Below are 72,089 nucleotides of genomic sequence, written 5' to 3' on the forward strand. Positions count from 1 at the left end.
GATTTTCCGGACTTCCTGACTCTGGTGAACAAGGCCCTCATCGCAGAAAGGGAACACCAGCTCCTACACGACAACAAGCCAGCTAATAATGACCACAAGTGCAAATCCGAGCCGAAGAAGGAGATGCAACCAGTGCAGAAGGCTCGTACTTGGCAACAGACTCAGGTGGAGTACAAACCCAACTGGCAGCAGAATGTCAACAAGACTACCACTCAAGTCAAGAATATCGTGACCAGCCCGGTGCGTGAAGATTGTGAGCGCAACAATTCCTGTTTCAGCTGTGGGCAAACCGGACATTATGCCAGGCAGTTCCCCAAGAACAACAAACCAACAGCTCCATTCCATCCGCAAGTCAACTACATCGAGCTGTATTCCACCCCAGATATGATCCAAGGGCAAATCCATCATATCTCCGCAGACGAAGCCCAAGAGGACCCGGAAGTCGTCATTGGTATGTTCCTTGTTAATAACATACCCGCCGTAATTTTATTTGACTTTGGGGATTCCCACTCTTTTATTTCGCGGAGTTTTGCTGCCCAAAACAAATTTCCTTGCTCGATTTTGGGAAAACACATGCTGGTACAATCCCCGGGATCCCTGCTCAGAAGCAATCTGGTCTGCCGCAATTTGGAAATTGACATCAAGGGCATCATGTTTCCAACATCTCTGATAATCATCGATTCTAACAAATTAGATATTATTTTGGGCATGAATTGGTTAACCCAATACCAAGCATGCATCAACTGTGTGACCAGAGAAGTTATCATGACAAATACGGAAGGTCGCACCACAAGTTTTTATGCCCGCAAAAGCATACCCAAGAAGGATATGATTTTCACAGCCGTGGCAGAAGAGGTGGAGCAAATTCCAGTAGTCAGTGAGTATCCAGATGTATTCCCTGAAGGATTACCAGGCATGCGGCCAGACCGAGAACTGGAGTTTGCAATTGACTTGGTGCCTAGAACCGCACCAATACACAAGAAATATAATCGGATGCCTTCCTCAGAATTGGTGGAATTAAAGAAACAGCTGGATGAGATGCTGCAGAAAGGATACATCCGCCCAAGCTCTTCACCATGGGGATCACCAGCGATATTCGTGGATAAAAAGGATGGCAGTCTACGAATGTGCGTAGACTACCGATAGCTGTATGACGTCACCATCAAAAACAAGTATCCGCTGCCAAGGATTGATGATCTGTTTGATCAACTCAGTGGGGCCAAAGTATTCTCCAAAATTGATTTGAGGACCGGATATCATCAGCTCAAGATAAAGAAGGAGGATATTCCCAAGACCGCGTTCACCACTCGGTACAGTCTTTATGAGTATACCGTTATGTCCTTCGGCCTCACAACGCCCCAGCCTTCTTCATGCATATGATGAACAAGGTGTTTATGGATTTCTTGGACAAATTTGTGGCGGTGTTCATTGATGACATCCTCATTTACTCCAAGAGCAAAGACGAACACAAGAAACATCTCCGAGCAGTTTTGCAAAGGCTTCGCAACCATCAGCTTTATGCCAAGTTTAGCAAATGTGAGTTTTGGCTCCAGCAAGTTGGATTTCTCGGGCATGTCCTCTCGGCAGAAGGAATCTCAGTGGATCCAAGCAAGGTGAAAGATGTACTTGATTGGTCCGCACCAACGACAGTCTCAGAAATCCGGAGTTTCCTTGGACTAGCCGGATATTATCGCCGCTTTATTGAAGGATTCTCCAAGATTGCCAAGTCAATGATCGAGCTCCTAAAGAAGGATAAGAAGTTTGAATGGACTGAGGACTGCAAACGGAGTTTCAATGAGCTAAAAATCAGGCTGACATCAGCACCAGTATTAACTCTTCTAGAAATCTACCCCAGTTTTGATGTCTACTATGACGCATCCAGAAAAGGGCTTGGATGTGTACTCATGCAAGATGGCAAAGTTGTGGCTTATGCATCCCGACAACTGCGGCAACATGAAGGAAACTATCCCACTCATGATTTGGAATTGACCGCGGTGGTGCACGCTTTGAAGATCCGGAGACACTATCTGATTGGAAAGAAGGTCCAGATATTTACCGACCACAAGAGTCTCAAGTATATATTCACTCAGCCCGATTTGAACCTTCGACAGCGAAGATGGCTCGAGTTGGTTAAGGACTATGACCTCGGAATAAATTATCACCCGGGCAAAGCTAATGTGGTGGCTGATACCCTCAGCCGCAAACCAGCCAACCTTAAAGCTCTCATGGATTCATTGCCTCCTAAGCTTTATGAAGAAATCACTCAGCTCAATTTGGTGATCACCGATGTCCGTCTTGCCAACATATTGGAAGTTGCCCCTACTCTCGAAGAAGAAATCCGCAGTGCTCAGGCATGACAAACTATTGAAAATATATGTCCAGAAGATGCACAAAGGGCATGCACCGGATTTCTCTAGGGATCAACAAGGTACGCTAAGGTTCTGAGGAAGGATTTGCGTACCCAACCTCGAAGGTCTGAAGAAGAAGATATTGGTAGAAGCACATGAAGCGCCATACTCAATTCACCCAGGTGGTACCAAAATGTATGAAGACCTTCGTCGGGTATTCTGGTGGGATGGAATGAAGAAAGTCGCATACTTTGTGGCCTGTTGCGATATATGCAACAAGGTAAAGGCGGAACACCAAAAACCCGCCAGACTCCTCCAACCTCTGCCTGTATCCTAATGGAAATGGGATGATATCTGCATGGATTTCATCACCGGATTACCAAGGTCTCACCAAGGAAACGACGCAATATGGGTCATAGTGGACACCTTAACAAAGGTGGCACATTTCCTTCCCATCCGGACCACCTACCGTGTAAATCAACTTGCACAATTATATGTGTCACGAATTGTCAGTCTGCATGGATTACCCAAGACTATCACTTCCGACAGGGGACCTCTCTTCACCTCCGCATTTTGGTCCCGACTACATCAAGCCTTGGGGACTGCTCTGAAGTACAGCACGGCTTATCATCCCCAGACAGATGGACAGACTGAGCGAGTAAACACTACAAAAAAAAGACACATCCGTGCCATTTTGGGCCGAACGAAATTTTTTTCTGTCATACATATGACACTTCTATGACGATAATTGTGACAAAACCCGGTATCATCATAGATGTGGTGGGCTCCTACTTCTATGACAAAAAATCATGACAGAAAATGGGCTTTTCGTCCTGGGCGGGCCGGAGACGCAGCTGCATGACATTCTTTGGGCCGTCCATGACTGGAAAAACCGTGGTAGAAGCGAGGGCGAGGAAAATTTCGGGGAGTTCCCGGTTACGGTGGGAGGTCGGGGGCCAAGCGATGCGCGTTTCTCTCGTACACGTACGCGCGTGTGTGCGAGGCGTTGGCTCTAACTGAACCCGAGCGATTGCACTGCAGGCTACGCGTTACTGAACCCGATCGAGCGATTCCTTCGCTACTGCTGCTAACTGAAGCCGATCGATGCTGCCTCTGGGATGAACAGTGAGCGTTGCGGCCGGGGGGGGGGGGGGGTTGGATGAACAGTGAGCGATGGCGTTGCCTCTGGATGAACAGGACCCATGGTGTGGTGGAGGGCTGGATGAACAGTAGACGGTGGAGGGGTGCCCATGGAGGGGTCGTTGAACAGGACCCCGTGGTGTGGAGGGCTGGATGAACAGTAGACGGTGGAGGGGTGCCCGTGGAGGGGTGGTTGAACAGGACCCCGTGGTGTGGAGGGCTGGATGAATAGTAGACGGTGGAGTGGTGGTTGAACAGTAGCCGGTGGAGTAGCGCGCGGTGGAGGCTGGATGAACAGGAGCCCGTGGAGGCTGGAGGAGGTCGACGGTAGCCCGTGGAGGCTGGAGGAGGTCGACGGTGGAGATGAACAGTATCCCGTGGAGTCCCGTTTTGCGGTACGCCACACCCCTCCCGATGAACAGGACCCCCGTTTCGACCGTAGGAGGTCCGTTTTGTCCGTTTTGCGGTACGCCACACCCCTCCCGATCAACAGAACCCCCGTTTCGACTATAGGAGGTCCGTTTCCTCCGTTTTGCGGTACGCCACACCCCTCCCGATCAACAGGACCCCCGTTTTGACCGTAGGAGGTCTGTTTCCTCCGTTCTGCGGTACGCCAGGCCTCGTTTCCATCGCCTGTTCCGTCCAAGCCCTCCCGATGAACACGACCACGCATTCCGTTCCGACCCAGCCGGTTGGCTCCCATGCGTTCTGTTGCCTCCCGATGAACATGACGCATTCCGTTGCCTCCCGATGAACACGACGCATTCCGTTGCCTCCCGATGAACACGACGCATTCCGTTGCCTCCCCATGAACACGACGACGACGCTGTTTCTCCGTTCCGACCCAGCCATGCACACGAGCCCTGGCCGTACGTATGCGCGACTAGGCATTCGAGACCCCGCCCGTATGTACACATACGTGGCCGTATTTTCTTTCTTGCACCCTGGCCGCTGTACGTACGTGTACATGCTATGTGCGCGCCTCTACTATGACACGTACGCACCTCTACTACGACACGTGCGCGCCTCTACATCAACCAGTATATATGTACGTACACGTTCGCGACCAGAATGACAACGCTACGTACGCTTCAACCAGGTGGGTCCCGACTGTCAGGCACTTCCTTGCGTGCGAAGATGTAGCTGGTGGGTCCCAGCAGTCAGGGGGGCGAATCGTTTTGTTTTTTTTACTCGGACGCACTTCCTTGCGTGCGAAGGTGTAGCTGGTGGGTCCCAGCAGTCAGGGGGGAAACGTTTTTTTCGCGAAATACGGTGGCCCGTCCGGTGGGTCCCTGCTGTCAGGTGGAGGGATAATTATTTTGCACGTAATAAGGAGGCACTTCCTTGCTGCGGCCGTGGACCCAGCTGTCAGCCTCTCCACGTACAGTCCACGTCCGATGGAAGCCGTTCCTTGACCACGTTGACCACGCCGCGCCGAGAGCACCAGGGCGGTGGACGACGGCGAGGCCTGGGAAGGGGACGACACGGAGCCGGGGAAGACGCGGCAGTGGATGCCCACGCGTAGAGGAGTACGAGGGTTCACTGGTTCGCTGCGGTGTGAGGCTGCCGTCGCCGCAGAATAACAGGGGGTGTGGGTGAGTAGAGGGATGGCCTGGCCAGCGGTGGGAGTAGTAGGGGGCGGTGAGGCCTCCGCCGCAACGCAGCCGGCCACGGGAGGCAGGAGCACGAGGCACGACCGGCGCTGGTTTGGGCGGCTGGAGCAAGAAGACCAGAGGTTGAAGAAGCACTACGGCCGTTGGATGGACATCGTACGGTCACTGGAGCTAGAATCGTGCATATTGACTAAGTTGACAAAGCTCTCCGTCCCCGTCAACTTAGTAGGCCCACAAGTCAGCCTGCCACTATACTGGGTCCCAGCTAACAAGGGGAGTATTCATTTTTTGTGCATAATAAGGAGGCACTTCCTTGCGTGCGAAGATATAGCTGGTGGGTCCGAGCTGTCAGCGGCGGTAACGTTTTTTTCGCGAAATACAGAGGCCCTTTTGGTGGGTCCCTGATGTTAGGTGGAGGAATCATTATTTTGCGCGTAATAAGGAGGCATTTCCTTGCGTGCGGCCGTGGACCCAGCTGTCGGCCTCTCCACGTACAGTCCACTTCAGATGCATGTCAGTCATTGGCCACGTTGACCAGGCCGCGCTGAGAGCACCAGGGCGGTGGACGACGGTGAGGCCTAGGAAGGGAACGACACGGAGGCAGGGAAGACTCGGCAGTTGTTTCCCACGCGGAGGGGAGTACGACTGTACGAGGGTTTACTGGTTCGTCTGCCGTCGCCGGAGAATAACAGCAGGTGTGGGTGAGTAGAGGGATGGCTAGGCCAGCGATGGGAGTACGGTGGGGCGGTGAGGCCTGCGCGGCAGCAGAGCCGGCCGCGGGGAGGAGGGAGCAGGCAGTCCCGCCGGCGCTTGTTTGAGCGGCTGGAGCAGGAAGAGCAGAGATTGAAGAAGCACGACGGCCGTTGGATGGCCATCCAATAGCCACTGCTTGTGCGTCAACCTTTTTTTTTAGGAAAGCCTCAAATCTGTGGAAAACAGCATACAACTCATCTGCCATTATTTCTAATAATTTACAGCCCATTTGCTAATTATTAAGGTTTTTTTTGGAGCCCATATTATTTTTGTTAGCATTACAGCCCATATTGTGGCCATGGTTAAAAAATTATACGAAATTTTGCATATTTCGGTGCGGTCCGAACTGTTTTTAATCCCGAAATTTCGACTCACATTCAAACTGATTTTAAAAATAAATGTATATCAATATAAAATCCAACAAATTCTCCACGCATAAAAATTAATGTAATTTAAAATCTTGAAATGAAAAAAAAAGATATTTGAAACTAATTGCCAGTTTGATGTGTTTTAAAAATGCACAGCCCATTTCTCATTACTGATGGGCCATTTTCTCGGCCAGCCGAATGAAAGCTCTCCTCGTCTTGAAAGATTTGCAGCCCAACAGGCCTGACAAAGCGACTCATGGCAAATCACAAAAAAACTGGGCTGTGGCCGTGGACCCAGCTGTCAGCCTCTCCACGTACAGTACTCTTTCGATGGAAGTCGTTCCTTGACCACGTTGACCACGCCGCGCGGAGAGCACCACGGCGGTGGACGACGGCGAGGCCTAGGAAGGGGACGACGTGGAGCCGGGGAAGACGTGGCAGTGGAAGCCCGCACGGAGAGGAGTACGAGGGTTCACTGGTTCGGCTGCGGTGGGAGGCTGCCGTCGCCGCAGGGCCTGGCCAGCGGTGGGAATAGTAGGGGGCGGTGAGGCCTCCGCAGCAGCACAGCCGGCCACGGGAGGCAGGAGCATGCGGCACGACCGGCGCTGCTTTGGGGGGCTGGAGCAAGAAGACCAGAGGTTGAAGAAGCACTACGGCCGTTGGATGGACATCGTACGATCACTGGAGCTAGAATCGTTCATATTGACTAAGTTGACAAAGCCCTCCGTCCCCGTCAACTTAGTAGGCCCACAAGTCAGCCTCCCACCATGGTGGGTCCCAGCTAGCAGGGGGAGTATTCATCTTTCTGTGCGTAATAAGTAGGCACTTCCGGTGGGTCCGAGCTGACAGCGGGGGAACGTTTTTTTGCGAAATACGGTGGTCCGTCCGGTGGGTCCCAGCAGTCAGGGGCAAACATTTTTTCGCGAAATACGGTGGCCTGTCCGGTGGGTCCCAGCAGTCAGGGGGAAACATTTTTTCCGCGAAATACTGGTGGCCCGTCCGGTGGGTCCCTGCTGTCAGGTGGAGGAATAATTATTTTGCGCGTAATAAGGAGGCACTTCCTTGCGGCTGCCGTGGACCCAGCTGTCAGCCTCTCCACGTACAGTACTCTTCCGATGGAAGTCGGTCGTTGACCACATTGACCACGCCGTGCCGAGAGCACCACGGCGGTGGATGATGGCGAGGCCTAGGAAGGGGACGACGCGGAGCTGGGGAAGACGCGGCAGTGGATGCCCACGCGGAGAGGAGTACGAGGGTTCACTGGTTCGGCTGTGGTGTGAGGCTGCCGTCGCCGTAGAATAACAGGGGGAGTGGGTGAGTGGAGGGATGGCCTGGCCAGTGGTGGGAGTAGTATGGGGACGGTGAGGCCTCCGCGGCAGCACAGCCGGCCACGGGAGGCTGGAGCATGCGGCACGACCGGCGCTGCTTTGGGCGGCTGGGGCAAGAAGACCAGAGGTTGAAGAAGCACTACGGCCGTTGGATGGACATCGTTGACCACGCCGCGCCGAGAGCACTAGGGCGGTGGACGACGGCGAGGCCTACGAAGGGAACGACACGGAGCCGGGGAAGACACGCAGTGGCTGCCCACACGGTGGAGAGTACGAGGGTTGACTGGTTCGGCTGCCGTCGCCGAAAAATAACATGAGGTGTGGGTGAGTAGAGGGATAGACAGGCCAGGGATGCGAGTATTATGGGGCCGTGAGGCCTGCCCGGCAGCACTGCCGGCCACGGGAGGCGGGAGCAGGCGGTTCCGACGGCGCTGGTTTGGGCGGCTGGGGCAGGAAGATCAGAGACTGAAGAAGCACGATTGCCGTTAGATTGACATCTAACGGTCTGACGCTGGTAGAGTCGATTGTTGACTAAGTTTCTTTTTTGAGAAACCTTGTGTACGCATGCACTTAGTAGGCCCACAAGTCAGCCTCCAAATCTGTGGCAGACAACATAAAGCCCATTTGCTATTTTTTATAATTTGCAGCCCATTTGCTAATTCTTAAGTAATTTATTACATCCCATTTTCTGCACAGGACCACGGTCAAAAAGTTCAACCTTATTTTGCATATTTCGGTGGAGTTCGAACTGTTGTAATCCCGAAATGATAAACATTTTTTTAAGAACTTATTGATTTGCCAAAAATTCTTTTGTTTTTGTAAGCAAATAAGACGTGGGACAATTGAGTTGGTTTAAGGGAAAACCAGTGGTAAAAAAATCAGCGCTGGGTGGGAAAAAACAACAAAAATAAGGATGTAAATATGAAAAGGGAATTTTATGTGTTTTCAATATAATGATACGTGTATATGAACTAGTAAAAATATAGGTAGAGATTAGAAAACGGATGTAGGACATGCGTTTCAAGAGGAAAATTGAACTGGGCTGTGTGTTTGATTCAGTAAAAAAACTGCCTGCGGATGTTGTAAGACAAAATATAACTAACGCTGGCGGGCCAGAGGCCAGTAGATACCTCTTGGATCTTTGTGCCCCGTTGTCGTCATGGGTTGGGCCTGTTAAAAACAAAACCAACCCTGGGCAGTCTACAGCCCAGTTGAAACTTGCTCGACCTGAACAATATACGTGCTCAATAAACGAGAGAATTCTACAAGTACAGACTGATAACTGGGATGCAGCATGGATATTGTTTTTTATCGTGATAATAAGTGCATGCACTTGTTTCAAAAAAATTAGAGAACTGGGAATTCGAACGGCGGGTGCTTATGCTACCCATCAAATAAAAATCAGGTGCCTGAAAATTCGTTTCGAAACAAATGATTCAGCTTTATATCCACGTCGACCCTCGGCATGATGGTTGGAAGCAAATGCAAGTTCATACCAAAAGATCGTTAACAACAATACCAACTTGCGGACGACAAGGTAGTACAACTACCAATACCAAACTAACTTATAATCTTTTTACTCCTGGCCCTAGTGTTCGTCTGGTAGAAAATCTTGCAGAGGACCAGCTCTCGCTCCTTCTCTTGCTCCAGGTCCCCGAGGTGGTACTGGTGCATCACCCAGTTGGTCCTCTGCTGGTCGAAGTTCTTGTTGGTGTGCAGCACCAGAACCTTTTTTGCTGCCCGTCTTGCCGGCCGTTGACCATCACCGGCAAGGTATTGCCGGTCTTGTGCCACATCGCGTGCATGCCGCACTCCAACTGTATCTTGCGACGCGTCCACGTGCCCCTTTTGAACGCCCTGGAATTGCGCTGGAAGAAATGCTTCCTTAGGCCACTCAGTGTGATACCTGTAGTATTGTGGAATACAGGTTTTAGTGTACCTAGTTGGCATTTTCATAATATCTTTGGCATGTTGCAGTCACTTGTTTCACTTTTTATTAACTGTCAAATTGTAATTGCTTCACCAGGTCTGCGTCTAAAAAGAAAAATAGAGCTATAAACAAAGGAATATGTTTGTGCAAGTAGACGGCCGATCGGTGTCTTACTTGGAAGTTTCTCAGGTTGGGTGTAGCATATGCCGTGCTCGCTGTCGATGGTTGGTATGAACAAATTGATGAGAGACTGAAATCTCGCACTGTCAGCACTCACTTTGGCCTCAAGGTGCTCGATCAGCTCCTGATCCATGGGATCGAACTTGACGCCAGCCGGCAGCACCGGCCAATCCTTCTTCGACTTGCATCGGTAATTCCAGTTATATAGTACTCAATGTATGATCAATCGACTGTTTTAAGTGAATGATGAAAGATTTCGACAGATAAGTGGTACTCCAAATCTGAAGTCTGGAATACCCGAACACGCTGCCGGGATTCTTGTGTCACCTCACGCGCAGTGTGTTGTCACGTCAATTCAATGTGTGGACATGATGAATAATTTGACCGACGTATACTAGTACTGCTACTGTACTACTTACTAGTCGTATTTAGTGTCACAATTTATACATAGGTTTAACTAACAAGTATGCACTTGAAGCCTAACTGATATATATATATATATATATATATATATATATGGCTTCTGCACAGCATCTCCACTCCATTATCATTATCAGTACATCCTACACAGGTGAGTTAGGATGCACTTGATCCCAGGAAGGTATCTATCCTTCAAACCAGAGGAGTGCTTCAAACTAACAACAGTACATAATATCCAACAAAAGAGGGTTGTGCTACAGCAGCAGAATACATGGCTCAGTCTAGATATCAGCACGAATCAAGTTGTGCATATTTGCTGTTGGCATGAACCACATCGCCGCATGTCGGGTTTGCAAAAGCCATCCATCGCATGGAAGCTTGATGCCTTTCACACACTGAAGATTATCTGGCAACAAGCTGTGTCGACGAATCTCTGGATATGGTGATTCATGAAACCCATGGTATGATGTGTAAACACAGCCCCCCCTCGCGAATGGAAGTTGCATAGCACAGTAATCATCGCCGGTGATATGATCGATGATTGGTTGGATGATCAGATAATTGAGCCATACGGACGGTGATGAGTAGGTCCATACGACTACAAATCTGCTCCAAGAGAACCGGGGAGGGAATTCCAATCGTCGCTCTGCGTGTCAGTCGGTTCTGCCATTGGGGTTTTCGGTGCCTGCGAGCCAGCGGGGAAGTGGATTCGGGCGGGCGAGCGAAGAAGCTTCTCCTCGTGTGGCCGAGCAGTGAGCAGGGGGATATGGTACGCGCGAGCTACCAAGGAAGATGGCGCGGGCGGGCGAGCAGTGAGCAGGGGTAAATGGTGTGCGGCCGACGATGGGGAAGAGAGGAGGAAGAAGAAGAGAGGAGGAGGAAGAGTGGAAGACGGGGAAGAAAGTGCATTCAATCTCAATTCTACTAGTACTACTACCAGGATATACCGTCCTTCGGAGTGTAAATAGTTACAACGATGACATGTGGGTCTACCACGACAGGGCCCATATGTCAGTTAATGGAGGACAGAGGTGCGTAGGCGTATTTGCGAAAGCGTGCTCTACTGGCAAACATGATGGCAATACTGGGTAAGGCTGATTTAGTAACACCAACACGCTGGTTCAGCTTATTAATTACGTGTCCCATCTGCTGCAGCATGTATTTCTGCAGCATGTATTGTCACTTCACTGTGAAGACTAGTTGAATAGTTCTCTCTGACCGAGATGGGGAATAATGGATCGCGAGGACTTCCTTTCTACAGTATCCCTATGCCTCTACGCTCACTTCACTCATTTTGCTCCGTACCTAGTCACTTGTTGAAATCTGTAGAAAGACAAATACACCGTATTTGGGAACAGAGGGAGGCTTTTACTCTGTACTATTTGGGAACAGAGGGAGTATCACCATATGGAGGGAACAGTGGAAGCTTGAAATATGAACATGTCAATGGGAGGGAGTAAGCCCCATGCATGCATGCATGCATGCAACATGCAACTCACACGTACACATGGACGCGCGCAACACTCACGCACCCATGCGGCACACAGCACACGACGCAACACACATGCTCACGCTCAAGTGCTCAACCTACTCCCTACGTCCATGAAAGACTGTACATTTAGAGATTTACACATTGACCAGGGCATAATTAACGCCCAAAAGTAGCAGACTTATGTGTGCATGTGACCATTGAGATAAGAAGATTAAATGAAGGCTGTTGCATGCTGTAATTAAGGATAGACATGTAGCCTATACCTACAACACAAGTTGGTGCATTAGTCAATCAATATCGATTTAGATTAAAGGCTAAATGCATTGGAAGTGTAGATGTACATCATGTACTACACTCTTTGTTTTATAGCCGATGTACACTCTTTGTTGGAAGACCGAGGGAGGACACGCGCATGCACTCACATACACAGCCAGGGCGGTTCGCGCGCAAGGGTTGGACTCGTGTCGCGCCTGCGTAAAGTTTTGTTTAACTAATTTCTTTGCTCTACCAACTGTCAGGTGGGACCCAGAAACCAGGTGACAATTTACCAGTCAACAAAGTGCCATGTCGACTATGTGGCCGGTCACTAGGGTGCAATACGGTGCTCTACGATGAGCTAGTGATCGTATAATCGCTGCAAAACTATATGTAGTGACCGTAAAGAGCGTATTCTTACATACGTTGACCGCCAGTGTATTTTTCTCGTTTCAAATTAAGCCATATTAATCGGAAAGGACGCAGTATGGACTACTACTAGTAGTACTAGTACTGCTTTGATGTGTCCCGTCAACTCGCCGAACGAGGAGAAGCTTGCTTACAACGCCTCTCCCTCGCCCACGCGCGCAGTGGTTCGCAGGACGAGGAGAGGGTTTTGACTACAGCGCCCTCTCCCTCTCCCTCGCCCTCGCCCTCGCGGTGGACGTGCAATAGTTCAATCGGTGTCAGATTGCCAGAAGCATATTGTACTGTAGTATCATCATTGTTGGACCTTCCGAAGAGGCGAAGAGCCAAGTGCAAGGTTCACACGAGTACGAACTGTTGAACCTCCCGAAGAGGCAAAGAGCCAAGCGCAAGGTTTTATAGGAGTTGTCGTCCTAGTAGGAGTGTACTACAACTATAGCGAACGATGCTACTGTATGATGCCGCCACGTCACGTATATCCAAAGCTGTGCCACCTTTTTTTCTCAAAGAGCGTGTTGGAGCCCGTGCAACAACCACACAAGTTGCACGTACACATAACACATTTACTAGTAATAAATTCTAAAGGACAAATGCCAGTATGCCACACAAGTTCATCTCCAATTCATGTGATAAATTTGTGCACGACTAGTCTACATATATTCACAGCGCTACCGTTCACAATTACCGTACTCCACTTACACGTTATAGATGGGCTACATGTCCTCCTCCAGGTTCCAGTCCCAGGTGTTCTTCATGGATGGCACGATCCATAGCAGTGGGCAACGGGAATCATTGTCGCAGCTTTCTAGTCCGGTTCCACATGATGGAGACTCATCCAAGCTGAAGCGGTGGGCAACGGGAATTTCTTTTATAGTAGAGCCGATAATGGAGTGAAGTCCATGCGTGCAACGCCACAAGCTATAGAGTAGTAGTAGAGCACTTTACGTACAGAGCCATATTGCACAGTTCCCAATGCCCCGCCAGGCTTTTCCGGCTCCTCGGGCTTAATTGGGAGGCGCTAGTTTAAATATGCTACTAGCTGGAAGCTGCAAGCGAGGTGCGGCTAGGGCGAGCACGCGAGCCACGAGATGCTGGGAAGGAAAACCCGTTCACGTGGCTAGGCTGTCCAGTGCACCCAGATTGTGGGGCCGCACGTCCGTTTGACTTCAAAACTCAAACTATCCGTGTAAAATATTGGCTCGCAGCGAAGTGTAGTAGTACTATTTAAAAAAAAGGCCGCCGTGCGTTCGGCCGGGATCGAACCCACAAAACGAGGTATACACTCCCGCGACCACTAGTAGTACTCGTTGGAGTACAACGCAACCTAGAATCGCCTTTTGTCGCTAGTAGTACGTACATTGTTCCTTACAAGAAACCCCTAATGGTTAATAGTATAGCCAGCTGCTGGCTATAAGCCAGTGCCATGTCATCTACAGCCCAGCTTATAGCCAACATGTACAATAATAGATCAAAAGAGTGTACTACTTTTTTTATTATGTGGCCCACTTCTCATTCTCACAAAGTGCCTAGGAGCACGTGCTAGAGCTGGCTCTTCACGAAGAGCCCGCTTACCTTCTCTCTCCTCTTCTCTTTCCTCCGACTAAGCAGAATATACTAGTTTATTTCTTATAGCCCGCTGACTCAGCTCTATTGTACTTGCTCTAATAATGCAAGAAACCACTAAAATGCCAAGAAACTACTACCACTTGCATACGTGGCAGACTTAAGATAAGACTACCTTATCAACCATTGTACATGCTCTTACCAACAAAAATCCTCGAGTGACCTCCTACCTCCGGCCCGTCCACCTAGTCATCCTCGGCCATGGGACGCAGCTACCGCCGCCGGCAGAAGGCGAGGTCAAAACCGCCGGCGGTGCGGAGGCCATGTTGCGGCAGCCCGGATGCCAGCTCCGTCTGGCACTCGCGGCCGCTAGCTAGGCAAGATAGCTCCGTCCAGCTGCTTGTCTGCAAGGTTTGCTAGCTAGATTGGCACGGCAGCGCGGCGGCTTGCTCGCGCGCGCCGCGCTAAGGCCAGCCATCTGGCTCAAGCAAAGGCCAGCGCGGCGGCTTGCTCGCTCGTGAGTCACGCTCGGGCTAGCCTGCCAACCCGTGCGGAGGCCAGCGCGGCGTCCGGCCCGTCCGGCGGAGCGGCGGCCAACTCGCTCATCACCGGCGCCACCGACGAACACGCATCAGTACTGTTTGAAGTAATGTTCAGGAAAAATAATGATTTGAGGGGGAATAACAGGATAGAAGGTCAGATGTGGGTCCCTCGTGTCAACGATCAAACAAAATGTGTTGGTTTAAGCTGCCTCTCAGCACGGACGTGTGGGCCAACCCTGTCATAAATGGGTTTAAATGAACCTAATCGGTAGGAGTACTAGGTAGTTTTTGGCGTGGATTAAGAAATTTTGGGTATGTTTTTGCTATTTTTTGTACAATAGATTCTTCCTAGGGCTGGTTGAAAGTGGTAGTTTTTTGTTAAATACTCTACATATTGTAAGTAGGAGTGAAAGTTAACTTTGGAAGCCAATAAGCAAGGCTAGTTACATAGTGCATATGTGTACATGATTGAAAGTAAATATCAACCATGAGTGACTAATATCTTGATGGAAAACTCGAAACTATGGAATACTAGGAAACAAATGCATGGTTAGAAATACTAGCAATGTTCATGTCCGTTGCAACGAATCATAATTAGAATAATACTAATTCACAAACTTGGTACAAAACACTCTAATTTTGATATACATATGTCACTAGAGATATATTATGTTTCAATTAGAATATATTCCTTGGGCTGTTTTGGTGAGGTCAGGGAGGGATGTGGTTGGTTTTAAGATACTAATTATGGGTTTTTCTGCAAATTGGTAGACAAGTGGGATGTTGGTGAGAAAAGGCAACAACTTACCTCACAATCGTTAGATGTAGATCTAATGGTCAGAAACGACGGATGGCAGACACACCAGCATCACCAACTTAGTCTTGTGTAGGAGTACTAGCAAGATCTGTGCATTGCATGGAACATCAAGATGCATTTTTTTTATAAAACACTTGTTGTGATTGACCCTTGCGGGAGTAATCCCATGTGTAAAAACTAATGATATCTCGAGAAATATGAGATAAGGTGAAGAGGACTAGGGTGTGGTGGTGGTTGGTGGTCGGACTGAGCGGAGGCATGGGGATTGACGACGCCGGCAGCGGCCACCAGGCCAGTTTCTTCCAGAGGCTTCCTTTCTTAATTGCTCAACAATGAGGTTTGTTGGAGATAAGGATGAACGAGGGAAGGCCTTGTCTGCAAATGTGGAGAGGGGTGCGGGTATCTTTTAGTTTAATTTCCATCCGTCAGATATAGATCGGACGGTCTATATTGCAAGATGGCACACGTACCATCATCACCAGCTCAGTTTTTTATAAGAGAAGAAATATAAGTATGGAGATACAAACGTATTATCGATACTTGCTTCCGTAAACTAGCATCTACATTCTATTCAACGCCTCGGCATGTGGGTCCTTAGCACAATGACTTCTCGACTGTGTAAAACAAAGATTTTCCCGTCGCCGACAAGGAGGGGGTAACGGCGGCGCGCTTTTTGCTTGCTCTAGTCCTAGTAGTCATACTAGGTGGTCTAAGCACGTGTAGATTTATTATTTTTCACGTCTCGTGTTCGCCGTACTGCGACGACTGTTGATGAATAGACGGTAAGTTATTCACGGGGAAACCCTTGTTGAGCGTGTTTGCGAGAGAGAGAGAGAGAGAGAGAGAGAGAGTGTGCATGTGTGATATGTTAGAGACTGAGGCAATGATAACAGATTCTTTATGTCTATGTGTGTGGAGGATAGAGAGAGACATGTGCATGGGGCTTTGTGTTGTGTAACATGGAGACACATATACATAATTAGAGAGTGAGTGTGTGAGATACACATGCGGACATGAGGAGAGATGAGGATCCAGATAAATGGGTGTTTGTGCGTGTCTGTGTGTGTTTGTGCACGCATTTGTGTGTGAGAGGGAGATAGTGTATGTGGAGTAGAGAGACCACTGATGATGTAAACCTAGTATAAGGGAAGGGGGAATGGTGTGACATGTGTAGTAGCGAGATAGCACGGGTGCGGGCGGGGGGAGCAGACTATTTGGAAGAGACATCGAGTGTGTGTGTGGGAGAGGGGTGTGAGAGCGAGAGAAAGAGAGAGCTAGCGACGGAGAGAGAGAGAGAGGAAGAGAGGGGGCGAGAGGGGTCGTTTGTGTCCATAAATGGCGTATAGATAGGGAGACAATGTTGTTGTTGTCCGAAATTGGCCTATGAACGGAGACGCAAGGGAAGCGAGTCATCATGTGTGTGATAGGGACTTCATGAGAGATCTAGAATATATGGTGTAGAGAACAATGTGCGAAATCGAGAACGATTATACATTAGGGAGCTATGCAAAGAGTCACGACATATATGTATATAGGGAAGGAGCTGGGGCGGGTCCGCATGTGGGAGAGATAGAAAGAGGAGAGTGGTGCACAAGGAGACAAAGTGTGCTTGTTTGCAGTGGGGGTGGTGTGTGAGGTGAGTGCGCGAGAACCACATGACTAGGGAGATAGACGTTTGGGGCGACGTTTTGTGTGTATGGGAAATATACACTCTACATAGTGCGTGTGCTTGGGTAAGAGAGATAGCGGGAGACCTAGAGAGTGAGGGAAGAGATGTGTGCATGCCCGAGAGACAAAGTGATAGAGACCTATGTTGGGGTCCGGACTTTACAAGAGAGAGGGGTGTTAATGTGCTCGTGTGTTGGTGTTTGGGGGAGAGAATGACTTCTCTATGTGTGTGTGTGTGTGTGTGGTGGGGGGGTTGACTTCAGATAAAGAGTGAGGTGTCTATATTTGAGGGACTTTAGCGTAACTGAGATATTGTGCACTCATGGTTGATCAATTTGTTTCACCGTTTGTACTATGAGATAACGATACTTTTGAACATGCGTGATATACCTTGATGTACCAGAATTACAAACCTAAGATTGGAATTTTGGAATTCGACTCCATCATTAGCTTTTGTAATTCATTTAAACGAAGGTACATTTTTTAAGCCGGGATTTCGTGATTTCAAATTCATATATCAAACCTATAGATATACACATACGGGCATATTCAAACTCTATAATCATCCACTTTATTCATACACATACACATTTTTGCTTTTGTCATCAAATTTAGGATAAACACATTTGAAATTTCATTTGAATTGGACCGTATAATGGTATTTGCTTGTAGTAGCTCAATGATCCATATTTGAATTGAACGGACAATCTAAGTTTCAAGTTGGAGACATTGATTTTCAAAACTTGCACATTTTTTGCGTGCAAAACAAACAAATTGTCGGCCATGATATCATAGTCGGCCGTACGAGAGCAGAGTACTTATAATTTTAGGCGCCAAAAGCTTTCAAACTTCCCGCTCACATCGAAATATCACACGCCCGAAAGTTTAGCCCTGCGATATTCCTGTTTTACCCCTGCCACATGAACGAAAAAGGGCTGCTTTGGTAACTCCATTGTTTTCCCCTCTTTGCCCCCAACATTCTTCCCCAGAGCCCCTCCCCTTCCCCTCCCCGACCCCCCCAACCATGGCAAGCCACCGAATCTAGTCCTCCGCCGCAGCGGTGGACCTCACACCCCGCCGGATCTACCTTCCGCACCTTGGAACCCCCAACTGCCAACTCACGACTTCACCGGAGCCGCTTCAGCGACTGGCTTGTCCACCGCTCCAGATCTCCTTGACCGCCATCATGGTCCACCGCACCGGATCTGCTTAACCGGCGCCCTCGTCCACCATAGCGTAGGCCCTTCACTGACTCCCTCGTCCGCCCCTTCGCTGGCCCTTCATACAAGCCCTCATCCGCCGCAACAGATCCGCCTCATCGAAAGCACTGTACAACACGCCCGCCGAAGCCTTCGTCCACTGCACCGGACCCGCTCCACGGACGCCATATTCAACTCCACCGGCCCTGCTTTATCGACGCCGCAGCCTCATCAGGTTATTTCGATTTGTACTCCTTCGGTTTTTCTCTTTATCGTGCAACTGTTCACTTACCACAGATGAGCTTTCTTGTATGTCGACAGGCGCCGCAACCGTAGCACCGGAGCCGCTTCAATGACGGCGACAGCCGGCCCAAACTCAACCGCAACACGAGCACCATCGACGATCCTTAGCTATCAAGTATGACAACGATACCCATACGCCGCCGAGAATCAGGTACTATTATCCAATGGCCGGCGCCTACGTTCACTTTCCTAGCATAAGCACCGCACCTTTGAATTTCTTCAGGGCATCATTCAATTTTTCATGAGACGCGTTATTCTACTTGCACCTGTAGGGCCATACTTCTGGCAGTGAACATGTTACATGTGCTAAATTACATACCAGTGCACATATAGTTAATACGCTTTAGTTTTGTTCTGATGCCACCTGTTGGCTCTATCAGACTGCTTAATGTTCTCTATGCTTAATTACACATCAGCAAACTAGCATGTGGTTCCGCTGCTTTTTGTTTGTTTTACCCTACATTTTTTGATGCTAGCTATTACATCACTGCTCCGAGCCTCTGTTCATTAATTGTTTGTGTGTTCTTGATCTTCCCAAGTTGCATGACTAATTTGATGCTTCTATTAATTATGGAGCTGCCAACCCCATCAAGCAAAATATTTGTTCTTTTGGGGCTGGCACCTCGAACGAGCATAAAAATAGAGGGAAGCAGATATATTGTCATGTATGCACACACCCTTCTTTCATTAGTTTAGATGAACCATTGATGATCAATTCGGACCAGTGCATGGGATTAAAATTCATTTTACCTAAATAGATGGTGCAGAATAAACTACAACAACTAGATTTGCAACCACGGGATGCTGACGATATGTTCAAAGAACATTGCAACAGCAGCTAGGCTTCACAGCAACATATGGTAAGCCAGTGTGTTTTAGTACATGTGAAATGTAATGCGAGTGGGATGCTTTCTTGGCTTGTGCCCTCAACGTGTAATCCTACCGAATTACAAATAGTTCAGTTGTCTGCTTTGCTGTATTGCTTGATTTGAATGATTATTTGTTGTTACTCTATACCTGAGTTGGCCAATATGTCAGCAGTGCCTGCTGTACTATCGTAAAGAAATGCATGCCTATTTCATTTGAGTCCTTAACTTTTCCTCTCAACTTCATCACAAGTCTGTCTTCGTAGTTTATATGAGGCCACACTGTTAAGTGCTTTCTCAGATTATTTCAACTGCTTAGATGCCTTGGCAACTTAAATATAGCGGTTGTACACTCCCTTTCAACTAGGGATGTCAACTGGGTCCCGTTTAATCCCGATTAAAGTCCACTAGTGGTATGATAGTTCAAAAGAGTTTTTGTTTTTTGAGGAAAATGAACTAGGGAGGTAGCAAAAACTAACTAGATGGGACTGGCGGATGTCGTTTATTTGCCACTTACATCCCTAGTTTCATCTTACCATTTTAATTTCTTTTCGGCTGATGCTGCTTCGAACCATTTAAATATAGTTTGCCATGCTCGGCAATAATTCGTTTGTCGTTTACCATGTAAGCTTACTGCCTGGATCATACGATAACTATCTCTTACTGATGTCCAGCAGAAACCTTTCAGGATGCCGTTCACACTAGGACACAATGTACAACCCCAGAATCTATTTGTGGAAGCAGTGCGCCATCCATGTTACCAGATGGTAGCAGTTCAGAGGCAACACCGCCGGAGAGCAGTCTGAGCACAGATATTATAGTGCTTGAGGCTCTACTAGAGGCAGAAAGAGATGGTGTGGCTGCCATGAATGAGGTAATCTTTATCTTGAGGCTGGAAATTACGAAATTAGCGGCACGCATTATGCAAGCAACCCAAGAATTGGAGGAAGTAAGAATGTTGCATTTGAAGACGGAGGAGGTCCTGCTGTTTCTGCTATCTGAAGCCCAAGGTAATCCCGGTTCTTCTTTAGATACCAGTTGAAATTGTCATTAGATTATTGTACTTGCATGTTGTGTCATGTCTCTGAATGGATTATGTTGCAAGACCCCCTATGTTGTCCATGTGTTGTAATGATCCGAATTTTTTAGGCGAGGTAATCCTCAGTACTTGTATGATTGACATAAGGTGAACTGTTTTTCGTGTGAGCATATTGTATTGGATGAAATAACTATTTGACTCAGAGTGTATCCAACCTACTGAATTCGAAGATCACGGCATTTCTAAATCATAATCATATATAAAGGTGGAATAAATCTTTGTTGTGGTTTTCAAGAAATAAATAACAAAACGTATAATTATCTGTGGATATTCGTAATCGAATACAAATTGGATTTGAATTTAGTTTGCCAGGTCCCAGGGCAAACGTGAATGCTAATTCTCCCAAGTTTTGAACGAAGCGGCTAAACACCCACTATAATTTGTGGGCTGCCCGAAGCAAGTGTTTGCGAGATGGAAATTACTGTCTACCCCTGACACTTGACATCCTTATCGACCGGATTTACACTGCTGTCGATAGGGGTAGACTAGTAACTTCAATCAGACGTGACACGACGGCCTCTGAGCCCATTCAGACACGGTGGGCGCCAAACGTGGGTGGCAAAACACATTTGATTCAAGCTTGTTCGAAAGACATGTGTCTCTTCCTCCATTTCCCCATTCATACACGGTGGGCGGCAAAACAAACTCTCCTCGTCCGAAATCGATGTAGGCTAATATTTTAAATAGGGGCAGATGTGTAACTTCCATCAGACATGACACAACCGCCCTACCTGTCAGGCCCATTCATACACCGTGGGCGCCAACCGTGGGTGGCAAAACACCCTCTCCTTGCCCGAAATAGTTACCGGCAAATATTTGGGATATGCGAGATTACCGTCCTATCCCCAACCGACGCGATGTCCGAAATTTTAAATGGGGGATAAGTTCGTAACTTTCCCCCATTTCAGAGAAGCGCGTCCCAAAGTTTGAGATCCCCCCCTCCCCTCCATTTCCCCATTCATACACCGTCGGCGGCACGACAACCTCCGCACAGCGGCCAGCCTCCTCCGTCCGCCACCCCATCCTCCACCTTGCCGGAGCCGCTACCCCTACCCCGTCATCCACTGCAAGAGATGGACGTCTCTCATCCATGGCGCTGGACCAGGATCCTTTCATCGCCTCCTCTCGCTTCATCGGCGTCGTCATCCACCTTGCCATTGCCGCTCCTACGACCGCCTCGTCCACGGCAACAGGATACATCCCCCGACCCGACCGTCTGCCGTCTAAAGTCTTCTTCCCCGCCGCTGACAGCCATCGCACCCGCAACACCCTCAACGTATCAGCATAGGCCTACACGGCGTCGCAAGAGAGGTGGTACTCTTCCATATGTGCTTAGTTATTGATCTCACCCGGAAAATAGATCGTAATTTGTTTACTGTACTTTTCTTGTCTGTACCAAATTGTAGTGGCTAGTTGAAAGCAAACATTGGTTGCGAAGTAGCTTTGTCCGGTTTGCACCTTCAGATCCGCCATGGCACGGGCACTATACTCGTAAAGCTTATGGTTTCCCCCCTTTATATTCACTACCATCATCGTAGGTGCTTCGTGTCGTGCTAGCACTGCTCCTCAAGACCTCAACCCAAAGCTTATGTGTTGAAATACGAATCTGATATGATGCTCATATCACTAAAACACAGAACGTTTAATTGGTCACCTAATGTTCCTATATTCGTTTCGAAAAGCATGTGCACCACCCACTGGTCCAGCTAGTTCCACTTTCCTGATTTTTCTCTTGATGCTTAGGGTTTTCCCCTTTTATCTACTCTACTATGATCTGCGTAGGTGCTTTCTGTCGTACTAGCATTACTCCACCCTTCAAGCTAAACAACACAACACTCAGAATTCGAAAGCTTAGTTGTTCAAATATGATTGTGATATGATACTGATATTAGTTAACCGACACATTTAATTGGTTAGCTAAAGGTCCCACTTGAGTTTCCAAATGCATGTCGCGACATATAAAGAGACAGCATAATTGCATTTCTTTGTCACTTGTTGATCGTACTTTCTTGTCCATACCAAATCTTAGTTTTTATTTCAAAGCAAACATCGGTTGCTAACTACCCTTTGCGCGGTTTGCAGCTTCAGATCTGCCATCCCACTGCCACGGTCAACACTGTACTCATCATGCTTATGTTTTCCCCATTTTATGATGACCACAATCAGCCTACGTGGTTCGTGTCGTAATAGCACTGCTCCACCCATCGAGCTAAACAAGCTTAGTTGTACAAATTCATATCTGATATTATTGCTGATATTAGTAAAACTGAGAGATGTTTAATTGGTTAGCTAAATGTTCCTACTTTAGTTTCGAAATGCATGTGAGCCACATATGAAGAGACCGGAAAGAATAGTATTTCTCTGTGCGCTCTGGTTCATCATGGATGGCCAACCGACATTGTATTGAAAGACTTCTAATATCTTCAATCTGCTTGCTCTTCTGCTCTTCTTTAAGATGATACTCTTCTCTTGCGGTCGACTGGTCAAGTCGAGTTGTTCTCCCTTAGTATATTTTGAATCTGTCAGGTCAGGTCGACTTGTTGTTCTTTACTATATGTTGAAGCTATCATCTGCGAAGTGTCATCACTTTTGGAGCTCTCATATTTTGAGTAGTAGGCCACATTATATTAATGCACACAACAAATTACAGCATGCACATCTTTTAAAAGAATTGCAGAGATAGCACAAAGGGGTTTACAGGGAGGCAGTATTGGATTAGAATCACTTCTGCATTATAAAGAAAATCTCACTTGTTTTTATGTTTTCATGCATGTCAGATATTAAACATTATCAAAATGAATATGAGAATGGGCGCACGAGAGGAATATTGCGGAACGATCCACTGGCTAACAAACTTGGCATGGTGGAGGATGGCCTATCTTATTCACCCATCAAGGTGCTTGCTCTAACTTTGCAAAGTTGTATTGGTCGCACATATTTTGCATCTGACCTCTTGCATTACTTCTACTTTGTTACACCATCTGCTTAGTTTAGGCATCATATATGAGTATATGCCATACCTATCCATGTGTCGTCACACTATGTTTTTCCAGTCAAATGTTGTTCTTTCGTAATAGATGTCCAAAAGGAAGAGGGTGAGTGCAGATCCTCAAGGAGTACAAACTAGGTATTTGGAAAAGGTAGTGATACCTGTTAAATTAGATGGACCAGCAGCCATAGAAAACACAGGCCCAACTATACCACACTTTACCCCTACTCAAGTGGCCAAACCCCTATTAGAACTGCTGGGAGCCCAGCGTCAGGTACTGTCTATGATATCAATTCAAAATTTGAACTCCTAAATTTCTGCTTGTGCCTTACCTTCTCTCTTGTATGAAAACTAATTTCAGATGAATCTCCTTGCTCAAAGGATCATACGATCTCAAAACAATAATGGGCTCTGCATTGCTCTTGTCAGTACCTCTCTCCCTTTTGCCTTGTAACGCTGTACTTAATTAATTGCTATTTGATTATGTATCATCAGTCTGCACCTGAGCTTCATTATCCTATGTTTCTTCCAATATTATTTGATCTATATTTACTCTTTGCAAAATGTAGAATAATGGCAACGCTTATAAAGAATTTTCTTTGGGGAATTTATTGAATTATCCTTCCATCAACATGGAGAAGGGCTTTGTCCAGCCCGTGTTAACATGTAATGTAAGTTCATCCTTCTCAAGCCTTCAAACTTTGTTCTAGTATAGATTTGGATAGGCATCATTTCCTCCACTTCTGTTTGCTTTGCTGTTTACATCTGATTGGATGTTTGCAACAACTACCAGTTTCAAATTGTAGTTGTAAAAACATGTTCCTTATGCAGAACAGATCCATTTATTTGCTTATATAATTGTGAAACCTGTTACGTGTCTCCTTGTTTCTCTTTCAGGCTCGTATCTCTTACGCCAGGCAGAACTTTAGGGAAGATAGTGAGCCAAACCATCTTGAGGACAGCGAGATGACCCCAAGGTCCTGTCTTGACGAAGACAGTGAGTTGAAGCTACTCACCAGCAGGTGTGAGACAACCTCTGTGCAGTCGCTGCCTCAATCAGTTCGACTTCTTCAGTCTCAACTTAAAGCGGAAAGGCTTGCTTCAGCTCAGCTCCGACTTGAAGTCAAAGATGCAATGAAGATGTCAGAGGACTGTCGTGCGCACCATCATGCCTTAAATCTAGTGTTGATGCATCTATCGTTGACACAACTGAGGTCTACTCAGCTTCTTCAGCTGTTTGGGGGGCCCGAAGTGGCCAGGCCTAGTGCCTTCTGAAGTGCTCACAGTTTTGTATATTCTTTTGTCGGCGCGTTTATTTGCACTGGTGGCGAACTTTGATGCCAAGTGGATGTAATATGTGTGATAGCCGTGATAGCCTAGCGTAAGTTGCTTGCTTATTTATTTCCTTGTTGTCTTGTTTATTTGTTTGCTTGTAGTCACTGCAGTTCTTTTTCGGCGGTTTGCTAGTGGCCGCAATAACCTATTTTTAAAAACTAGGCCACAATAACCATGGGATAATATTTATTGTAGTGACACTGGGCCTCCTACGGGCCGTAGAAACAGTGGGCCTTCTACGGGCCGTAGAAACAGTGGGCCTTCTACGGGTCGTAGAAATAATGGGCCTTCTACGGGCCGTAGAAACAATGGGCCTTCTACGGGCCGTATCATCAATGGGCCTTATACGGGCAGTATGATCGATTGGCCAAACATGGGCCAATAACAGGCCGCATTATGGCCGTAAACGGGCTAGAGTTGGAATCGTCCGTTCATGGGCCGACCATAATGGGCCATTGTTAATAGGCCGTATTTGATGACGCTATGAAAACGGCCCAACGTATTAATGGACCACAAACGGGCCGACTGTAACCACGGGCTGAATTTGGCCCACAAGCAGAAAATGACAGTAACGGGCCGCAAGTAAACGAATGCTGGAAATGAGCCCAAGAATAAATGGGCTCTGAGAAGGCCGAAAGATAACATGGGCTGGAAACGGCCCAACGGAATAACGGACCGTTAATGGGTATAAAGTGATACACTGTTCATTACGGGCCAGTTTCACCACGGGCCGTTAATGGGTGTAAAGTGATACACTCTTCATTACGGGCCAGTTTCACCACGGGGCGTTAATAGGCCAAGAGTTACATAGGGCCTCATATGGGCCGAAAGACGTCATGGGCCATACATGGGCCGGAAGTGAAAACGGGCTGGAATCATATTGGGTGGCCCAGATGACGCTGCTGGGCCTAATTCGGATAGGGCGTAACGGGCCTTGGGTTAGCGGGCTGTAAATGGGCTATATGCAAACAGGCCCTTAACAGGCTTTACATGGGCCGGCCCGCCACCTTTTGACCAAGTCAAACGGGCCGGCCTTTTCACAGGAATGGGCCTCTGTTGGGCCGTGCCACATGTCGACGTATCATAGGCGCCTTCTGTCCAATGAGTGGATGACATCTGTCCCAATGATGAGCCGACATGTGTTTCCTCCAGCCAATGATGATTTTACACGTGGAAAATCCCCATTGGTCGGGGCTGTTAACGGGTTACCGGATCCAAAACCCGACCTGATAGCTTAACGGCATTCCGTTACGGTGGATGCCACGTGTCGGTCACCCTTGACAAAAGCACTTCTGTGACGCGGGATTTATCGTCATGGAAGTGGACACTTCCGTGATGATAATTTTGGTAATGTCATGGAACACTTCTACGACAGCACAGGTATGACTATCTTGATTCTGTCATAAAATCGTCATGGATGTACATGCATGACAGAAAATGCGACCTACTGTGACAAACACGTATCATCACGGAAGTGTATTTTTTTGTAGGGGGTTGAACTGCTGGTTTTTTTTGTGTTGTTTAATTTTGGGCCCCAACATATGATCTTAGACTTGAACTTCTGCTTGAGATGTGGCTGGGCTGCTGGTTTCAGATGGAGAGGATTTTCTGTGTTTTGTAATGTATTGGTATTTTTTAACTCAACCAATACGTCGCCTTTTGCATAGAATCTATATGTGTTTTTTGTGATTTTTCAACCGCGAATGGATTTCAACTATAACTTTGTGCAAAAATATTCTTATACACTCCTTTATGTTTCTTTATCTTTTGTCGGCATTGTACATGAAATTTTGCACGTATCCAAACATAACTTCATATCTGAACGCGTTGTCTTAGGCTTGCTAACCTTAGTTCATACGACAATACTTATTTTTTAAGCATATTTTTCCTACATCGATTTATATACCAGAACATCTTCTGTAAGCTGACCTGAAGTTCAAACTGTGTATTTATTTGCTGCTTGCTCTTTTATGGAATACAACACCAGCACCTCCTGCCATAATATACCAGAACTTCCACTGTAATCTTACTTGAACTTCATAGTGTATATTTTTCATTTTTATTCTTGCTTGCACTTTGCATGGAATACATCACTAGCACAGTACTTCCTCTCATAATACACGAGGACTTCTACAGTAATATTACTTTAACTTCACAATGTATATTTTTCATTTTATTACTGCTTGCTCTTTCATGCAATACATCACTAGCACCTCCTCTCAAACTATACTAGGACTTCTGCAGTAAGCTTACTTGAACTTCTAGCGCATAATTTCTTTGAAACTTCAACAATAGAAGTTCAAGTAAGCTTCTCCTAAAATACTGTTTCAAAAGTGGAATAACATTCTGCACATTGACATGACATAAGTTTGCTTTGTTTAATTGACCTAGTCTAACTGTTCATCAACCTTGCGCTCCTCCTAGGCTTTGGTTCTAGTGGTTTTTGCTTGACATGTACCTCTTCCTCTTCATCTTCCTCTTTCTCTTCCTCTTCATCGTCCTCTTCCTCTTCATCATCCTTGATGAGGACATCAATACCATTGTTACACCCACAGCCCCTACTGCTACATATACTGGACCAATTACTAGAGCTCGCGCACGTCAATTAAATTATCAGGTACTTTCGTTTCTTGGTAATGATTCTAATGTTCTTGAGAATATGATCCTGCCTAAATTGGATACATTTGTTTTGCTTACAAATGAAGGGGCTGGCATGGAGAAGAGGGATGAACATTGGAGCAAGACCAAGCCTAGAGATGATGGCATGCGCAAGGAGAACAAGAACGGAGTTACAAGTGATGATTTCAGGACTTTGAAGCCACCATAAGGAGTGCATGAAGCCTTGGATGAAATATACAAGATGCCACTTCATAAATTTCATCCAGAGGCTATTCTAGGTGCTGCATCACCTTATTATTGGGCCAGGCCCATGTAATTTCAAAATACTTAAGTATAGGCTGTTTTTAGAGTCTGTATGTGTGGGGAAACAAGAGTTAGGGTTGGTTTCGAACCCCTCCCTCAAGGGCCACGTAATTCCCCCTCTTCCTCCATATATACAGCCCTTAGGGTGTCATTTAGACTTTGGGTTTTGCTTAGATCAAAAGTTCGCCATAGTTGCAACTTCGCGTACTTCGTTTGTGTTCAACGACCAGACCAAGGCGTCACAAAACCCCACCTTCATTAATAAAGCTTTCCTCTTATATTCGCAATATCCAGATTGCAATCTTAGTTTCTTGCGTGTTCTTCATTTGCTCGTAGGAAACAGGCCCTCGTGGTCAGGTTGATCGTGCTCCGGCGTGGTCAATAACCCTCGGAAGTTGGTTTAGCGATTGCTAAGGCGCGACGTCTCGCACGTTCGTAGTCGGGTCGTCAAGGTCGACTCCCACAGAAAACGATAGCCACCATCTCATCAAAACATCGGGACACCTTTGCCTCTATCAAGTGGTATCAGATATTCAGGTTCCTCGGTGAGATTTTACAGTTTTTCGTAGTTTAGATCGAGTCTGTTCTTCATACCTACAGTCCACGAAAAATCCACAAAAAAAATTAGGGTTAGTTCATCATATCCGAACCAGTCTGAGCCTTTGCATAGTCTTTTCAGTATTTTGCTTTATTGAATTTGCGGTGGAATTGTCGTGTCAAGTTGCTGGTCTTAGCGTCTGGTTTCCCTTAGAGTTTCGAGTTCTGTTCACAAGTTGTCACGCCGCCGCCGCACCATCGTCATCGTTCCTACCATATTCCACCACCACCAACATATTCCTTACCGCTGCCATATACATCCGCCTGTCCACCACCAATCCGAGTCCACAACATCTGTCTGTCCACCACCAATCCGAGTCCACATGTACATCTGCCTGTCCACCACCAATCCGAGTTCTTTTCATATTAGGTTTGTTTTCGAGATCCATCTAGTTTTCGTTTTGTGTTTCCTTGCCTGAGTAGGTCTCGGAAAAAAGGTCGTGTGAAGCTGTAGGTATGAAGAACAGACTCTATTATAAGTATAAGGAGTATAATAATATCACTCGTTTATAAGGAGTATAAGGAGTATAATAATACCACTCGTTTATTCCATCTTGCTTGTAAAGCTGAACGTGAAGTGCAGGATCGACAGGCATTGGCGCGAACTAACTTTTCTGCAGGTCGACCTTCGTCATGGACGCCACGTGCATCCTCTACTTCCACTGCACCATCACCTCCATCAGCTGCCACCTCCAACCGTGATACAAGAAAGCAGGCACAACCACCACTATCTGCCAAGAGCACACCTGCGGGGCTTGCACAGAGCTCTTCTTCTTCCATGGCATCAACAGGGCACACAAGTGATATTATTTGTCGTCGATGTAAGGGAAGAGGTCATTATGCGCGAGAATGCAAATCTCAGCGTGTGATGATTGCTACTGAGGATGGTGGGTATGAGTCCGCTAGTGACTATGATGAGGAGACTTTGGCTCTTATTACACGTGAAGAACACGGTGGAGATGATTATGATCATGAGACGCAATACATGGCTCCTGAAGATGCTGACAGGTATGAATGTTTTGTTGCTCAACGTGTTTTGAGTGTGCATGTTACACAAGTTGAGAAAAATCAGAGGCATAATTTGTTCCATACAAAGGGAGTTGTGAAGGAACGTTCTATTCGCGTCATCATAGATGGAGGGAGCTGCAACAACGTGGCTAGCATGGAGATGGTGGAGGAGCTATCTCTCACCACAAGACCACATCCACATCCTTAATACATCCAATGGTTCAACAACAGCGGCAAGGTTAAGGTAACCCGTACTGTTCCTGTGCATTTTAGTATCTCTACATATGCTGATTATGTTGATTGTGATGTGGTACCTATGCAAGCATGTTCCTTATTACTTGGTAGACCATGGCAATTTGATAAAAATTCTGTACACCATGGTAGAAACAATCAGTATACTCTTGTTCATAAGGATAAAAATATTACTTTGCTTTCTATGACTCATAATTCCATTTTGAAAGATGATATTAATAGAGCTAATAAACCAAAACAAGAGAAAAATAAGAGTGAAAATCAGATTGTGGCAAAAGAATTTGAGCAACAAATGAAGCCTAATAATAAACCATCTAGTGTTTCTGAAATTAAATTGAAAAGTGCATGTTTACTTGCCACCAAATCTGATATTGATGAGCAAGATTTTAGCAAATCTGTTTGCTATGCTTTTGTGTGCAAAGAGGCATTATTTTCATTCGAGGACGTGCCTTCCTCTTGCCCCCTGCTGTCACTAACATTTCGCAGGAGTTCGCTGACGTCTTCCCACAAGATGTGCCACCGGATTACCACCTATTCAAGGGATTGAGCATCAAATTGACTTAATTCCCGGTGCATCGCTACCCAACCGTGCACCATACCGTACCAATCCAGAGGAGACGAAGGAGATTATGCGTCAAGTACAGGAGCTGCTCGACAAAGGTTATATACGCGAATCTCTTAGTCCTTGTGTTGTTCCTATTATACTAGTGCCTAAAAAGGATGGTATGTCGCGTATGTGTGTTGATTGTAGAGGCATTAATAATATTACTATTCGTTATCGTCATCCTATTCCTAGGCTAGATGATATGCTTGATGAATTGAGTGGCTCTACAATATTCTCCAAAGTAGATTTGCGTAGTGGATACCATCAAATTCGTATGAAATTGGGAGATGAATGGAAAACAGCATTTAAAACTAAGTTTGGTTTATATGAGTGGTTAGTCATGCCTTTTGGGTTAACTAATGCACCTAGTACTTTCATGAGACTAATGAACGAAGTTTTACGTGCTTTCATTGGACGATTTGTGGTAGTCTATTTTGATGATATACTGATTTATAGCAAATCTTTGGAAGAACATTTGGAACATTTATGTGCTATTTTTATTGCTCTACGTGATGCACGTTTGTTTGGTAACCTTGGGAAGTGCACCTTTTGCACCGAGCGAGTATCTTTTCTTGGCTATGTTGTTACTCCACAGGGAATTGAAGTTGATAAAGCCAAGATTGAAGCTATCGAGAGTTGGCCGCAGCCCAAAACGGTCACACAAGTGAGGAGTTTTCTTGACTCACTGGTTTCTATAGGTGTTTTGTGAGAGATTTTAGCACCATTGCTGCACCTCTCAATGGGCTTACAAAGAAGGATGTGCCTTTTGTTTGGGGTACCGCACAGGAAGAAGCCTTCACGGTATTGAAAGATAAGTTGACAGATGCTCCTTTACTCCAACTTCCTGATTTTAATAGGACTTTTGAGCTTGAATGTGATGCTAGTGGAATTGGATTAGGAGGTGTGTTATTACAAGATGGCAAACCTGTTGCATAATTTTCTGAAAAATTGAGTGGGCCTAGTCTGAACTATTCTACTTATGATAAAGAATTATTTGCTCTTGTTCGGACCTTAGAAACATGGCAACATTATTTATGGCCCAAAGAATTTGTTATACATTCTAATCATGAATCTTTGAAACACATTAGAAGTCAAGCAAAACTGAACCATAGACATGCTAAATGGGTTGAATTCATTGAGACTTTCCCTTATGTCATTAAACACAAGAAGGGTAAAGAAAATGTTATTGCTGATGCATTGTCTCGTCGTTATACTATGCTTTCACAACTTGACTTTAAAATATTTGGTTTGGAGACCATCAAAGATCAATATGTGCATCATGCTGAATTTAAAGATGTATTGCAGAATTGTAAAGAAGGTAGAACATGGAACAAGTTCGTCGTTAACGATGGATTTGTGTTTCGTGCTAACAAGCTATGCATTCCAGCTAGCTCCATTCGTCTTTTGTTGTTGCAGGAGGCGCATGGAGGAGGACTAATGGGACACTTTGGCGTGAAGAAGACGGAGGATATACTTGCTACACATTTCTTTTGGCCAAAGATGAGACGAGATGTTGAGCGTTTTGTTGCTCGCTGCACTACATGTCAAAAAGCTAAGTCACGACAAAATCCTCATGGTTTATATATGCCTTTGCCTGTACCTAGTGTTCCTTGGGAGGATATATCTATGGACTTTGTTTTAGGTTTACCTCGAACAAAGAAGGGGAGGGATAGCATATTTGTTGTCATGGATAGGTTCTCGAAAATGGCACACTTTATACCATGTCATAAAAGCGATGATGCTGTTAATGTTGCTGATTTGTTCTTTCGTGAAATTATTCTCTTGCATGGTGTGCCAAATACTATTGTTTCATATCGTGATACTAAATTTCTTAGCCACTTTTGGAGATGTTTATGGGCTAAGTTGGGGACTAAACTGCTTTTTAGTACTACTTGTCATCCCCAAACAGATGGTCAAACTGAAGTAGTCAATAGAACATTGTCTACTATGCTTAGGGCTGTTTTGAAGAATAATAAGAAAATGTGGGAAGAATGCTTGCCTCATATTGAATTTTCTTATAATCGTTCGTTGCATTCTACTACTAAGATGTGCCCTTTTGAAATTTTGTATGGTTTCCTACCTCGTGCACCTATTGATTTGTTGCCTCTCCCATCTTCGGAGAAGGTTAATTTTGATGCTAAACAACGTGCTGATTTGATCTTAAAAATGCATGAGTTAACTAAGGAAAACATTGAGCGTATGAATGCTAAATATAAACTTGCTGGAGATAAGGGTAGAAAACATGTTGTCTTTGCACCTGGAGATCTTGTTTGGTTACATTTGCGTAAGGATAGGTTTCCTAATTTACGCAAATCAAAGCTAATGCCACGTGCTGATAGTCCTTTTAAGGTCTTAGAGAAAATAAATGATAATGCATATAAACTTGAGCTGCCTGCAGATTTTGGGGTAAGTCCCACTTTTAACATTGCAGATTTGAAGCCTTATTTGGGTGAGGAAGATGGGCTTCCGTCGAGGACGACTTCATTTCAAGAAGGGGAGGATGATGAGGACATCAATACCATTGTTACACCCACAGCCCCTACTGCTACATATACTGGACCAATTACTAGAGCTCGCGCACGCCAATTAAATTATCAGGTACTTTCGTTTCTTGGTAATGATTCTAATGTTCATGAGAATATGATGCTGCCTAAATTGGATAGATTTGTTTTGCTTACAAATGAAGGGCCTGGCATGGAGAAAAGGGATGAACACTGGAGCAAGACCAAGCCTGGAGATGATGGCATGCGCAAGGGGAACAAGAACGGAGTTACAAGTGATGATTTCAGGACTTTGAAGCCACCATAAGGAGTGCATGAAGCCTTGGACGAAATATACAAGATGCCACTTCATAAATTTCGTCCAGAGGCTATTCTAGGTGCTGCGTCACCTTATTATTGGGCCAGGCCCATGTAATTTCGAAATACTTAAGTATAGGCTATTTTTAGAGTCCGTATGTGTGGGGAAACAAGAGTTAGGGTTGGTTTCGGACCCCTCCCTCAAGGGCCACAAAATTGCCCCCTCTTCCTCCATATATACAACCCTTAGGGCGTCGTTTAGACTTTGGGTTTTGTTTAGATCAAAAGTTCGCCATAGTTGCAACTTCGCGTACTTCGTTTGTGTTCAATGACCAGACCAAGGCATCACAGAACCCCACCTTCATTAATAAAGCTTTCCTCTTATATTCGCAATATCCAGATTGCAATCTTAGTTTCTTGCTTGTTCTTCGTTTGCTCGCAGGAAACAGGCCCTCATGGTCAGGTTGATCATGCTCCGGCGTGGTCAATAACCCTCGGAAGTTGGTTTAGCGATTGCTAAGGTGCGACGTCTGGCACGTTCGTAGTCGGATCGTCAAGGTCGACTCCCACAGAAAACGATAGCCACCATCTCATCGAAACATCGGGGACACCTTTGCCTCTATCAATCCTCTTCCTCCTCCTCTTCGCATTCCACTTCCTCTTCCTCTTCGTCTTCCTCTTCTTCGATGGTGTCTTCATCTTCGTCTTCCTCTTCATCTTCCACCACTTTCTTATTGCTGGCTCTAGGTTTTGCTTTCTGTTTCTTCTCCGGCTTTTTGCTTGTCTTTTCAGCATCTGTGCGCTTCGGGCATGTTCTTGCATTATGTGGTTCATACTCCTTACATATGCTACAAAGCCTGCTACTTGCTTTCTGTGGGTGTGGTCCCTTGTTTTGTTCTATAACTTTGGGCTGTTGTTTTTGAACTTTGGGTTGCTTGACCTCCTCGGCATCGTTTCTTTCTAAGAGTGTTGAACAGGTGAGATTATTTTGTCCTGCAACCTTTTTGCACACACTACATTGCCTGTGTCCAAGTGGCACTCCGTTCTCATCGAGCACGACGACTCTTCCTGCAGGTGGTGCCTTTATTTGAGCTCTCTTGTCACTTTTCTTTGTTGCAGAAATTTTCTTCCTACCCTTTGTTTCAGAGTATAGTGGCAATTTCATCGTCTCTTGCTGCCGCTGCTGCATTAATTGGTCAACACCCTGCTTGCATTGCTTGGCTTGAACAGCAACCTGGAGCATTTTAGCTGCATAATAATGAAGGTCATCTTCAATTTCAGCATCCTCTTCAGCCATCCTTTCGTCAGCATCTGCTCGATTTGCTGAATGTATTGCATCAAGCTCTTCCACGATCTCATCACTTTCTTCTTAACCATCAAATTTAGCCGCAGCAAGATGTCTTGCTTCGATAGTCTTGAGTTGCCATCCGATGCAGTTGTGTTGTAGTCCCTTGTATCAAAGGTTGGTTGTGATTGCAGTCTTTGTGTACCGTTTGAGGATATACTTGTCTGGAAATCTGTCAGGCTTTAGGTAGTCTAGTATGTTCATGATGTGAAGGCGGAACAGGCCTGCATTTTGTGATGAATGCACAATACATAGTTTGTGAGCCAGCAGTGAGTTTCATATATTTGATATGATACTACTAGTTTAGCTATTTAATGAGTTTGTTTTTCCGCTCACCTATGTGTGTCCAAAGCTTGCATTCACACTCGTATATTTCATTCTCTGGGTCAGCTACAACCTGGAATTCATGCTTTGACCAGGCAAATCTGTTTTCATCATCATGGCCAGCCTTGTTGTGGTAATACACAAGGTACTTACTGGGCTCTGCTGTAGGCTTTGCGCGAAATAGCGTGGCTTTTCTCATCCTAGTCCTCATCTTGGTGTACACGGCTCTCGTGTACTTGATAGCCATGTCTTCCTCGTAGCTGTAGGTTGTTTTTGTCACAGGATTGGTCTGCACATGTCAAAAAAATAAGATATTAGTCGAAGTAGAGTCATGAGTTTCATTTTTTTAAATACAGTGTGCACATGTTGAAGGAAGTCACAATATGATGGGGGTGTTTTTTTGTCTTAATACCATGCTGGTCATTGTTTGCTCGTTCTCCTTCTGCATTCGAGTTTGTATGCAAGCATTTACCCGCCTAGCAAACTTGTGTAGGTTCTTGGTCCCCTTGAAAAACCCTCTCTTGAGCACGTGATTCATGCTCTCGCTTCATTATGGAAGTCATTCTAGCACAGAAAATGTTCTTGTAATATGCTGAAATCCACATTTTCCTATCACTCCACAGCTGCATCATCATCTGGTCGTTCTCCAGGTTGTACTTGTGCATGAGTTCAGCCCAGGCAGCTTCAAACTCCGTTGGCATCATCGGCCAGTTTAATATAGATGTGAACTCCTCTTTGAATGTTTTATACTTTTTGTATAGCAATGCGAGGTATTCCTTGTACTTCTTCAGGATGTGCCAACGGCATAGCTTGTGGACGATGTTTGGGAATGATTGTGGTATAGCTTTCGCCATCGAGGGGCACTGGTCTGCATGAATTAAAAAAATAAACTTGCTTCTTTTTTCACTGATGGTGAACTTATGATGTACAAGTACTTGAACTTCACAGGTAGCAGTAGGACTATCTAATAATGTCACATATATTTTCCTTACGGCAGTGTTGTTGAACTTATGTTGTTCAAGTACTTGAACTTCAAAGGTAGCAGTATTACTAACTAATAATGTAACCCAATTTTTTCTTACAACAATATTGTTGAACTTCTGTGGTACCAGTGCTTGAACTTCACATACATAACTATATTTTTCCTGAACATGTTTCATATGTTTTTTCTTACAGCAGTGTCCTTGAACTTCTATGGTTCCTCTATTTGAACTTCACATCCAGAACTATATTTTTCTAAACATGTGACATATAATTTTGCTTCGTATACTGTTTAGTTGGACTTTTGTGATAACAGTGGTTGAACTTCTTGCTTTACATTATTTTCAGATAAAACCAATGTACCCAATACTGACCCATAGACTGAAAAGATGATGAAACTTGTATTGAACTCACCTGTTAGAATGCAAGTTGGGTGCTTGTTGTTCATGCACCATACAAATGTATCGAACAACCACTTGAATGACTTTGCATCTTCGTCTCTGATCAGGGCAACAACAAATATCGTTGACTGCAAGTGATGGTTTGTTCCAACAAACACTCCCAGAGGCATATGAAATCTGTTGGTCTTGTAAGTTGTGTCGAATGTTACGCAATCGCCAAAGTCTTGATACACTCCTCGGCAGCTTGCATTGGACCAAAAAATGTTTTTAATTGATTTGTCCTTGTCTACTTGTATGTCGTAGAAAAACTCATCATTGATTGCCTTCATGTCTTTGAAGAATGATACAAGTTTCAATACATCATCCAAATCATCTTTCTTTGCATTCATGGCTTTCCTGAAAATTATATGCAAACATGCATTTGTTATTTTTGCTAGCAAAGGGTGGTGACTTAGGATGCTATGTACATTTGCAGTATGTGCATTTTTGAATACTTACTGGTTTAGTAGGTCTCGTCCGGTCATTCTTAGGAAGTAGCTTCCACCTTCATTTCTGATAGCATGGACATGATTGTTGTATGCTTGACATCATGGTACTGCAGGAGCTTTACGTACTCCAGAATAGTGGGGTCATAATTCTTGTGTGAGTGCAAGAATACCAACATGTCATCAGTTTGCATGAGTTGGTGATTATGATTGTACTCAATGTCCACTGCCACATATGTGTTATCCTCCTGCACCTTCACCCTCATTCTTGCATTGCAGCCTGTCCTCTGCGATGTTTTGTTTTGCTTCCTGTTAGCCTCTGAAACAGAAGTTGTGTGTTTCCCTTGGAACGCGCAAACAAATACTTGTGGTTGTCATTCCCCCCGTCTTCCTGATTCCAAAACCAGCGTGTCTGGCGTATCTGTTATAAAATTCCCTTACTTTCTCTACATCTTGGAATCGCATATTTAGTCTTGGTATTAGATAATCCGGGAGATCCGACATCTGCAAAAAAAGGAAAAATAATCCAAACGGCACATTAAAATGCAGTTTATGAACTTGTTATCCTGGAGGGAGCAGAAAATTTGCAGATAATACAAGATGCATATATAAATACCTAAATATTTGTTTCACTTACATGCGTGTATGATCGCAACTCCATCGGAGTCTGCTGCTGTCCCTCTAGGAGGGGCACGGCGGAGTAATCATAGCAGGATGCAGGAGTGGATCACGAGGAGGAAGGAGGGCTGAAGATGGCCTCTCTCTTGTTTGCGTTCTTTTTTGCTTGAGGGGGTTGTGGAGGTATTGCGATCCTGGTTTTGTTTTGCTCTTTTGTTTTGTGAAGCGATCCATCTACCTTATGTCCCGTACAATTCTCACTTGTAGCAGCAGCAGCAGGATCCAACGGTGGTAGTGTGCAGAGCACTCTCCTCCGTGAGTGTGTTCCTGTTGGATTTGTCCTGGGATCCAGTTTAGTTGCTTCCCTTTGGCATTGACGAGGCGCACCAGGATAACCTCCAGAGTTACACGCAGGACTTGAGCTAACCCCCTCCTCCATCGGTGTGCTTGGGAGTCTGCTGGTGGATACGAAGAATCTGCGGGGGATTTCCGGCGTCACCCAATTAGGTGGAGGTGCAAAGTTGTGCGGATAGGGCTGTGACCCAGCATCTTGGAAGTCTCCATGTGTTTCGGGTGTCATCCAATTTTGGTGTGGAGCAGGTTGGTAATGTTGTTGGTGCGTTTGAGGTGTGACCCATTGAGGGGGTGGTGCAACGCGTACAGGCTTTGGATTGTGTACTTGCTGCTGGGAACTTCTAAGCTTCTTCATGCGTCTCTCGTCTTGCTGACATAAAAGAAAAAATGTTTATTAGCACACAAATTACATCTGCCTATACCTTTGTAACTGAACTTAGCATTATTCAGAGCCTGAACTTCTCATATAAAAGTGGTGTTCATGTACATATTTTTTCCCTAGGACAGGCATCACATTCTGCACTAAGCTGAGCATCTACCAATACTTTTGTACCTGAACCGTGCACCCTTCACAGAATGAACCTCACATTCTGTTAATTCTACACTATTGATTACTTATATGTACCTGAACTGAGCAGTCTCCACAACCTGAACTTCTTGTTTTGCAAAGGGGAAATACTGTCTACAGTTAAAAAACCTGAACCTTCATGAGTTTGAATGGTTGAACCACTAGTACATACCAACCTGGCCTTCATGTGATCACATGCATGTTTCATTTTCCTTTTATTTTTTGCACACAACCAGATACATACCAACCTGAACTCTAGCACACTTAATAGTTGAACTTCACATGGCTTTTCACATGTGAATACAGGCAGATTTTCCAAATGTTTTGCAGCCTAGACTGAGGCTCACAAACTACCTGAACTTTACATGTGAATACAGGCAGATTTTCCAAATGTTTTGCAGCCTGGACTAAGGCTCACAAACTACCTGAACTTCACATGTGAATACAGGCAGATTTTCCAAATGTTTTACAGCCTGGACTGAGGCTCACAAACTACCTGAACTTCACATGGGTGTAAGAAAATAACAAACAGAAGGAAGTTCAACCATACCCTGGCTAGAAGTTCGGCCAACCTTTTTCCAGCAGCTGATAGGCCACCTTGAGAGCAATTTGTCGGGGAGGTAGGAGAGGAATTCCATGGCAATCCATGTCTTGCAGAGGACGCGAAGTTCATCTGCACGAAGCAAGAAGGTCAGGCAAGGCAAGATTGAAGAAGAAGGCAACAAGTGGGAGGAAGTTCATGTACCGTTGCTGGATTTGAAGGCACCGCCGATGCCGCCTCCACTGTGGAGTTGCTCTGTTGGCCGCGCCGTTCGTCGTAGCTTGCGTCGGGGCCGTCATCTACTCTGCCAAGGCATCGGGCGGTGAGGATGGAAGGAGGATGAGGCTTCCGGAAGTCCATGGCGGCTTCGCCGCATCCAGGCGACACGGGCTCCCTCGCGCCGGCGTCCGCCGTCGCTCGCTCGCCCGCGCCGGTGGTCGGCCAGGAGGTGGCGATGGAGGGGTGGCGCCGGATTCGGTCGACCAGGAGCTGGAGACGGAGGGGAGGCGCCGGATCCGGTAGGCCAGGAGCTGGAGACGGGGGGAGGCGACGGATTCGGCGAAGTTCGGCGGCGAACCACGGGGGGGTCGGGGATCGAGGGGAGGAGCGGCGAGGAGGGGGGTTGGTGAAGGAAATATGCCCTAGAGGCAATAATAAAGTTATTATTTATTTCCTTATATCATGATAAATGTTTATTATTCATGCTAGAATTGTATTAACCGGAAACATAATACATGAGTGAATAGATAGATAAACAGAGTGTCACTAGTATGCCTCTACTTGACTAGCTCGTTGATCAAAGATGGTTAAGTTTCCTAGCCATTGACATCAGTTGTCATTTGATTAACGGGATCACATCATTAGGAGAATGATGTGATTGACTTGACCCATTCCGTTAGCTTAGCACTCGATCGTTTAGTATGTTGCTATTGCTTTCTTCATGACTTATACATGTTCCTATGACTATGAGATTATGCAACTCCCGTTTACCGGAGGAACACTTTGTGTGCTACCAAACGTCACAACGTAACTGGGTGATTATAAAGGTGCTCTATAGGTGTCTCCAAAGGTAATTGTTGGGTTGGCGTATTTCGAGATTAGGATTTGTCACTCCGATTGTCGGAGAGGTATCTCTGGGCCCACTTGGTAATGCACATCACTATAAGCCTTGCAAGCATTGTAACTAATGAGTTAGTTGCGGGATGATGTATTACGGAACGAGTAAAGAGACTTGCCGGTAACGAGATTGAACTAGGTATTGAGATACCGACGATCGAATCTCGGGCAAGTAACATACCGATGACAAAGGGAACAACGTATGTTGTTATGCGGTTTGACCGATAAAGATCTTCGTAGAATATGTGGGAGCCAATATGAGCATCCAGTTTCCGCTATTGGTTATTGACCGGAGAGGTGTCTCGGTCATGTCTACATAGTTCTCGAACCCGTAGGGTCCGCACGCTTAACGTTACGATGACAGTTTTATTATGAGTTTATGTGTTTTTATGTACCGAAGGAGTTCGAAGTCCCGGATGAGATCGGGGACATGACGAGGAGTCTCGAAATGGCCGAGACGTAAAGATCGATATATTGGACGACTATATTCGGACTTCGGAAAGGTTCCGAGTGATTCGGGTATTTTTCGGAGTGCCGGAGAGTTACGGGAATTCATATTGGGCCTTAATGGGCCATGCGGGAAAGGAGAGAAAGGCCCCAAAGGGTGGCCGCACCCCCTCCCCATGGACTAGTCCGAATTGGACTAGGGAGGGGGGCGCCCCCTTCCTTCTTTCTCCTTCTCCCTTCCCTTCTCCTATTCCAACAAGGAAAGGAGGAGTCCTACTCCCGGTGGGAGTAGGACTCCCCCCTTGGCGCGCCCTCCTCCTTGGCCGGCGGCCTCCCCCTTGCTCCTTTATATACGGGGGCAGGGGGGCACCCCATAGACACACAATTGATCTACGATCTTTTAGCCGTGTGCGGTGCCCCCCTCCACCATATTACACCTCAATAATATCGTAGCGGTGCTTAGGCGAAGCCCTGCGTCGGTAGAACATCATCATCGTCACCACGCCGTCGTGCTGACGAAACTCTCCCTCAACACTCGGCTGGATCGGAGTTCGAGGGACGTCATCGAGCTGAACGTGTGCTGAACTCGGAGGTGCCGTGCGTTCGGTACTTGATCGGTCGGATCGTGAAGACGTACGACTACATCAACCGCGTTGTGTTAACGCTTCCGCTTTCGGTCTACGAGGGTACGTGGACAACACTCTCCCCTCTCGTTGCTATGCATCACCATGATCTTGCGTGTGCGTAGGATTTTTTTTTGAAATTACTACGTTCCCCAACAGTTGGGTGGCTCGGGATCGGGATCGGGGTCAGGTGTATCCTGTTGGGGCGGCTCGGGATCAGGTGGGATTCTGTCGGGCCGGGTCGGCAGTTCAGGGAACTTCGGGAGGGCTTCTGTCGGGCTACTGTGATCCAAATAACTATACTAATCCTGGGATTAGAATAGTGTTGTCCTATGTATATATGTATATATATGTATCACTATATACACGTAGTATATATATGCATATATATACATACATACATATATATATATACCTATGTATAGTGATACTATTTATCAACCAGGGTGCAGAATAATTTATTCTTCACCCGAGGTAATCTTACGATCACTTCTTAATTAAATTACATTTGGAATTCAAATAGTTACATTCTTATTGATTCACTACGTAAAATTTGGCATAAGAAAATAAAAATATAGGTCATCAGATAAAAATAATTATAGTTTATGTATATTTTACACTATGTTTTTACGTTGGTAATTTTACGGAACATAAAGTATTTTTTACGTCGATTATATATTTTCTTACGGTCTCTTTTTATGTCGGAAATAAGACAAATTAAAACCGACGAAACGTAAAATTACAGTGCATTGAAGGTAAAATTATGGGGGGGGGGGGGGAGAATAACTATTCCTCACCCAGGGTGACGATATATATATATATAGCCGGTCTATTCTGATAATATTATCAAAATAGTTATTCTGATAACACTTCCGCACTGCACGCTCAATGCAAGTGCACGTCATTGTTTGAACCAAGTGTGCTGCAGTACTCACACGAGTGAACTTCGTGTCGAAAAAAACTGCACGCATTGTTTTTCCGGTACTGTTTTTGCTCTAATTTTTTAACCATTTATCGGAACGAGGCGTATAATATACAGTTGAAAAGCTATTGATTAGGCGCAACTTCGCCATGTTGAACACTTTTCGAGATTCCTCTCGGTTTAAGAGCAGTTTCAAAAATGGTGCGGCGGATGACGAGTGGCAGCGAGCGTATTTTCATGATTTTTTCTAAACCGCTCATCGGAGTAAGGCAAATAATACGCCGTTGGAAATATATCATCGAGGCGCATCTTTTTCATATCTATTATTTTCTCTAATTCTTTACGGTTTAAGAGCAGTTTCGAATTTACTAAATCGCGGAATTCTGTTTTTTTTGAAATTTTTGCATTTTTGGGTACTGTTTTTGCTCTAGTTTTTGAACCGTTTGTCGAAACGAGGCGTGTAATACGTCGTTGGAAAGCTATGGACAAGGCGCAACTTTCATATGTAGAAATGTTTTTGAGATTTCTTACAGTTTTAAGTTCATTTTGAAAATCGTGCGGCGGACGACGAGTGGCAGCGGCCGTTTTTCGTGAAATTTTTCCAAACCGTTTATCGAAATGATTCAAATAATATGCCGTTGAAAAGATATAGACGAGACGCAACTTTTTCATGTAGAACACTCTCTCTAATTTCTTACAGTTTAAGAGCAGTTTTAAATTTACCGAAATGCGGACACTCTGTTTTTCGCGACACCCAAATCGACGTGGGTACTTCATCCGACTGAAAACCGCACTGCATCGGACGAACAACCGCACTTCATCGGACAAACAAGTGCACTGCATGATTTCTTTTTTGTGGGACGTAAATTTTTCCTAAACGAGGTGGAATGCACTTCATGTCGAGTGTTTGGTGAACCGCAATACTATGAAAAGTGAACCTCGAGACTACCGTAAACGGGTCGTACTGCATCAGACAGAAAACCGTACTTATTTAGACTAAAAACCGCACTTCATTGGACAGACAAGTGCACTGCATGATTTCTTTTTTGTGGGACGTAAATTTTCCAAAACGAGGTGGAGTGCACTGCTTAAGACTAAAAACCGCACTTCATCAAACGAACAAATGCACTGCATAATTTCCTTTGTCATATGTAAATTTTTCCCAAGCGAGAAAGTGAAGTGCGCTTCACATCGGGCGGAAGTGAACCGCAACACATACCGAGAAGTGAACGGCATTACTTTTTTTTCATGTTCTTTAACATTTGTTTTTGCACTTCACATTCGAAGTAAGTGAACAGCGACGTGACCAAAAGTGAACCGCATGTGTGTACTTCTACAAAAGGACTTTTTCGTGTTTTGAATTTGCGTGGATGAGGAAAGTAGTGCACCGTCGGTTTTCTCAATGGACTGCATCAATTTTTAACAAATCATAAATTATGTCTAGACAAATTTGCAAAAACAATTCCTCAAAAATAATAAAAATTGAACTCCTCTTACATTTTTTTAACAAAGTGATCATCTATGTACTATGCACTGTACTGCAAGTCTAAACAGACATTTTTTTATGTATTGTACTAGGGGAGCCCTCAGACCACAAATAAAATTACAATTTATGTTTATGAATTTTTGGATAGCCCTGCCACGCGTGCGGATTTGCACAGATGCGCCTTCCGCACTGCATGTGTATGGAACCGCAAACTGCAGCGACGCCAGAAGCGAGCTGCAACTCGCAAGTGTGTGGTGCTCCTGTCCCCAAATGTGAGCTGCAATCCTCGGTCCTGCAGTGCGCTCCATCCTGCGTGCACAGCCAGAGCCAGGGGATGGGAACGACTAGAGGAGGCGAGGCCGGGAGCATCCAGTAGGTGCAGGCCTCACCGGGGCCCTTCTCTATTTTTCGAGTGACTGCACTTGAAAAGAAATTGAGGGAGGCGGTCTGCAACCCTGCCGCCGAGGACACCATTTTTAACAAAAGCAGTAGAAAAAAAACTACATGTGTTGAGGAAGTTAACTACACCGGACGCCGAGCTGAAGTACACCAGGGAGGTTGCGAAGCATCACGTACTGCACGCTCTCGTCGGTCGAGCTGCAGTCCCCCGTGTGCAGAACTGCACGCGCCGTGTGCAGAATCGCAATGGCAGTCACCGGAAGCCGTCGACGCTGCGGGCCAAACTGCACGCCCCTGTTGGCCAAACCACAGACCCCATAAGTCGTCGACACTGTGGCCAGTTCGTCTCCCACGCCGACCGGGGAACGGGAGAGGAGGCCCTGTGGCTCGAGGAAGGCACGGCCGAACACTATCAAGAAGTGGTGCTCGCAAGTGGACTGCTGCTACACACACAAAAAAAAGAGAATGCTCAATGGCCGAACTGCACGGGAGTCAGGCCGGCAAACCGCAAAGAGCACGCTGACGAATTACAATGTTTCGAAGGAGAGGAGCTTGATGGGAGAGTCGTGGTAGATCCCGCCGTGGAGGTGCAGAGAAGCAGCCGCAGGGAGTGGCCGATGCAGAGGTGGGTACCTCCTTCTACGGCCGCCACGAGAGGAGCAGCTGATTGCCACACGCCTCCTCGGGCCATCGCATGCTGTCCGCAGCAGGAGAAGACGAGCGGTGGGAGCTCCATCACCGGGTGGCACGGGATCGGGGGGACGCATCGGCGAGCACTGGACGTGGGAGGATCCGTGCGGCCGCGCATCTCAGTGGTAGGGGGTGAGTTGGGTAGGCCACGGCGGGCAGCGGGGGGGATCCGTGCCGGCAGCCGCGCGGGGCGCTTGGGGGCGGCGTGCCCAGATCTACGTCGGCAACCGCGCGGACTGCCTAGGCCCGGGGGTGGAGACGGCGGGGCACCTGGGAGGTGGGGGGAGTGGAGGGGGAGATCAGAGCGGCGGGGCGGCGCTGGTGGCTGGCGCGTCGTCCAGAAGGAGAGAAGCTGGGTGCGGCGGCGAGTTGGCTGGGGGCAGGGGAAGAAGGTGGGCTGGGGGCAGGGGAAGAAGGTGGGCAGGGGGTGGGTAGGTGCTGCGGGGGTGGGGGAGAGGTGAAGAAGGTGCGGTGGGGCTGTTTTTTTCGAACTTTGCGAGGATCGCGGGTGTTATCAGAATAAGCTATGTGTTATTAGAATAAGACTCTAAAGGGTGTTATCATAATAAACCGGTTGGAAATATGCCTTAGAGGCAATAATAAAATGGTTATTATTGTATTTCCTTGTTCATGATGATTGTCTATTGTTCATGCTATAATTGTATTAACTGAAAATCGTAATACATGTGTGAATACATAAACCACAACATGTCCCTAGTAAGCCTCTAGTTGACTAGCTCGTTGATCAATAGATGGTTATGGTTTCCTGACATGGACATTGGATGTCATTGATAACGGGATCACATCATTAGGAGAATGATGTGATGGACAAGACTCAATCCTAAGCATAACACAAGATCGTGTAGTTCATTTGCTAAGAGATTTTCTAATGTCAAGTATCGTTTCCTTAGACCATGAGATTGTGCAACTCCCGGATATCGTAGGAATGCTTTGGGTGTACCAAACGTCACAACGTAACTGGGTGGCTATAAAGGTGCACTACAGGTATCTCCGAAAGTGTCTGTTGGGATGGCACGAATCGAGACTGGGATTTGTCACTCCATATGACGGAGAGGTATCTCTGGGCCCACTCGGTAATGCATCATCATAATGAGCTCAATGTGACTAAGGAGTTAGCCATGGGATCATGCGTTACGGAACGAGTAAAGTGACTTGCCGGTAACGAAATTGAACAAGGTATTGGGATACCGACGATCGAATCTCGGGCAAGTAACATACCGATTGACAAAGGAAATTGTATACGAGATTGATTGAATCCCCGACATCGTGGTTCATCCGATGAGATCATCGTGGAACATGTGGGAGCCAATATGGGTATCCAGATCCCGCTATTGGTTATTGGCCGGAGAGATGTCTCGGTCATGTCTGCATGGTTCCCGAACCCGTAGGGTCTACACACTTAAGGTTCGGTGACGCTGGAGTTGTTATGGGGAATAGTATGTGGTTACCGAAGGTTGTTCGGAGTCCCGGGTAGGATCCCGAACGTCACGAGGAGTTCCGGAATGGTCCGGAGGTAAAGATTTATATATGGGAAGTCATCATACGGTCACCGAAAGTATTCGGGGGCATGCCGGTATTGTACCGGGGCCACCAAAGGGGTTCCGGGGGTCCACCGGGAGGGTCCACCTGCCCCGGAGGGCCTAATGGGCTGTAGGTGGAAGGGAACCAGCCCCTAAGTGGGCTGGGCACCAACCTCCCCGTAGGGCCCATGCGCCTAGGGTTGGGGGAAACCCTGGAGGGGGCGCCCCCCTTGACTTGGGGGGGCAAGCCACCCTCCCTGGCCGCCGCCCCTCCCACCAGATGGGATCTAAGGGGACGGCCCCCCTCTCCCTTGCCCCTATATATACTGGAGGGATGGGAGGGCAGCCGCACCCCTGGCCGGGCGCAGCCCTCTCCTCCTCCAACTCCTCCTCCTCCTCCGTAGTGCTTAGCGAAGCTCTGCCGGAGAACCACGAGCTCCATTGCCACCACGCCGTCGTGCTGCTGGAGTTCTCCCTCAACTTCTCCTCTCCCCTTGCTGGATCAAGAAGGAGGAGACGTCCCCAGGCTGTACGTGTGTTGAACGCGGAGGCGCCGTCCGTTCGGCGCTAGATCGGATCTTCCGCGATTTGAATCGTCGCGAGTACAACTCCATCAACCGCGTTCTTGTAATGCTTCCGCTTAGCGATCTTCAAGGGTATGAAGATGCACTCCCTCTCTCTCGTTGCTAGCATCTCCTAGATTGATTTTGGTGACACGTAGGAAAATTTTGAATTATTGCTACGTTCCCCAACAGTGGCATCATGAGCTAGGTCTATGCGTAGATTCTATGCGCGAGTGAACACAAAGTAGTTGTGGGCGATGATTTGTTCAATTTGCTTACCGTTACTAGTCTTATCTTGATTCGGCGGCATTGTGGGATGAAGCGGCCCGGACCGACCTTACACGTACTCTTACATGAGACAGGTTCCACCGACTGACATGCACTTGATGCATAAGGTGGCTAGCGGGTGTCTGTCTCTCCCACTTTATTCGGATCGGATTCGATGAAGAGGGTCCTTACGAAGGGTAAATAGCAATTGGCATATCACCGTTGTGGCTTTTGCGTAGGTAAGAAACGTTCTTGCTAGAAACCCATAGTAGCCACGTAAAACATGCAACAACAATTAGAGGACGTCTAACTTGTTTTTGCAGGGTATGCTATGTGATGTGATATGGCCAAAAGGATGTGATGAATTATATATATGTGATGTATGAGATTGATCATGTTCTTGTAATAGGAATCACGACTTGCATGTCGATGAGTATGACAACCGGCAGGAGCCATAGGAGTTGTCTTAATTTATTGTATGACTTGCGTGTCAATGAAAAACGCCATGTAATTACTTTACTTTATTGCTAACCGTTAGCCATAGTAGTAGAAGTAATAGTTGGCGAGACAACTTCATGAAGACACGATGATGGAGATCATGGTGTCATGCCGGTGACGAAGGTGATCATGCCGCGCCTCGAAGATGGAGATCAAAAGGCGCAAGATGATATTGGCCATATCATGTCACTTTATGATTTGCATGTGATGTTTGTCATGTTTACATCTTATTTGCTTAGAACGACGGTAGCATAAATAAGATGATCCCTCACTAAAATTTCAAGAGATGTGTTCCCCCTAACTGTGCACCGTTGCGAAGGTTCGTTGTTTCGAAGCACCACGTGATGATCGGGTGTGATAGATTCTAACGTTCGCATACAACGGGTGTAAGCCAGATTTACACATGCGAAACACTTAGGTTGACTTGACGAGCCTAGCATGTACAGACATGGCCTCGGAACACAAGAGACCGAAAGGTCGAACATGAGTCGTATAGTAGATACGATCAACATGGAGATGTTCACCGATGATGACTAGTCCGTCTCACGTGATGATCGGACACGGCCTAGTTGACTCGGATCATGTATCACTTAGATGACTAGAGGGATGTCTAGGCGAAACAGAATAATATTATTCTGTTACCCTACTTGAACTGACGTAGTTTACAGGTTGGACTGGCGTGGTTTTCTACTTGAACTGATCTTCCTGCGTGTACGACGGGCGGAAACAGGGGATGCAACGTGGAGCTTCCGGGCGTTCTCCGACGCGGTGTTGTGGGCCATTCGTTGCCAGAGGAGACATGTAAGGGGTTCCGCACATGCGCGCGCTCACCTGGTCGTGTTTTGCGATCTCAAGTCACCGGAGGTGACGGCGTGGGCATTTGGCGGCGGACGTGTTTTGGGCGTTGGTGTTTATCGTGGTGTTCGTAGGCCTCAATTTTACGTCCGGTTTACCGTGGTGTTTTTGGGCGTTGGTGTTTACCTGGCTGCCAACCTGCCTATTTATTATTTTTATCATCTGCAAGTCTCCCTAGCTATAAATTCTATCCATCTATGTGTGGTGTGTGGCTCAGTCTCCCCCTCCTTTTTCTTCCTTCTACCAGAATCAGATCTAGGTTCCTCCCTCTTCTCTTCGTTGTTTTCTTCCCTGTTCCTGTGTCTTCCATGGAGGATTGTTCATGCAGATGTCTGGCAAAGATGGCGCACATAGCTGATGGCTGTGTGTACGAATCTGGTTTGGAGGTCACCGAGACTTAGCGCCGTGTGCAACTTTCTTGTCTGCTGTACAGCAACCATGGGTTTCGTGCACCCTATGTTTGTCGCCTGACGGTTGGGGACTTGAAGGAATCATGGGTATGTGTTTCTATTCGTTTTGTTTTCTCCTTTTTTATGTCTCATTTTGAATCCCATGGACTGAATCTGTAGTTTATTTTTATCAATAGTTTGTCTATAATTTTTATTTGGTTTTGTCAGAATTTAACAGTAGGGATTTGTGTGTGTATTTGTTCATTACTTAACAGTATTTTATCCATTTTTGTATAATCCTTGATCTGTTTTTGTCAGATGTTTTTACTGTAGGTGTATTGATATGTATATTTCTTCAGTTTAGTCAGTTCATATGACTAGTTAGTTTGGTGTTTTTGTTTTGGTTCAGATTTTTTCTTTTCAGTTTGTTATGCAATCGTTCCTAGATCTGTGTAAAAATTCAGTTATGTCAGGTGTTCACTTTGTTTTCTACTCCCATGCCCATTTGCAGAAAATGTCACCCAGGATCAGGATTGTTGCTCCTAGTTCCGGGATACTGAAGATGGAGACTTCAGACAAAAACGGGTATCAGTTGATGGAAGTTGCCTACCACATCGACTTTGATGGTTGCATCAACCTAACTACTGGGTGGAAGGAGTTTGTGGCAGAGTCTGGATTTGAGGATGGTGATGTGGTTATGGTTGTGTTCTCCAGGGAAGATGACTCTCTGACGTTCAGAATTTATGTGCTGTAGGTTTTAATGTGGCAAATGACGCCGGTTGTGAGATTTGTGTGTGTTTGATTATGTTGCAGTATTTTTTCTTTAAAACATTTTCATGTGAGATGGTTGAATTCTATGGTATTATCTCATGGTTTGGAACAATTTATGTAATGCTTTCCTATTTTTTTGCTCAACCATAACTATTTTTTTATATATTCTTTATATTTGAACTGGAACAATTATAGTTGAACTGATGGGCATCCTTTGTTTTGACTGGGATATTTTCATGTACATAGCTCGCAGACGGAAAATATACGCTGATGATGTTTGTAGGACCCCTTTTGGGTTTTGAGTTTGCTAAACTTACATGCTATTAATGATAGTATTGAACTATTTAGGTTGTCAATGGCCAATCAAGTTTGTTTGTTGTATAGCATTTTTTCTTACTTTTTTACATGAATTTTAGAGCACCATTTTTCTTTTTCCAGTTGAATAGTGATAGCTCTAGTATTTTTTAAAATAAAAAGAATTTAATCTTTGCTGCACAGTACTAATTTTACTTGAACCTTATGAATTGTAGTAGTTGAACTTTTTATAAATTTGTTTCTGAAATTTTTATTACAATCTTCTACGTTTAATTTTCCAAAAAAATATTTTTTTTATTTTTTTTAGTTCTTACAATTAACATGTGTTTGAACTTTTTACATTATTTGTTTTGAACTGATTTCTTGCGAGGTTTTTTTAAAATTATCTGCACTTGTTTTTTTATTTTGGTCGTGCGTGATCGGATGGAATTTTGTAATGGGGCGAACTACTGTGTTGGGCCATCCGCTGGAGTCATTGTTTTCGGCCCAGATAGCTCTTTCGCGCGGCTGTGCAGTGCGGCGTGCGCATGCGCTATCCATTTAGTCCCACCTCGCTAGTCGAGGGGGCTCTAGACCAGTTTATAAGCGCAACCGAGGCTCACTGGTCGAACTCCTCTTAATACTTGCCTGAGCACTTATACACGGTGCCCGCCCTCTGTCATGACCTGTGGGCCCGGGTGGGGTGGCCCCCGCAGACTGGTTTACAAAGGATTCGCCGGTTGTTTCGTGGTTGGCATGAGTCCTAGTACCCACCTGCGTTGGGCCAGCCTATCCCTTGGGGCGGTCAATATTTTTGATTCTTAGCATTTTTACTTTTCTAGTTTCTATGATTTTTTTGCCTAATATAAGCATTTTTTTAGTACTAAACGTTGTCCTCTACTTGAACTGACATCTTTTTTTATAGTGTGTTTCCCTCGCTTTCTCTTTGTTGTCATTCTTTCTCGGCATTTTTTTTGGATTTTTTAATGAATATCTGGGTAAGATGTATAGGGACCGCACCGAGTGGCATTTTTGTACTGATAGATTTTTTTTGTATGGACTGAAGAACATCTATCTTTTTTAGGGTGCGTGGGTGTGTGGCAAGTCCATAACATGACTTGCCCCTGCACCGCACCGAGGGGCATAGTTGTACTGACACATCTTCCTTGTATGTACTTGCCACGTTAGCGTGAGGAAACAGAATAACCGCATTGTGCCTGTCAAACGAGCGCACTGCCGCGTTAGCGCGAGGCCGAGCCGGGGGGGAGGGGGTCGGGACCCCCCTCCCCCATCCCGGAGAGGCCGAGCCAGGAATGAGCCGTAGCAGGCGACGACGCGGCGTGCCGCAGCATCGCATGCGGAGGCGAGTCCGTAACATGACTTGCCCCCGCACCGAGGGGCATAGTTGTACTGACACATCTTCCTTGTATGGACTTGCCCCCATTATCTATCTTAGGGGTGTGTGGGTGCGTGTGGGGGGGGAATAGAATAACCGCACTACGCCTGTCAAACGAGCGCACTACCGCGTTAGCGCGAGGCCGAGCCGAAGGGAGGGGGTCGGGACCCCCCTCCCCCATCCCGGCGAGGCCGAGCCAGGAACGAGCCGTAGCAGGTGACGACACGGCGTGCCGCGGCGTCGCATGCGGAGGCGAGTCCATAACATGACTTACCCCCGCACCGTCCTGCACCGAGGGGCATAGTTGTACTGACACATCTTCCTTGTATGGACTTGCCCCCATTATCTATCTTAGGGTTGTGTGGGTGCGTGTGGGGGGGACAGAATAACCACACTGCGCCTGTCAAACGAGCGCACTGCCGCGTTAGCGCGAGGCCGAGTCGGGGGGGAGGGACCCCCCTCCCCCATCCTGGCGAGGCCGAGCCAAGAACGAGCCGTAGCAGGCGACGACGCGGCGTGCCGCGTCGTCGCATGCGGAGGCGAGTCCGTAACATGACTTGCCCCCACACCGAGGGGCATAGTTGTAATGGCACATCTTCCTTGTATGGACTTGCCCCCATTATCTATCTTAGGGGTGTGTGGGTGCGTGTGGGGGGAACAGAATAATCGCACTGCGCCTGTCAAATGAGCGCACTGCCGCGTTAGCGTGAGGCCGAACCGGGGGGAGGGGGAGGGACCCCATCCCGGCAAGGCCGAGCCAGGAACGAGCCGTAGCAGGCGACGACGCGGTGTGCCGCGGCGTCGCATGCGGAGGCGAGTCTGTAACATGACTTGCCCCCGCACCGTCCCGCACCGAGGGGCATAGTTGTACTGACACATCTTCCTTGTATGGACCTGCCCCCATTATCTATCTTAGGGGTGTGTGGGTGCGTGTGGGGGGGAAACAGAATAACCGCACTGCGCCTATCAAACGAGCGCACTACCGTGTGGGTGCGTCTGTGGGTGCGTGTGGGGGGAGGGGGACGAGCGCACCGAGGGGCATAGTTGTACTGACACATCTTCCTTGTATGGACTTGCCCCCATTATCTATCTTACGGGTGTGTGGGTGCGTGTGGGGGGGAACAGAATAACCGCACTGCGCCTGTCAAATGAGCACACTGCCACGTTAGCGCGAGGCCGAGCTGGGAGGGGAGGGGGGTCGGGACCCCCCTCCCCCATCCGGGCGAGGCCGAGCCAGGAACGAGCCGTAGCAGGCGACGACGCGGCGTGCCGCAGCGTCGCATGCGGAGGCGAGTCCGTAACATGACTTGCCCCATTATCTTATCTTTTTTAGGGGAAAAACCAGCACCGTTATGAAGTATTATTTCATTTGTACTTTTTTGATAATTTTTATTGTACTGTTGTCAGTTATTATTTGTACTTTAGCCATTTGTTTTCTCCCTCTATATTAATTTTTTTATTGTATTTAATTTTTGCTATTATCTTTAGTAACTGCCTAGAGATAGTGGGCTTTGCCACGATTGTGGGCTTTAGCCGTTGGTTTTCTCCCACTCACCTTTTAACCTCCGCTCTCCCCCGTTACGCTCTGATCCCCTCCACAAATCGATTCCTTCTTCGTTCCCCTCTTCTTCTCTTCTCGCATAGAAGTTGCTTCTCCTGTTTTGCTGCGGGAGCGTCGGCCGGTGGGTTGAACCCCAGGGGTGGAGGTCTGGGTTCTCTGTTTGCTCCTTTTGCTCTGCCATCGACTGCCCTTGCGTCCCCTTATGTACAGATTTTCCCTGTATTTCTAAGCTATTGCTCTCTTGCTGTCTTAGGCTGGATTCGCTAGGGTTCCTTTGCTCTTGAACGAGCGGTTTGTGACAGTGATACTGGATTCCGTGGCGGATTTTGTGTTTGCTGGTAAGAGTTTTGCTTTGTATGGCGTGCTTCCTTTCTGAAATAGGTTAGAACCCTAATTTTTGTTCTTGTGTCTTGTAGATCTGGTTCGGCAGATTTTAGGTCTATAGATCTCAATGGGTACATCATCCAGTCCGGACAAGTTGAATGCAGGTAATTTTCTCTGTAATTTGGATGATGTTTTAACAGATCTGGTTTTTAGGTTGTATAGGTGTTGTCGTATCGACTTTATAAGTTGTATGTATTTTGATAGCTGTTAATTTTGCCCTGGAATGTGTGGTGTGTATAGTTTTTAGGTTGATGTGACCTGCAGACAGGTTGTAGTACTGATCACCATGTGTAGTTTGAACTGCTGTCCTGGCATTTGAATAGTTTGTAGTAGTCAGTGAAGAACTACTATGGTGTTGAAAGAGTTGTCATTTTGAAGTTTGTTGTGCCAGTGGTGGGTTGATATTGTTTTATTGGGTGCACTTGTAGTGTTCATATAGTTGAACTGATTGCTTGTTCATGTACTTTTTTGCTAATTATGATGTTGTTGCAGATGTTGGAGTGCCGGTGCCTCCTGATTCTAACAAATCAGAACACTTTCAAGATCTTGTGAATGTTATTTTTGAGACACCAAATCCTCTAAAAGAACTTGCGAGTGTTGCTGGTGTTTCCCTTATATTTGCTCTTTTTTTATCAGCCTTGAATACATAAATATGCTTAGCTACATCAGTTGTTCCTTTTGTTTGTGTCTGATGCTAAGCGCTTTATTTATCTTGTCTCTGCAATGTTAATTGTGTTTTAATTTTATATGTGCATGCTTATGTTATTGGTTTATGCAGTTAATGACAGCCATGGTGCTCCTGAGGACATTGCTGATGTTGTCAAAGATATTAATGATGGAATGTATTCTCTTAACGTTGATGATGGTGATGGGAGCTTGCTGTTGTCTGTTACTCAGTCACAGAGTGTTGATGGCACTGAGCCTGTTACTCAGGCTGAGGATGTTCCTATGCAGTTATAGCTCGAGGATGAAAGGATAAGAAAGAAGAAGTGTGATTTCCAGAGGAGAAAGGAGTTGGAACGGCGTCAAAAGGCTGCTTGTGTGCAACGAAGTGATGGGGATGTTGCTCAAGCTCCTAAAGGTGTAGGTGATGAAGGTGGTGACGCGGCCTTTTCAGCTGTTGATGCTGGATCTCATGGAAGTGACATGCCTGTGAAGACAAACCTGATGCAGACTCGTTTGACGCAAGTGTTTACTCGTGATGCAGTTAAGGAGAAGAAAGTTGTTTTGAAGAGGAAGATGTCAGATCGAAATCCTGATGGCACACAGAGCCGTAGCCCACGTGTGAAAGCTGGTTCCCAACATGGTAATAGCAAAGCTGATGGAGATAGTGTTGCTGTGAAGATTGTTCCAAGCACACTTGGTGGATCCCTTGTTCGTCGGAGTCCACGATTTTTGAAAAATAAGAAGTCTTCTTCGTCTCCTCTTCCAGAGTGCTCTTTGTTGAAAGAAAATAAGAAGCGTAAAGTTGCTTTTGCGAAGGTGAACAAAGGTGTGAAGAAGCGTGCTCGTGTTGAAGCTGAAGATGTTGCATCTGAAGAAGTTGATATCGAAGTTGATTCTGAAGATGAATTTGCAGTGGTACGTGTTTGTACTGTATGTGACTTACTAGTTGCACTACAAAAAAATACACTTCCGTGATGATACGTGTTTGTCACAGTAGGTCGCGTTTTTTGTCATGCATGTACATCCATGACAAATTTATGACAGAATCAAGATATTCATACCTGTGTTGTCGTAGAAGTGTTCCATGACATTACCAAAATTATCATCACGGAAGTGTCCACTTCCATGACGATAAATCGCGCGTCACAGAAGTGCTTTCGTCAAGGGTGACCGACACGTGGCATCCACCGTAACGGAACGCCGTTAAGCTATCGGGTCGGGTTTTGGATCCGATAACCCGTTAACAGCCCCGACCAATGGGGATTTTCCACGTGTAAAATCATCATTGGCTGGAGGAGATACGTGTCAGGTCCGCGTTGTCACAGGTGTCACTCATCCAATGGGCGAGACGCGCCTATGATATGTTGACACGTGGACCGGCCCATCAAGTTTAAATGGGCTGGCCCAACTGAAGGCCCACAAGATTTTGCGGACCATAATGGGCCGGCCCAGCTAAAGGCCCACGAGATTTTGCGGACCATAATGGGCTGGCCCAGCTAAAGGCCCACAAGATTTTGCGGGCCATAATGGGCCGACCCAGGTAAAGGCCCACAAGATTTTTGTGTGCCATAATGGGCCGGCCCAGGTAAAGGCCCACAAGATTCTTGCGGATCATAATGGGCCGGCCCAGCTAAAGGCCCACGAGATTTCGCCGACATTAATGGGCCGGCCCAGCTGTAGGCCCATAAGATTTTGAGGACCCTAGTAGGTCGTCCCATTAACTAGCTGCCATGTTTTGGGCCAAATGCCGGCCCATATTTGATCCGGTCCATTAATGGCCTGCCACGCTCCGGGCCTAATAGTGGCCCATATGAGATCCGGCCCGTTAAAAGCCTACCACGTTCTGGGCCAAATTACGGCCCAGATCAGGTCCGGCCCTTTAAGAGGCTTTGGGCTCAATTATGGCCCATATCAGATTCGGCCCGTCAACTGGACACTATGCTTTTGGGCCCACTTGCTAAATGCCCACTTAGTAATTCAGCCTGATATTAGTTTTGGCCTTTTAAGGGCCCGTTTAACATTTCGGCCCTATATTAATTTCGGCCTGTTAAAAGCCCGTCATATAGTTGGGCCTAACTACGGCCCGATTTGCATCCGGCCTGCTCGCAGCCGATATCTGATTGGGCCAAACAAGGACCGAGACAATTTTGGCCTGTTAAAAGCCCGTGATTTGATTCACACAATCATGGGCCGGGGTTCATTTCGGGCTGCTGCCGGCCCGTGAGGTGTTCGGCACGTTTCAGGCCCAACCTACATCGTGATTGCATGACGGCCCGATTATGTACCGTAATTTTACGGTTCGGCCGGTTTACTGCGAAGACAGGATATATATACAGTAAAATAACTGCAGCATCATGAATAAGAAAAAACCTAGACTATACAATTAAGAAATTACGGCATATTACATCCACTGGGCATCAAAGTTCGCCACTATGATAATAAAGCACAAGCAGACAGCAGATTACATACACTGGGCATCAAAGATCGCCACCAGTGCAAATAAACACGCTGACAAAATAATATACAAAACCGACAGCACTTCAATAGAGTTTAAGAAAGGTTAGCCCTGCTGGGGAGCTGCAGCGCAAGCAGCTGAGCAAGATGATGAGACTGCGCTTGTTCAACACTTATATCTTCCTCACTCTGAAAGATAAACAAGCAGACAGATGACAGGTTTTGCACATAAAAGTATCAGTGCTGACAATTCATCACATTTCTTCCTGACGAATAAAGTGACACAGTTTAAAATTGCATTAACACAATATGGCATTGTTCAGGTCAAGACATGGCAGGAAATGACATTGTGAAGGAGTTGGCAGCTTCACGACACCACTGGATTACAGATCAAGAACTCATAAGTATCAATGGTTAGTGTGCTGTCAATTTATACCATTTCAGGTTGGCAAATAAAGAGACGGTTTAAATAATAGTAGAATGATATGACATTGTTCATAGTTAAGACATTGCAGAATATGACACTGTGCTGTAGTGGGTAGGTTCACCACACCACTGGATTACGGATGAAGAACAGAAGCATACATGCAGTGCAAAAGAAGATCACTTGCTCTGTATAGTTTAATTTACATGGTATGAAGAAGGAACTTGGTTGTACAACTGAAAACTTAAATTGAGAAAGGACAAACTTTTGTTTATGAACTACATAATAAACTTTAAACAAGCAATTTGATGCAAACACCAAAAATAAACAGCTGTTGCAGTCATGCCTAACCAAATATATACAACAAAGTTTGAAGGCTTGAGATAGAAAAACTTACATTATTGGTGAAGACAGGCTCTATAAAGGCCTTGTCCATGCTGATGGGGGGGGGGGCAATTCAAGAAGTTTACCACAGAATCTTCTTCAAAAGCATTGCCTTTATTCTACATTTTGTTAAGAGTAAATATAGATGTGATAATATACAAAAAAATGGAGAATATTTAAGATAAGATGAAGAGTGATGCTACATAACCAAGTAGCTATAAATGTAAGTGCAGCGATACAGGCAAAAGGTATAGCCAAGAGCAATGCACAGCTAAACTTCTTCAGTACCAACCTTATGGTAAGAGTAAATATAGATCTGATGTGTAGAAAATGGAGGGCAAAGGAAAATAAGCTGCAGAGTGATGGTACATGAACAACTACCTGTCATTATAAGTATACTGATAAAGGACAGCATGTACTTACAAGAACAATGTAGAGCTAAAAAAACATTGGCATTGGATATATTCTACACTAATGTAACCATTCATACTGATCAGATAATTTGGAGCGAACAATTGATAAGCAAGCTATCATGCATACTGCTGGCACATAATGAACCAGGTATGTATGCAAGTACAGTGATACAGGACAATAGGTACTAACAAGAGCAAAGCAGCGGGCAGCATATTTGCGATATCCTGTCGTTCTTGTCAAACTGGAATTCTTCTTCGAGCAGATTTCCTGCAAAAAAGATCCGTAAGGCACATGCGGAAAAGTAGAAGTTCAAATTGTCATGTGATTTCATAGACAGTACCTCATCCTGGGAACGAGACCAGTGCATAACAAGGTTTTTCCATTCAATGTCTTCTAAATTTAGCACAGGAGACTTCACCGGAAATTCGTTTATATACTTGCCATCAAAGTGTGATTTCCTCAGGTAACACCGATACTGCTGCAATGCTTCCTTGAAAAGCACAAGCAAGCTTTGCTCGTCATGACTATCCAGATTGACCCTCGCCTAGTTACAACAATGTAATGTAAATCATTGATGTGTTGAATCAGCGGAAAACAGGAAAAATAATAACCATGAATAATAGCACTTACATGTAAGTTGGATAGGAAGATGTGAAAATGGTGTTTGTCTTCACAATAATCTTCCCACGATGGGAATATATGCACGTAGTCCCTAACAACATTGAAAGCATTGTCTTTTAAACTGGGAATAAATGGAATGGGGTTCCAATCTGCAGGAATTGGCCGTCTCTGCAGTTGGGATAGGTCTTCGGCCGGTGGACTTGCTGTACTTTTTGCTGCAGTGGGATTTTTCTGTGGTACAGCTGGTGCTATGGCAAATGAAATCGGTATACCTTTTGCTGGAGTGCAGGTCCTGTGTGGTGGGGCTAGTCGTGTGGCCAGTGAAGTATGGGTACAGTCTGCTGGAGTCGGTCCTACGTTTTGTATCACTGGTTGTACAGCCAATATAAGTGGGGTGCTGTCTGATTTCTCCGGCACCACCATGTTTTTCAAGGACTTTGCTGGTGCTCCTTCAGGTTCGGCAATCACCCTCTTCCTTTTTGATGTCTGATGCACAAGAACAGCATTTGAGTGGAAAAACATGGTATGATGACAGATGGAATATGTATTGATAATGGATGGGCATGGCATCTCGACATATATGATGAGTAAACTAAGCAGATGGTGGTGCAACAAAGTAGAAGAAATGTAAGAAAACATATGCAAGATACCCGCAATCAATAAAACATTGCCAAATTAGAACAGGCACCTTGATGGGTGAACAGGACAGGCCATCTGCCTTTGACTCCTCGAGGTTAGAATAGTCATTAGGATCATATTCTGAACAAGAATCAACAGGTGGGGAGCGTATGAGTTTCATTGCATCCAGAATGGCACTCAATGCCTTGGTGCCAATTTTGTAAGTCATTGCAGTGTTTAGCTTCAAGAGTGGACTGCTGCTAGTGCGACACAAAGCAGCTACACAGATCATAGTGTAGATATAACGGGAAAACCTTAAGCATCAGAGTAAAATCAGCAAAGTGGAACTTGCTGGAATATATGTGCTAGTATTGCCGGTACGGCTAGAAAGGCTTCGGATACGAGCTCTCTTCAAGTGAAGGTGCGGTACTGTTAATATCAGTGTAACTCTCAAAGGCGACACAACTCCCCGCATTTCCTTGCTATTCTTATAGGATTCAAGTGGGCAGGCCACTACAAATCCTATTCCTATGTTTACAAGATCCTACGAATCAAAGAGGCTCAAAGTGTCCATCACAACCGACCGTATAGACCTCTACACTGCAAATGTCCCTACTCATCTTCAGTACAAGGAACATACTGTACTACTATCATACTCCCTCCGTTCCAAAATATAAGTCTTGGTAGAGATTTCCACTATAGATCACATACAGATGTATCCAGATACATTTTAGAGTATAGATTCACTCATTTTGCTCCATATGTAGTCCATGGTGGAATCTATACAAATACTTGTATTTAGGAACGGAGAGAGTACATATTAAAGAAGAACAGAAGAGGAACATGGTAAAGAAGAGCAAGCAGATTTTGGATAATAAAATGTTGGTTGCGCAGTGCCCACACATGATGAACCAGAGCGCATTAAGAATGCAACTCCCAGCTGTCTCTCGACCATTTTCAGGCGGTTGGATGAAGATCCTACGTCTCCTAACCCTTCTTCTTCCTCGTCTCTGATTCTTCCCATACAGAACACCGCACGGGCCGCCGGCCGGGCCACCGGCCCCCACCGCATGTGTTCCTCCGCCACCCCCACCCCCACCCCGCCCCAACCCCCACCCGCGTCGAGTTTTCTTCGTTCGGCGAGGCCCCACAACCACCCGAGCCCCTTCGATCACACCGGTGAACTCCGGCGGGCTCTGAAAAATCGACTGACCCAATTTTGAAATTTAGTCTACTGTGATTTAACTAGTGTGGAATATAAAAGGGGAAAACCATAAGCATTGGGAGTATAGTGTTGAGCGTGCCATGGCGGATCTGAAGGAGCAAACCGGACAAAGGCAACTTCGCAACCAAGACAAGAAATCAGAGTAAAGCAGTGGCGATCTATTTCTTGCTGCGATAAATAAGTTGAGCAGATACAAAAGAGTACCGCCTCTGGTGCGGCGCCGTGTACGCATCTGCTGAGAATTTGACGGTGCTGCGGTAGCGATGGCTGTCGGTGATGTGGAAGCAGATCTAGGAGGGTAGACGGTGGCGGCGGGGCGCGGTGGACGAGACGGTCGTAGGAGCGGCGCCGGCAAGGTGGACGACGGCGGGGATGAAGCGAGAGGACGGGATGCAAGGATCCCGGTCCGAAGCCGTGGATGAGAGAGGTCGATCTCTTGTAATGGACGGCGGCGTCGGGGTATCAGCTCCGGCATGGTGGAGGAGGACGGTGGTGGAGGGGGTGGCGGATGGCGGCGGACGGAGGAGGGTGGGGTGGAGAGGGTGTTTTGGCGCCCACGGAGTATGAATGGGGAAAAGGGAGGTAGAGAGGAAGGGGGGAACCATGTATTCAGGGCGCGCTTGTCTCAAATGCGAGGAAATTTACAAACTTAGCCCCTGTTTCAAATTGCTACTACATCACCGGCAACATTAGTCGGTTGGGGATAGGACGGTAATCTCGCATACACTGAATATTTGCCGAGGAGAGTTTGTTTTTGGCGCCCACCGTGTATGAATATGAATCGGGGAGGGAGTCGATTTCGGCCGAGGACACACTGTGTTTTGGCGCCCACCGTGTATGAATCCAGGTGAGAGGCGGTTACGTCACGTTTGGGTGAAATTACAAACCTACCCCTATCGAAACCTATAGAAATCCAGCAATTAGGCTTTGCGTGGCAGGGATAGGCAGTAGTGATTTCCATCTCGCAGATTTTGGTTTCGGGCGGTTACTGCGACTTTCCCCGCTTCGTTCAAATTTTGCAGAGTGCACATTTACTGTGCCAACTCAATTCGAATCCCGTTTGTATTCTATTTTTTCGGGCGGGATGCATTTTCAATTGGAATTACATTCTATATACATCATTTTTTTATATACTTTCAAAAGCACAACAAAGAATTCTGCTCCTTTATATGTATAATATGATTTACAAATACAACGATCTCGAAATCTTAAGGTTGAATTCGAATTTTTTTAACCAAATTATGTTCTACTAAAATGTATGGATCAGTAATATCTACATATTAAATAACATAGATGTGCGTGAATTCATATGAGTATGCATGTTTGATAGATCAATTTTGGTTCGAGTATGGATTACATGTATCATCATCTCAAATTCAAATATTTGAATCCCTTTTTTGTTCACTCCTTTCACGCCCATCTCTCTCGCATGCATGCTCCTTCAGGTAGCTATCACTCTCTTTTCTCCAGCTCACCCGCACGCTCACTTCATGTTTCTCCTATCCTCACAAACATGGTCTCTCGACGTCTCCCTTGAGAAGTGTCACACTCTCCCTATCATTATACATTACACGGTTTTCATTATCTCTCACGTCTCTACTGTTCTCTGGTATCACTCGGTACCTAAGCTTTCTTTTTCACCGCCACACACACAGTCTCCACTCGTCTTTCACTTTGTCTTTCTCTCTATGGGATTCTCTCACACACCCTATATGTCTCTACATATGACTCATACCACTAAAATTACTCTCTCTCTCTCTCTCTCCTGTAGACACAACATTTGTTGCGGTCTCCTTTTCGTCTCCATCCCAGACTGACATTATTCATTTGTTTACCAATCAGACAACCCCGACTACCGTCTCCTCTCTCTCTCTCACAGACACACACACAACTCCTGCTTCCACTCCCCTTCCCGACTACCGTCTCTCTCTCACACACACAAAACTCTCGCTTTCGCACCCCGACTCGTATTTCTCTCACAAACATTTATCGACTAACTAGCCTCTAGATAGGTTTATACACCCGCACACTCGTGCTTCCACCATCGCATACATGTCTCTCTCTCGCTCCTTGTATCTATGTAGATTTTTCTTCCCTTCTTGAGACACGCCCTCTCGATCGTGCACACACACACTATCACCTCATTTTAAGCTGATACCTATCGCACACACACTCCTTGTGTCTTTGTCACACATGCACTCCGTCCTCCTCCACTCTCCCTCTCTCTCACACACACATGGGCTTTTTGCAACAACTAGCAAGATGCCCATGCGTTGCACGGAACATCAATATGCATTTGTATGAGTAGTTTATCTTGTGGGGGAAAAGGATGAACGAGGGAAGGCCTTATTTGCAAATGTGGAGAGGGGTGTGGGTATCTTTTTGCAAAATTTCCATAGTTTCCTTCCTATCCGTCAGATATAGATCGGACGGCCTATATTGCAGGATGGCAGGCACACGATCATCACCGACAATGCTTTTTATAAGAGTAGGGATAAAAATAGAGTTGGTGATGATGGTGCAATTTACCCGCACTCTTCACCACATTTGCAGATAAGGCCTTCCCTCGTTCATCCTTTTCTCCCACAAGATCTTGATGTTCTGTGCAACGCACGGGCATCTTGCTAGTAAGAGTAGAAATTAGACATATGCCACTTCTCGAATCTTGAAACCAACAACATTCCTCCCTTATATCATCAAAACCGCCAAAGGAATATATTTTGAGTGAAACATAACATATTTTTAGTGATATACGTATTTCAAAACTAGACTTTTTTCTATCAAATCGGTAAATATGTATTAATCTACTTTGATTGTGTGGCAACTCAATGGCACATTGCTAGTAGTTATTATAATTTTTTGGACACCAGACAAACGGTGGAGTACATATACGAAGAGAAGAGGCGCACGCACGCAGTCGGCCTCTCGCTGTCTCGCACACATGAGTGTTACGTAAAGGCGATGTTAACAAATAAACCCTAAAACCCTAGGTGCACGATTGCTGCATTCGCGGGTACCGGGTACGTGGTGGAGCACCTTTGTAGGAATAGTCAGCTCGCGTGATAATTTGATCCGTAGGAGTTGATGGTTGGGACCACAGGTGAACGACTTGGAGCGCGGTGGCTCGCCAGTTGCCACAGATCGAGTAGCCACGTTTAAAATATTGTTTTTTAGCGGGGTTAAGAGTTCCGATTTTCAATGGCGCGTTATAAGTAGTAAGTAGTTTTTAGAATGATTGGTATGGAGCGAAAATGGAATTCATAGTACTACGTACCTCCTTGGCGTATGGTTGTATGGTTTTTTTTTGCGATGGAGGTTGTATGGGTTTATGTTGCGAGATGTTGAACCTGGTAGTTCTAGGGCAAATACTATGGTTTAGATTTAGATGCTAGTTTTCAGTAATGAAAATCGGAAGGGGAAACCCTTCTTTGATTAAAAAAACTACTACCTCCATTCTGGTTTACTAGTCCCCATCGTACTTTGGGTCAAAGTTTGTCCACGAATTTTACTTGTAAAATGTGAATGGAAAACGAGATTTTGTTATACCCAAACAAAAAAGGACTGGAGGGAGTGATTGCTCTGACACGGACGCGACCTCTCATAGCGCAGGCATTAAACCGGCGCGCCGGCCAAGAGGGCCGCACTCGCTGCAGGCCCAGCTGAGCACGCCTCCTCGCCGCGTGCAACCAGCTTAAGACTGCCCCGCCTGCCTTCATTGAATCCGTGCGTGTGCCGGCAACACATCCTTCCGCGAGCCGGCAGGCATTTTAGAACACAAAAAATGACTAAAATATAATTAATTTACACATGGTCTTGACTTGTTGTGCTTGCACTGGTAGCAGGAACTAGTAGAGGATTTTCCTTATTTATAACTCTCCTCACATTTTTTTGGCTTTGAAGTGAATCATGGTCGTGGACATTATGTATGAATGTGCAGATATCTGTGAACATGAGTTTGATGTGGAAGTTGAACTTGGAATGTCGGGCTTGCGCGTGAACTATACCATGTCCAATGCTTCGTCTGTTATTGTTTGGAAAGTAATTGCTGTTATTACATGACCCGAAAAAAACATTTTGTGCCACATCGGTAGATGCACGGACATCACAACAGGCATGCTGACTGGATAAACATTTGAACCTAGCTATTATGAAGGAAATTTTGTATTGACAACAGTTTTAGATAGCAGGAGACGCCTAGCCTGCTTTGCCTCTGCTATCTTATTTCTGGCTTCTTCCATCTCTTCTTTGGCTTGGGTAAAGAGAGCATCTGATTGCTCTTTTTGCTTCTTCAGGAACTCAGCTACATTCTCAAGGGCTGCTGCACGCTTTCTTTCAGCCTTTACTAATGCCATGAGGACACGAACAGCTGACGACTCCACCTGGCTTGTGTGTAATCCAGCATCATCTGGGAATTTGCACCTTGTGTCTAATCCAGCATCATTAGGGAACTGGCACCTTGTGTGTAATCCAGCCTCATTTTGGAAACATGATCTCGAGGTTGACCATACTGTTGGAAATATGCCCTAGAGGCAATAATAAAAGGTTATTATTATATTTCTTTGTTCATGATAATCGTCTATTTTTCATGCTATAATTGTATTGTCCGGAAATCGTAATACATGTGTGAATACATAGAGCACAACGTGTCCCTAGTAAGCCTCTAGTTGACTAGCTCGTTGATCAACAGATAGTCAAGGTTTCCTGACTATGGACATTGGATGTCATTGATAACGGGATCACATCATTAGGAGAATGATGTGATGGACAAGACCCAATCCTAAGCATAGCATAAAAGATCGTGTAGTTTCGCTTGCTAGAGCTTTTCCAATGTCAAGTATCTTTTCCTTAGACCATGAGATCGTGCAACTCCCGGATACCGTAGGAGTGCTTTGGGTGTGCCAAACGTCACAACGTAACTGGGTGACTATAAAGGTGCACTACGGGTATCTCCGAAAGTGTCTGTTGGGTTGGCACGGATCGAGACTGGGATTTGTCACTCCGTGTGACGGAGAGGTATCTCTGGGCCCACTCGGTAATGCATCATCATAATGAGCTCAATGTGACTAAGGCGTTAGTCACGGGATCATGCATTGCGGTACGAGTAAAGAGACTTGCCGGTAACGAGATTGAACAAGGTATTGGGATACCGACGATCGAATCTCGGGCAAGTAACATACCGATTGACAAAGGGAATTGTATACGGGATTGATTGAATCCTCGACACCGTGGTTCATCCGATGAGATCATCGTGGAACATGTGGGAGCCAACATGGGTATCCAGATCCCGCTGTTGGTTATTGACCGGAGAGGCGTCTCGGTCATGTCTGCATGTCTCCCGAACCCGTAGGGTCTACACACTTAAGGTTCGGTGACACTAGGGTTGTAGAGATATATGTATGCGGAAACCCGAAAGTTGTTCGGAGTCCCGGATGAGATCCCGGACGTCACGAGAGGTTCCAGAATGGTCCGGAGGTGAAGAATTATATATAGGAAGTCAAGTTTCGGCTACCGGGAAAGTTTCGGGGGTTACCGGTATTGTACCGGGACCACCGGAAGGGTCCCGGGGGTCCACCGGGTGGGGCCACCTATCCCGGAGGGCCCCGTGGGCTGAAAGTGGAAGGGAACCAGCCCTTAGTGGGCTGGGGCGCCCCCCTTGGGCCTCCCCCCATGTGCCTAGGGTTGGGAACCCTAGGGGGGAGCTTCCCCCTTGCCTTGGGGGGCAAGGCAACCCTTCCCCCCCTTTGGCCGCCGCCCCCCCTTGGAGATCCCATCTCCCTGGGCCGGCGCCCCCCCAGGGGGCCTATATAAAAGGGGGGGAGGGAGGGCAGCAATCTACAGCCTTGGGCGCCTCCCTCCTCCCCTGCAACACCTCTCTCTCTCTCTCGCAGAAGCTCGGCGAAGCCCTGCCGGAGACCCGCTACATCCACCACCACGCCGTCGTGCTGTTGGATCTCCATCAACCTCTCCTTCCCCCTTGCTGGATCAAGAAGGAGGAGACGTCGCTGCACCGTACGTGTGTTGAACGCGGAGGTGCCGTCTGTTCGGCACTCGGTCATCGGTGATTTGGATCACGGCGAGTACGACTCCGTCATCCACGTTCATTGGAACGCTTCCGTTCGCGATCTACAAGGGTATGTAGATGCACTCCTTTCTCCTTGTTGCTAGTAGACTCCATAGATGCATCTTGGTGAGCGTAGGAAATTTTTTAAATTATGCTACGATTCCCAACAGTGGTATCAGAGCGAGGCCTATGCGTAGTTACTATGCACGAGTAGAACACAAAGCAGTTGTGGGCGTTGAGTTTGCCAATTCTTCTTGCCGCTACTAGTCGTTTCTTGTTTCGGCGGCATTGTAGGATGAAGCGGCCCGGACCGACCTTACACGTACGCTTACGTGAGACAGGTTCCACCGACTGACATGCACTAGTTGCATAAGGTGGCTAGCGGGTGTCTGTCTCTCCTACTTTAGTCGGAACGGATTCGATGAAAAGGGTCCTTATGAAGGGTAAATAGAAATTGGCAAATCACGTTGTGGTCATACGTAGGTAAGAAAACGTTCTTGCTAGAAACCTACAAACCACGTAAAAACTTGCAACAACAATTAGAGGACGTCTAACTTGTTTTTGCAGCAAGTGCTATGTGATGTGATATGGCCAGAAGATGTGATGAATGATATATGTGATGTATGAGATTGATTATATTCTTGTAATAGGAATCACGACTTGCATGTCGATGAGTATGACAACCGGCAGGAGCCATAGGAGTTGTCTTTATTATTTTGCATGACCTGCGTGTCATTGAATAACGCCAGGTAATTTACTTTACTTTGTTGCTAAACGCGTTAGCCATACAAGTAGAAGTAATCGTTGGCGTGACGACTTCATGAAGACACAATGATGGAGATCATGATGATGGAGATCATGGTGTCATGCCGGTGACGAAGATGATCATGGTGCCCCGAAGATGGAGATCAAAGGAGCATGATGATATTGGCCATATCATGTCACTATTTGATTGCATGTGATGTTTATCATGTTTTTGCATCTTATTTGCTTAGAACGACGGTAGTAAGTAAGATGATCCCTTATAATAATTTCAAGAAAGTGTTCACCCTAACTGTGCACCGTTGCGAAGGTTCGTTGTTTTGAAGCACCACGTGATGATCGGGTGTGATAGATTCTAACGTTCGAATACAACGGGTGTTGATGAGCCTAGCATGTACAGACATGGCCTCGGAACACACGCAATACACTTAGGTTGACTTGACGAGCCTAGCATGTATAGACATGGCCTCGGAACACGGAGGACCGAAAGGTCGAGCATGAGTCGTATAGAAGATACGATCAACATGGAGATGTTCACCGATCTTGACTAGTCCGTCTCACGTGATGATCGGACACGGCCTAGTTAAAGTCGGATCATGTTTCACTTAGATGACTAGAGGGATGTCTATCTGAGTGGGAGTTCATTAAATAATTTGATTATATGAACTTAATTATCATGAACTTAGTCTAAAATCTTTACACTATGCATTGTAGATCAAATGGACAACGTTGTCCTCAATTTCAACGCGTTCCTAGAGAAAACCAAGCTGAAAGATGATGGCAGCAACTATACGGACTGGGTCCGGAACCTGAGGCTCATCCTCATAGTAGCCAAGAAAGATTATGTCTTAGAAGCACCGCTAGGTGAAGCACCAATCCCAGAGAACCAAGACGTTATGAACGCTTGGCAATCACGTGCTGATGATTACTCCCTCGTTCAGTGCGGCATGCTTTACAGCTTAGAACCGGGTCTCCAAAAGCGTTTTGAGAAACATGGAGCATATGAGATGTTCGAGGAGCTGAAATTGGTTTTCCAAGCTCATGCCCGGGTCGAGAGATATGATGTCTCCGACAAATTCTTCAGCTGTAAAATGGAGGAGAACAGTTCTGTTAGTGAGCACATACTCAGAATGTCTGGGTTGCACAACCGCTTGTCTCAGCTGGGAGTTAATCTCCCGGATGACGCGGTCATTGACAGAATCCTTCAGTCGCTTCCACCAAGCTACAAGAGCTTTTTGATGAACTTCAATATGCAAGGGATGGAAAAGACCATTCCTGAGGTATATTCGATGCTGAATTCAGCGGAGGTGGAGATCAGAAAAGAACATCAAGTGTTGATGGTGAATAAAACCACTAAGTTCAAGAAGGGCAAGGGTAAGAAAAACTTCAAGAAGGACGGCAAGGGAGTTGCCGCGCCCGGTAAACCAGTTACTGGGAAGAAGTCAAAGAATGGACCCAAGCCCGAGACTGAGTGCTTTTATTGCAAGGGAAGTGGTCACTGGAAGCGGAACTGCCCCAAATACTTAGCGGACAAGAAGAAGGCCGGCAACACCAAAGGTATATGTGATATACATGTAATTGATGTGTACCTTACCAGTACTCGTAGTAGCTCCTGGGTATTTGATACCGGTGCGGTTGCTCATATTTGTAACTCAAAACAGGAACTACGGAATAAACGGAGACTGGCGAAGGACGAGGTGACGATGCGTGTCGGGAATGGTTCCAAGGTCGATGTGATCGCCGTCGGCATGCTACCTCTGCATCTACCCACGGGATTAGTTTTAAACCTCAATAATTGTTATTTAGTGCCAGCTTTAAGCATGAACATTGTATCTGGATCTCGTTTAATTCGAGATGGCTACTCATTTAAATCCGAGAATAATGGTTGTTCTATTTATTTGAGAGATATGTTTTATGGTCATGCCCCGCTGGTCAATGGTTTATTTTTGATGAATCTCGAACGTGATGTTACACATGTTCATAGTGTGAATACCAAAAGATGTAAAGTTGATAACGATAGTCCCACATACTTGTGGCACTGCCGCCTTGGTCACATTGGTGTCAAGCGCATGAAGAAGCTCCATGCAGATGGACTTTTGGAGTCTCTTGATTACGAATCATTTGATACGTGCGAACCATGCCTCATGGGTAAGATGACCAAGACTCCGTTCTCCGGAACAATGGAGCGAGCAACCAACTTATTGGAAATCATACATACCGATGTGTGTGGTCCAATGAGTGTTGAGGCTCGCGGAGGATATCGTTATGTTCTCACTCTCACTGATGATTTAAGTAGATATGGGTATGTCTACCTAATGAAACACAAGTCTGAAACCTTTGAAAAGTTCAAGGAATTTCATAGTGAAGTTGAGAATCAACGTGACAGAAAAATAAAATTCTTACGATCAGATCGTGGTGGAGAATATTTAAGTCACGAATTTGGTACACACTTAAGGAAATGTGGAATAGTTTCACAACTCACGCCGCCTGGAACACCTCAGAGAAATGGTGTGTCCGAACGTCGTAATCGCACTCTATTGGATATGGTGCGATCTATGATGTCTCTTACCGATTTACCGCTCTCATTTTGGGGTTATGCTTTAGAGACTGCCGCATTCACTTTAAATAGGGCTCCGTAGAAATCCGTTGAGACGACACCGTATGAATTATGGTTTGGGAAGAAACCTAAGCTGTCGTTTCTAAAAGTTTGGTGATGCGATGCTTATGTCAAGAAACTTCAACCTGAAAAGCTCGAACCCAAGTCGGAAAAATGCGTCTTCATAGGATACCCTAAGGAAACTATTGGGTATAACCTTCTACCTCAGATCCGAAGGCAAGATCTTCGTTGCCAAGAACGGGTCCTTTCTGGAGAAGGAGTTTCTCTCAAAAGAATTGAGTGGGAGGAAAGTGGAACTTGATGAGGTGATAGTCACCCCTTCCGAACTGGAAAGTAGCGCAGCACGGGAAAATGTTCCTGTGGTGCCTACACCGACTGGGGAGGAAGTTAATGATGATGATCATGAAGCTTCGGATCAAGTTACTGAACTTCGTAGGTCCACAAGGACACGTTCCACACCAGAGTGGTACGGCAACCCTGTCCTGGAAATCATGTTGTTAGACAACGGTGAACCTTCGAACTATGAAGAAGCGATGGCGGGCCTGGATTCCGACAAATGGCTAGAAGCCATGAAATCCGAGATAGAATCCATGTATGAAAACAAAGTATGGACTTTGACTGACTTGCCCGATGAGCGGCGAGCCATAGAAAACAAATGGATCTTTAAGAAGAAGACGGACGCGGATGGTAATGTGACCATCTACAAAGCTCGACTTGTCGCTAAGGGTTATCGACAAGTTCAAGGGGTTGACTACGATGAGACTTTCTCACCCGCAGCGAAGCTGAAGTCCGTCCGAATCATGTTAGCAATTGCCGCATACTATGATTATGAGATATGGCAGATGGACGTCAAAATGGCATTCTTTAATGGCTTCCTTAAGGAAGAGTTGTATATGATGCAGCCGGAAGGTTTTGTCGATCCTAAGAATGCTAACAAAGTATGCAAGCTCCAGCGCTCAATCTATGGGCTGGTGCAAGCATCTCGGAGTTGGAACATTCGCTTTGATGAGATGATCAAAGCGTTTGGGTTTACACAGACTTATGGAGAAGCCTGTGTTTACAAGAAAGTGAGTGGGAGCTCTGTAGCATTTCTCATATTATATGTGGATGACATACTATTGATGGGAAATGATATAGAATTCTTGGAAAGTATAAAGGCCTATTTGAATAAGTGTTTTTCAATGAAGGACCTTGGAGAAGCTGCTTATATATTAGGCATCAAGATCTATAGAGATAGATCAAGACGCCTCATTGGTCTTTCACAAAGTACATACCTTGACAAGATATTGAAGAAGTTCAGTGTGGATCAGTCCAAGAAGGGGTTCTTGCCTATATTGCAAGGTGTGCAATTGAGCACGGCTCAATGCCCGACCACGGCAGAAGATATAGAAAATATGAGTGTCATCCCCTATGCCTCGGCCATAGGGTCTATTATGTATGCCATGCTGTGTACCAGACCTGATGTAAACCTTGCCGTAAGTTTGGTAGGAAGGTACCAAAGTAATCCCGGCATGGAACACTGGACAGCGGTCAAGAATATCCTGAAGTACCTGAAAAGGACTAAGGATATGTTTCTCGTTTATGGAGGTGACGAAGAGCTCTTCGTAAAGGGTTACGTCGACGCTAGCTTCGACACAGATCTGGATGACTCGAAGTCACAGACCGGATACGTGTATATTTTGAATGGAGGAGCAGTAAGCTGGTGCAGTTGCAAGCAAAGCGTCGTGGCGGGATCTACATGTGAAGCGGAGTACATGGCAGCCTCAGAGGCAGCATAGGAAGCAGTCTGGATGAAGGAGTTCATTACCGACCTAGGGGTGATTCCCAATGCGTCGGGCCCGATGACTCTCTTCTGTGACAACACTGGAGCTATTGCCCTTGCGAAGGAGCCCAGGTTTCATAGGAAGACCAGGCATATCAAGCGTCGCTTCAACTCCATTCGTGAAAGTGTTCAAAATGGAGACATAGATATTTGTAAAGTACATACGGACCTGAATGTAGCAGATCCGTTGACTAAACCTCTCCCTAGAGCAAAACATGATCAACACCAGGACGCAATGGGTGTTAGATTCATCACAATGTAACTAGATTATTGACTCTAGTGCAAGTGGGAGACTGTTGGAAATATGCCCTAGAGGCAATAATAAAAGGTTATTATTATATTTCTTTGTTCATGATAATCGTCTATTGTTCATGCTATAATTGTATTGTCCGGAAATCGTAATACATGTGTGAATACATAGACCACAACGTGTCCCTAGTAAGCCTCTAGTTGACTAGCTCGTTGATCAACAGATAGTCAAGGTTTCCTGACTATGGACATTGGATGTCATTGATAACGGGATCACATCATTAGGAGAATGATGTGATGGACAAGACCCAATCCTAAGCATAGCATAAAAGATCGTGTAGTTTCGTTTGCTAGAGCTTTTCCAATGTCAAGTATCTTTTCCTTAGACCATGAGATCGTGCAACTCCCGGATACCGTAGGAGTGCTTTGGGTGTGCCAAACGTCACAACGTAACTGGGTGACTATAAAGGTGCACTACAGGTATCTCCGAAAGTGTCTGTTGGGTTGGCACGGATCAAGACTGGGATTTGTCACTCCGTGTGACAGAGAGGTATCTCTGGGCCCACTCGGTAATGCATCATCATAATGAGCTCAATGTGACTAAGGCGTTAGTCACGGGATCATGCATTGCGGTACGAGTAAAGAGACTTGCCGGTAACGAGATTGAACAAGGTATTGGGATACCGACGATCGAATCTCGGGCAAGTAACATACCGATTGACAAAGGGAATTGTATACGGGATTGATTGAATCCTCGACACCGTGGTTCATCCGATGAGATCATCATGGAACATGTGGGAGCCAACATGGGTATCCAGATCCCGCTGTTGGTTATTGACCGGAGAGGCGTCTCGGTCATGTCTGCATGTCTCCCGAACCCGTAGGGTCTACACACTTAAGGTTCGGTGACGCTAGGGTTGTAGAGATATATGTATGCGGAAACCCGAAAGTTGTTCGGAGTCCCGGATGAGATCCCGGACATCACGAGAGGTTCCGGAATGGTCCGGAGGTGAAGAATTATATATAGGAAGTCAAGTTTCGGCTACCGGGAAAGTTTTGGGGGTTACCGGTATTGTACCGGGACCACCGGAAGGGTCCCGGGGGTCCACCGGGTGGGGCCACCTATCCCAGAGGGCCC

At 46.1% G+C, this 72,089-nt stretch overlaps 1 protein-coding gene across 1 annotated transcript; it reads right to left on the reverse strand.

Annotated features, from left to right (window-relative positions):
• Positions 1 to 34,271: 34,271 nt before the first annotated feature.
• LOC141022696 (protein FAR1-RELATED SEQUENCE 5-like) lies at positions 34,272 to 35,338 on the reverse strand. Its single transcript, XM_073498960.1, has 3 exons — positions 34,970 to 35,338; positions 34,497 to 34,773; positions 34,272 to 34,384 (listed from the first exon to the last, which is right to left on the reverse strand). Exons 1-3 carry the CDS (start codon positions 35,336 to 35,338, stop codon positions 34,272 to 34,274), a joined length of 759 nt encoding a protein of 252 aa, XP_073355061.1.
• Positions 35,339 to 72,089: the final 36,751 nt, after the last annotated feature.

This window comes from Aegilops tauschii, chromosome 5 (genome assembly GCF_002575655.3).
Source record: "Aegilops tauschii subsp. strangulata cultivar AL8/78 chromosome 5, Aet v6.0, whole genome shotgun sequence".
Taxonomy (NCBI): Eukaryota; Viridiplantae; Streptophyta; class Magnoliopsida; order Poales; family Poaceae; genus Aegilops; species Aegilops tauschii.

Coding starts and splice junctions, on each gene's coding strand:
- LOC141022696 (XM_073498960.1), bottom strand. CDS start 35,338: ATGGCGAAAGCTATACCACAATCATTCCCAAACATCGTCCACAAGCTA. Junction 34,774..34,969: donor GGGACCAAGAACCTACACAA/GTTTGCTAGGCG, acceptor TGACATGTGCAG/ACCAATCCTGTGACAAAAAC. Junction 34,385..34,496: donor CAAGCTTTGGACACACATAG/GTGAGCGGAAAA, acceptor CACAAAATGCAG/GCCTGTTCCGCCTTCACATC.